This window comes from Oncorhynchus kisutch, linkage group LG8 (assembly GCF_002021735.2).
Source record: "Oncorhynchus kisutch isolate 150728-3 linkage group LG8, Okis_V2, whole genome shotgun sequence".
Taxonomy (NCBI): domain Eukaryota; kingdom Metazoa; phylum Chordata; class Actinopteri; order Salmoniformes; family Salmonidae; genus Oncorhynchus; species Oncorhynchus kisutch.
The window spans coordinates 27,978,305-28,050,393 of NC_034181.2; the positions used below are offsets into that span (position 1 = coordinate 27,978,305).

Genomic DNA, 72,089 nt, shown 5'->3' on the forward strand with positions numbered 1-72,089 from the left:
TGGCCCTGCGGCCTTGTAAATGTTGACCTGTTTAATGGTTTTACTCCCATCGGCTGCGGAGAGCGTGATCACACAGTCGTCCGGAACAGCTGGTCCTCTCATGCATGTTTCAGTGTTACTTGCCTCGAAGCATGCATAGAAGTAATTTATCTCGTCTGGTAGGCACGTGTCACTGGGCAGCTCTCGGCTGTGCTTCCCTTTGTAGACTGTAATAGTTTGCAATCCCTGCCACATCCGACGAGCGTTGGAGCCAGTTTAGTACGTTTCGATCTTAGTCCTGTTTTGAAGCTTTGCCTGTTTGATGGTTCATCGGAGGGCTTAGCAGGATTTCTTATAAGCTTCCGGGTAAGATTCCCGCTCCTTGGAAGCGGCAGCTCTTCCCTTTAGCTCAGTGTGGATGTTGCCTATAATCCATGGCTTCTGGTTGGGGTATATACGTACAGTCACCTTGGGGACGACGTCATCGATGCACTTATTGATGAAGCCAGTGACTGATGTGGTGTACTCCCCATTGCCATTGGAAGAATCCCAGAAAACATTCCAGTCTGTGTTAGCAAAACAGTCCAGTAGCTTAGCATCTGCTTCATTTTACCACTTTTTTATTGACCGAGTCACTGGTGACCAAATCACTACTCATCTCTGTGTGTGGAGTAAAGGTGGTCTAGAATGTTTTCCCTCTGGTTGCACGTTTAACATGCTGATAGAAATGAGGTAAAACGGATTTGAGTTTCCCTGCATTAAAGTCTCCGGCCACTAGGAGCGCCGACTCTGGATGAGTGTTTTCCTGTTCCCGACTTCCTTAGATATCATGCACCAACTGTTGTTTACAAATGTACATAGACCGCCACCCCTTGTCTTACCAGAGGCTGCTGTTTTATCCTTCCGATACAGTGTATAACCCGCCAGCTGTATGTTATTCATGTCGTCGTTCAGCCACGACTCGGTGAAACATAAGATATTACCTTTTTTGATGTCCTGTTGGAAATACGTGCTTTTAGTTTGTCCAATTTATTATCCAGCGATTGTACGTTGGCCAGTTGTACGGATGGCAAAGGCAGATTAGACACTCGTCGGCAGTTCCTCACAAGGCACCCCGATCTCTTTCCGTGAAACCTCTTCTGTCTTTTTCTCCTGCAAATGACGGGAATGAGGGCCTGTTTGGGTGTCTGGAGTAAATCCCTCTTGTCCAACTCATTAAAGAGATATTCTTCGTCCAGTCAAAGGTGAGTAATCAGTGTTCTCATTTTCCAGAGCTTTTTGGGGTCATAAGAGACAAAAGCAGCAACGTTATGTGCAAAATAAGTTACGAAAAATATGAAAAAACAAACAGAAATGCACGATCGGTTAAGAGCCCATGAAATGGAAGCCTTTCTCTCTTGCGTCATCTCAACGGGAAACTTTCAGTCTTTGTAACGGAAAGAGCAGGTGTTCTTAATGTTTTGTTCACTCAGTGTTATACTCTACTGTAGTGTACACGCAGACATGTAGTACACAACCACACACATTGATGCACATATGGACATGCATACACTCAGCACTGCCCAACCCCCTCGCTGCTTTGAGCGCTGTGTTAATGAAACAGTTGCTGTTTCCTGGCATAACATTAATTACCCCATCAAAAAAGAGCTGGTAATTAACTGCCCTCCTTTACCAGTGCTAATTACATTAACAGAGAGAAGCCATTACAGAGGGAGAGAGGGATGAAGAGAGAAAGAAAGAAAGAAGGGATGAAAGGGGATTGAAACAAAGACTGAAAGAAGTAATGGCAGGGTAGCGAGAGGGAGAAAAAGAGGGCACACGCCAGAGAGAGCGAGGGAGGAGAGGCTCATGTGGTTCTTAGTGGGGCCCCCAGAGGCCTGGTCCTTAGAGGAATAAGCATGTTTGCTGCTGCAGAGGAGGAGAGGAGAGTGATGGGGGATGTTGTTTATCTTTACAGGCAGTAGCTACAGTCTGCAACGCTCACTCCACAATTAAGATGCTGCGCCTCATCAGGTTTGTGTCAAACTATACAAACATACAGGTGAGTTAAAAAATAGTCCTGGTGTGGCCTTGAAATATTACCATAATGCTGTACATAACAAAACCTCAACTCATATGCTGTACGATGGATATCTGTACATTTCTATACCATGTCTAATTGCATAATGCAAACACACAGTTCTGAATTATTACCAACAGTGAGTTCTTACTGTGATTTTTTGGTTTTATTTGGGAGGACAAAATATAGTTACAGTTTAAGATATACAAATCACATTTTCAGACAGTCATCATGTTATTCTGTACCATTAAAAAAGAAAGATGGGTTTTGGGAGAAAAAAACTTTGAGTAACTTTTCATTTTACTAACGACTTTCAAATAAATAAAACCAGCAAAACACAACAAACAACTTTGAATAGATGTTAGCTACCTCTTTTCAATTCTTTGTTTTCTAATCCTGAGTATGATGTTTCTATTGTGCTACAACAGTGAGTAAGAAAACTGTTGCATGGGTTTATAACAAAGCCCCAACATGTTCCTTACTTTGTTTTCAGTTTATGTATGCTTGTTACTTTACTGCATCTTGACCAGAGACTATGGGATGAAAAACATCAAATGAATGAACAATTAAAAATCCTAAACTTTGACATACAATTTCAAATTTGCAACATGTAATGAAATAATAGCAGGGAATCAGTGTGGAAATAACATGCATAAAAAGGAAATGAAAAATAATATAGGCTAACTCATTTTCCTTTATGGAGAACAGCAAGGTAATGTGCTTTTTTTTTACACTGGACATAACAGTTGTATTTTGTTATGTGACTAACCAGGGAAAAGTATTGGCCAAGAATTGATTTCAAATAAACGTTTCATGGCGTATTACTTCATTCTCTCTTATGTGTTAATCATCAGTCATGTCTGACAAAACCTCAAAGAGTTCAATTAAAACAACAAGAATGGCAACATAGCGATAACATAATCATATTTATAACAATTGCAAAGAAGGAATTAAAACACGTTTATATTATTCCCTAAAGTAACTATAATAATAAGTTAAATTGCTTGTTTTTTTCTTCTTAAATAAATCAATATATGAAAAAATGTTGTATTACCAACCCTGGAGGACAAAGAGTTTGCCCTTGTAAAATGATGGGGGATCAGAACAAAAAATAAAGGGTCTATCATTCTGGAATGTAAATCACCTTCAAAAACTCTGCTACAAAAAAAGTCTTCTCAGGGACAATGTACATACATGCCTTTGACAGTGTCCTGACAGAGACAAATAGCACCCTGCTTCATAGACTTTCAGCACATAGTATCAGAGTTGTCCATTGTCCATTCAGTTCAGTACTCTAACAACGAATCATCAACAGACATTTTCTTCTAGCACACTGCTAGCCAAGAGGTTGATCAGTTTAGGGTAGGTGTTTTTGTTGGAAGAACCAAATGCTGCATATGGCTGTAGCATTGGGTGGTACGAGTGCTTTTGAAGCTCGTGAAGGCATCTTGACGTTGACTTCTGCTGTCCTTTCAAAATACAGAGACACCCATAGACACCCATAGTGCTCCATTGTGTTGTGGTGTGGCCCAATGAAGTCTCATGTCTTTACAGCTACTGCAGATGAAGAGGTCTTCTTCTCTCTGCATCTGGAGTGACTGGCTGGTCTTTGGACTCTTTCTGTCCCATTCCCTTTCATTCAGTTGGATGAAACATGGACTCAACAAGTGGCAGGGCATCAGTGAGGAGAGTTGTTGGTGGTTGAGAAGTCAGTGTGTATTTCATTTATCCCTGTCAGTGCCTGCAGAGGGGCAGCAGTGTGGGAGCAGTGGTCTGGTCTGGTTTGTTGGTGATGGATGGGAGGTGGTGGAGTGCTGCTACATCGGGGGAACTACCAGGCCAGTCATCGCTATAGAGAAAGAGAATAGTAATAATCTATTATGTTTTAGATAAAATCTTATTCTTGACAATGGCAATCATTATTATAACCCCCCCCCAAAAAATACATATTGTATTGTCATGCCTGCCTAAACTATGTGTATGTGGGCATAGATTCGTTTTTAGAAAGAAAGAGGGGGGTTTTAACACACAAAGAGATGTTTCTAAGATTGTAGTTTGGTTCTACCTCTGAAGCTGTTGCCTCCTGAGGCGGGGCAGGCAGGAGAGGAGGATCCCTGGGGCCGGAGGACAGGAGCGAAGGCGCTCTTCTGTTTGGCTGAGGACGGGAAGGAGGAGAACGGCAGGAGGGAGGAGGAGCTGGAACCCGGGATAGTGGGACTAGATGGCATTACTGTGGATATGAGAGAGAGAGAGACACAGAGAGAGAGACAGAGAGACAGAGAGAGAGAGAGAGAGAGAGAGAGAGAGAGAGAGAGAGAGAGAGAGAGAGAGAGAGAGAATGTTACTTTATAACAGAAGGATTCTAGGCAATGGTCAACCTTTGTCAATGGTGGGCAATTATGTTTTATTGTAACAAGTACAGGAGGAAAACACAGGATAGATTGATTGAGTAAAAGGAGAGACACTCACTGCCATAGGGAGAACCAGTGGGGGAGGCACTGCTGAAACCAGGGGACCCTGGCACCCCCAGACTAGTCATGGGCACTGCCCCGTACCCCCCACTCATGCCTCCACCACCCCCATAGCCCGACTGCTGAGGGGTGGAGGCAGAGGGGTACCCCCGGGGGGACAAACTGCTGGAGTTACGAATATAACCTGGAGCGAGAGAGAGGGAAACAAAGAGAGAGAGAAATACAAATTGTTAGAACAAGAAAGACAGAGGATAGTAAAAGACAGGAAGACACAAGTGATTTTCCCACTGGGGATATCATATCACCAACTAGAAGAACATCAAAGGGCCAGATTCAATTGTAAGTCTTGTCCTGTTCACCTTGGCTGGTTTGTCCTGGCTCGCCAATGCTAACCCCCAGCTGGGAGGGGTATGAGCCCAGGCCCATGACACTGCCGTGGGCTGGGGAGCTGGGCAGGGCCTGCAGCTGGCTGTGGGGACGGGGAACACTGTACAGGGCCTCAGCGATGTCCGCTGCACGCTTCAGCAACATGTCCTAAAGAGAGACAATACAAACTGTTACTAACCCAGACCTCACAGATTTACAGTAGTTATCGATGAGTGGAATTACTAGAGGAACGGAGCGACTAAACAGTGCTGGTTACCTGATTACTGTGTGGGTTTCCATACAAGGCTTCGACCAGATCAGCTGCTCTCTTCAGTAGCATCTCCTACACACAGACAGAGAGACATGAATTAGCCTCTGGTGTTACATAGTGTACTTTATTGTCAAAGGTGAGGTGTGGTGACATATGGCATGTACATCATCTCACTATGTGTGGTATGTTCTCACTCACCTTAGCTAGTTTGTCAGGGTCACCAGGGTGTCTGGGAATGACCTTTTGAAGCCTCTGGAAACCGTAGTCTATGGTGGGCTCATTCAGCGCTATACACAAACACATCCACAGATACATGAGCACTTGGTCCTGACTCATCCCATGGAATGGTGCTGTTTGATATGTTGTTGGTGAATGGTTGCTGGATAGGGTAGATATAGCTGTGTGTTTACCTGTATAGATAAAGCGTCCAGGTGCCCCCTTGCAGAATTGTTTAGATTTGTAGGACAGCGTGACCTCCACGACCCCCGGGATGTGGCGTGGGGGCGTCTGGACACGGATGGCGTGGGGCGTGATCAACTAAGAGAGAGAGAGAAACAGGGACAAGACAGAGAAGGAATGAGCAACGACTGTTTGACAGTCTACAGTATCTGACAGAATAATACGGTCTGCTCTCATAATGCCAACATGGAGAAGGCAGCCACTAAATGACTGGACAAAATGAGACAAGCCATATGCTTTTGTTACCTTGTCCCTTATGTTTTTAGTCAGTAACAGTCTCGTTAATGAGTTGTTTTAAAGAGACAGTTACAGTGAAGCCACATAGCTACCTCGCTCCACACCAGCATGCTGCCGAACACCACCTGCAGCCCGTCAAAGAAGTTCTCCCCGATCACGATGACCATGGCCCCGCCCGTGGTCCAGCCCTCACTGGGGCTGATGGCTTTGATACATGGGGTGGCTGGAGAGGAAGGGCAATAATGTCATTTTAATATAACTTATTGCATCTCTTGGCAATGTATTTAGTGTCTGTTTCAGGGTGTCAGCCGTAGACCTTGAGGTTAGCCGTTAATACAGCAGTAGTTAATCCATCAATCAAATGTATCAGCAGTTGTCGCAAAGTGCAGATGTAGAAGCACAGATACTGTCTACAGTATGAATGTCTACAGTATGAATGTCTACAGTATGAATGTGTTCCTGATATATCAGTACCCCAGGGCAGGTCGTGTTTGGTCTCTTCTTACCATACTCCATACCGTTCTCCACTGACTCTCCAGGCTCTAGCCTGCGAGCTCTCCGGCCATGTTTGGAGTTATTGTGCACAAACATGTTGTCAGACACGGCTAAGACATGGCCGTCTACACTGACAGTGCTGGACAGGACCACCTAAAAGACAGGGGAGGGCGGGGAAGAGGAAAATACATACCATGAGTCTATCTGGGTTTATCTGGGTAACTAAAGTGATATCAGTTCACTTTTTATGAGATTTGGTTTCCTGCTAAATCCCTTGGCCACAATCCATTTCAACATCCAGCTGATAGGAATATTTCTCAATGGGTAATGTGACAACCCTACTACACTATATCATATTTTTACATCACCGCCCCCCTCTCTGTGGCCTCTCCCTTTCTCTCCCCTCCTGAGACTGTGGTTGGAGTTGTGGTCTGGACCAACAGCTCACAGAGGTTCAGGCCTAATCCCTCACTGACACCAGACATATGGACTGAATCTACTATTTGTACTGGCCGTTAAAGTAGAGTGTGATATATGGTGAACCTAATTTGATTCCTGGCCAACAGCATGTGTGTGTCCCTACCCTCTCCACGAGATACATCAGTTCCCCATGGAGGACATGCATACAAAATGTGTGTTCTTGTGTGCTTGCCTTGGGTCTGTGTGTTTAAGAGTGTCCATACTGTATATCTATAGGTGTACATGCAGGAGGGGGTGTTGATGGTGGTGTAGGGTCTATGTCTATGAAGTGCTGAAAGACTAAGCTTGAGACATTTTGAAATAGGCTTTACAATAAGAAAGTGATGTGTAAGGGCAAAGATAAGACAGAAGTGTTTCAGAATCCCAGAGCTGCACATGAAGAGACTCTGGAGCACAGATGCTGAGAAGGAAAGAGAGAGAGAGAAAGCAGATGTGCTTGTAGATGGTTGAGTGGTGAGGAATCTATAGGAAAATAACAGTAAATTATTGATAAAGCACCATAAACAGGCTCCTGTCCAGCTCTAATCGCCTTTTAACCTGGTGAGGGCCTCGGAGCGGCCGCCCGCTCATAACTTCTCAGCATGCGTCAAAGCGCAGGAGTTAAAACAAACATGGTGGAAGACAGGGAGAGAGAGAAAATGGGAGAGGCAGAGAGATCCGGGAGAGAGAGAAGAGAAGAGAAAAGAAAAGAGAAGAGGAACGAGAGAGAGAAACAGACAGTGGCTCCGGTGCTGAAAGACAGCAGAGGAAGTGAAGCGGGAGTGTCCCCTGTGACCACTTCCTGGGTCACGGAGCATGACCTCCCCCATCTGGAGCCAATCACTCAATTCTTGACAACTTCCTGAAACACCTCAGCCTATTTCCTGCCCGCCTCCCCCTTGTCTCTCCCACCCCAATACACCCTTTTCCCTTCTCTCCCTCTTTGTTTCACTGTAGATTTTGTACTTTTACCTTTAACTTTCCCCTCCATTCCTTCCATTGGAAAATGTCTAAGCAGTGCTTCAGGCTACGGAATGGAGAAATGTGGTCCCAACTATACCTGGGCAGACCCTGAACAAAAAAAATCCCTCTTTGTGAAAGTAGAGCGGAAGGAAAGGTGGGATAGTTTTTATTCTATTTTAGATAGAATAAAATAATTGCTATTTTCAACATCATATATGCTGCACACATGCTCTCTCTCTCTTTCCCTCTCGCACACGTACACAAACACACGTACACAAACCTCTCTCTCTCTTTCCCTCTCGCACACGTACACAAACCTCTCTCTCTCTCCTACTCTCCATACCTGAAATCTTCTCATGTCCCTTGGGTTTCCTGCTGTCTTCAGACAATTCTGGTTACACTTCAAGAAAAACTTCAAAAAGAACCTGCAGGGGTAAGAGAAAAAAACAGGACAAGTACATAAAAATCATTAACTCAATAGACAAGAAAACATAACATGAACAATGCATTCATTATTTGTTGGCCTGTCAGTCAAGAAGATGCTGATTACTGTTCCGGTCATAGATGCATTATGAACATCTGAGAGTGAGTGTGTGTCAATGCTGCTACGTGATATCTGCCCTGGCATTAATCACTGCTGTTGAGTTTAGCCAATGTTATTACACTTTAAATCAAATGATGAGAATTTGAAATGCAGTCCAGTGAAAACTACTGCTGTGTAGGAGACAGGGATGTATGCCAGGGGACTCTGGGGAACATGGTACCCCGCAATGCTGTTTTTGAACCCCCACATTAGAACTGTGGTGGAAGAGAGAAAGTAGAAGGACAGAGACAGAGTATTTGTATGTACATGTGCACATGTGCATGTTTGAATGAGGTTTGTGGGTGTGTTTTCATATGTATGTATCTCATTAACTGTGTTTGTGTGTGTGTATATCAGAGAGAGAGAGAGAGAGAGAGAGAGAGAGACAAAGAGAGAGACAGAGAAAGAGAGGTGCTGATAGCCTCCACTACAGCAGAGAAGAGCAGAGAGAGGGAGCGAGAGCTGGAGAGACTGAAATGAAGCTGAGGAGGGGAGGGGAGGGGAGGGGAGGGGAGGGGAGGGGAGGGGAGGGGAGGGGAGGGGAGGGGAGGGACTCCAAATCCCAGGTGTACACAGTTCGGCAACACAGCCCGCTGCCATGGCAACGCCGCTCTGCCGCAATCCCAAAGTCCCCACGCTGATAGGTAAAGACAGAGATTGGAAAGAGAAGGCAACCACAAGGAACACATTCCGAGAGAGAGAGAGAGAGAGAGAGAGAGAGAGAGAGAGGGTTGGGGGAGGAAGAGATAGAAAGGGTATAGGCAGGGGAGATGGAGAGGAGGCAGGGGAGCTGGAGAGATAGTGGAGGGAGTTGAGGGAGTAAAGAAATGGTCTGAAGAGAAAAAGAGAATGAGAGTGAAATGGGACATGGTTAGATCAGGACAACTGATATATGTGTGTTCATGGATCAGATGCTTTGTCATTTTAGCCACAAATATGGGCTCAATTTCACTGACACACCCAACGCTGAAATTAAACAAATAACAACAGTGATGAGGATAAATGATGGGGAGCTTGAGAAGCAGGAGCTGGGCAGCCAGTTATCCAATCCCACCCACATTGTGAACACTGCAAATATAAGTCATGTTAATGGATAGAGTTTGTTTGGCGAGGGACTTTCTATTGGCTCCGCAGCCCAGGACCCTCCAATTCAATTGTAATCTCTCCTTCCCTCTCTCAGCCGCTTTCTCTCTCTTCTTCCATCACTTCCTCCCCTCCTCCCTCGTGAACAGGCCCTTATCCAGAACGAACGCTTGCTTCCAAAACAGTGTCCAATATTTCTTGATTTGAACTATTTCAGTGGAGGACAATCAATATTGTTGTTGGCGGAGGATGATTATGATTTATTAGTGAGAGCTCGGACCTCCAACCTCTCCGCTCCTCTACAGTTGGGCTCCGGGTGGATGTGCACAAAAGGCCACATAGCCTCTCCCTCCCTCTAAATACTTCCTCCTCTTTCTATCCCAATCCCCATCTCTCTCTCTCCATCTTTCACGCCCTCACTCCCCCCTCTCTGTATTTCCCTCCCTTACCTCTCTATCCTCTCTCTGTACAGTATCTATCATGCTGTCATGATTTATATGATATGTTACAGTGTGTTATGCTCAGTGTTTGAATCCAGTTGGCTTCATATCTGCTGATGAGGGATATATTGGATTATGTTCTGCTGTTTTGGTTCACTTATTTTAAACAGTGCACTTGAGATCCTTCAGTATGTGACTTCTAACCTGATATATGACAGGGAACATTATATTAATTTGCTTCAAGTTCATGTGGGAACTCCCATACAGAGACGCTGCGAAGTAATTTATGACAACATTACCGCAGGCTCCTTTGTTGGGCTAAATGACCGTGGCCATGGCCCGGCTCTGTCTCAGACACTCTCCTCTCCCTGCCCGGCCACCTGCTCTTTGGATCTCTGGCCACTTCAAGTGCACCCAGCCAGCACTGACCGCTCACTCCAACCAGTCGCATTGGTGACTTCACAGCAGGGATGTGTGACATCCCATTAAGGACACATTGTACATGCAGCGACGACCCTCTGTGAGATAGGACATGTTCTATGCCGACATTTCCACTGGTCAGTGTGCATTTGTTTCTCCTTTCTTCTGACTTTCACCCATTATTCCCTCACTGTGTTTACTTGTGTAACATCATACACACTTCCATACAACACCCTCCACCACCACCACCTCTGTCGCCCCAAACCCCATTCAGTCAACTTTTCACCCCCCTCAGTTCGGACACACACAGCTGCAAATGCTGAAATTAAAGCGAGACGTTGGTGCATATATTAGCATGCATTAGCCACTTTCCCCTACCCACTTAACATGCAAATCTTCCAGCCCCGTCGCCTCGCACCTTCTGCCACACATTCATTTGCTGAATTATAATTAGACTAATCTTGCATAATTAATAAGAAGTCGAGGACCCTCTTTTTTCCCCCTCTATTGTGGTCGCAAAGTTTAATATCGCCATTGTTTGTTTTTGTTTAGGTAATGTAACACGCCCACACACCTCCCCACCCACAGGCTAGAGAAGAGGAGGACATGGAAAACATTGATCTGGATGTCAGAAGGAAACTGTGTCCAGGACTTTCATAGGAGAACTCTATTAGCTACACTGTAGATTAGACTCATAGGTATGTATTTGCAGCTCTGCCTCTCATACTCAAAGTTGTTATTCCATAACCATACACAGTCACTGGAATTGATTTCCCATTCGATCATATTTCCCATTCAATCACTATTTCATTTGGAGAGAAAATAATTGGGGGGGAAGGGGTAACCTTTTTGTGACTAGTTGAGATGGCAGTTTAATATTTAATGAGTTGTCCAGTTGTCATTAATGTAAATCAAGCTATAACCCCTCCAACTGGTGTTCCCCACGACCCTCCTCAGAGACCCTGATTAGGAAACACAAACAAAAGGTAGGCCCAAGTCTTAAGCCTTGGGATCAATTTCCACACTGGCTCCATGGGGAGTCTGTTTTCCCCTCAGTCTTCCAGTCTGTATCTCTGTCGAGGCCTCCAGATCCCCTTTGTCTGCATCTGCTTCAGTTCCCAAGACTAAACACAGGCCTCACAGCGTGGGTTAAGCAATTCGCAGGGTGACAACTTTCTTAACTAAAACGAGTTCAAAAAAATTACAGAGTAAGTCATGACACTGCAGTAACAGCAAAGTTACAAACTTAACTCTGTAATTGTATTATTCCTACATGTTCACCTATACATTGACTTGCCTTCAGACCACGTTCAGCCTCAGTCAGTCCTATCTAAGGCATCTGTTACATGTAGCTGAGCCGTTACACACTGCTAGAACAAAAGCTGCACAGGACCCCTAACAATAACTTTTATTGGCATTTATCAACCTTAATTACTACTGACATTAACTGCCATTTCACAAAGACACATGTCATTAGACACAAAGCTGTATCAGTGTCAACAGATCTTTATGCTACATACATAGATTTATCAGCTATAATACAGGCTTTATAGAGGTCATATGAAGCTCCCACATAACTAGACCAGTTCCTGCAGCCTTGTCTTCCTGTGGGACATCAGTCCTGCTCATGTGAGACTGGAGACTGGTAGTTTCGGACATCTGCATTAATGATGACATAATCACATTTCAATAAAACACTTGGGAGGGATTTGAACCATGAGAGGTAGCGAGAGAGGACTAACATTGAGATAATTTAGTCTGACAGGGTGGGAGAGTCTCTGTTCTCTATCTAGGAACACCAATAGACACAGCGGAAAGAAGGAAGGAAGGAAGATAGAAAGGAAGGAAGAGAAATAACAGGGATGGAGTGACAGGTCGGGAGCATGATATTCCTTCTATCAGTATTTAGACGACAGGCTGAAAGACTGAAGGAAGTAGAGAGGGAAGGTGTGAATAGGTGGTGGGGAAAGACAAGATTGAAAGTGAGAGAGAAGAAGAGAGGGAGAGACAAAAAAAAGAGAAGGAGAGGGAGAGAGAGGGGGGGTAGGGGAGGAAAATTAGGAAAACAGATGTGAGGCATTAAAACATACTGACATGCTGAGGACCTTCTTCTGCCACACTCAAACACTGGGAACAGTAACGCACACACGCTCACATGCCACATGCAAGCACACAAACATTACATACACACAAACAAACTACAATGAACACAACTTAAACACAAATTAAATGTATGCGCAAAATATGCAAGTATTGGGTCAAGCAAGGTTCATGGCTCCTAGCTATTGGCTGAGTTGTGCATAGGCCAGAGTTGACCTAATCATATTTTACACGGATGCAGAACTCTACAGATGGGTCGTCATGCATCAATGTATGGATATGCATCCAATGAATATATGGAATTGGTTGTGGTGAGGGATGGGGAGAGTTGGGGAGGGGTGAGGAGGGGTGAGGGGGGGTGAGGAGAGTGACTGGGGAGGAGGGGGCTAGGGAGCAGGTAATAAATACCCCTGGATCCCGGGGTCCCCTGGCAGACTGGAAGCTAGACTGGTCACCAGGGTTAACACCCGGGGCACCTGACCTTTGACACTGCTAATGGGGCACAGAGAACCCTCCACGAACTGATACCCCCTCTGTCGCATACCACCACGGGACCTTTCACACAAGCCTGCTAACCCGTCCCCTCATATTTTACAACAGAAATAATACTTAGTCGTGCACTCAACTTTACTTAACATACTTTATATAACTCTCACCTCCTATCACTCACCCTCCCTGTCTAACTGCATCATTTTTTAAAAAGTAATCCACAACAACAAAAATATGTTTTTAACTAACCCTAACTAACTAACTTGTTTTAGCAGGGGTTTCTCTTATTTCTGTTAAGTTTTATTGGGTGCACAGCTATGCACCTCTGTCCTCTCGAATTTCCAGCGACCGCCTCCTTTCCTAATCCCAACCTGTCATAATTTATCATCTGGACCCTGTAAATCTCTCATTGACGCCTTTTTTGATCCCGGGATTAAACCTGTCTTTATGGGTTGACAGTCAGGCATACCAACACCCACCGCTCTACACACTAACAATCATACACTGACATGAGATGGGTACACCAGATCAATAGTGGAGGGTAGGACTCAGATTGGCCTGTTGTATCAAAATAGCAGCTAGATTCATTGGCGATGTGCCACATAGACTGAAACAGAGCATGGGGAATGAGGACTGCTGGATTGCTGGATTGGTTGTGCCCCCATGGCCCCTTCTCCATTTCAGCCCACCCTAGCCTCACCCCTCCGGCCCAGCCCACCCTAGCCTCACCCCTCCGGCCCAACCCACCCTAGCCTCACCCCTCCGGCCCAGCCCAGCCCACCCTAGCCTCACCCCTCCGGCCCAGCCCACCCTAGCCTCACCCTTCCGGTCCAGCCCACCCTAGCCTCACCCCTCCGGCCCAGCCCACCCTAGCCTCACCCCTCCGGCCCAGCCCACCCTAGCCTCACCCCTCCGGCCCAGCCCACCCTAGCCTCACCCCTCCGGCCCAGCCCACCCTAGCCTCACCCCTACGGCCCAGCCCACCCCGTCTCTAAACATGAGAATTGTGTCAAAGCCAAACATTTAAACCACTAGTGCTGATTTATAGAGCTTGGTAGTTCTGTAAAACCACCCGGCTTACCACCGCAAAAGTGCCTCAGCTGAGGCGAGGATGTGAGGTGAGAGGAGAGGGGGGATAGGGGGGGTTATAGAGGGACAGGTATGGGGGCTCATGGACCCTCCTGAGAAGTGTGAATGTGTACTTTTTGAACAAGGCAACTCCTTGATCTTAAAATGACTTTACAACGTCACTGATGGCATGATGCTATTATTCTAATCGTTTAAAAACTTGAAAGTTATGTTCCACTAACAATAACTTGGCATAATAACGAAGACTCGAGATAGTAATAGGTATATGGATCTATGGATGGACAGACTTACAGACAAATACACAGAGATCCAGCAGGAAAGGATAGGGAATACAGTATACCTCCATCAATGGCCCGACCTTTCCCAGCATGCTTTGAGAGTCCTATGGGATGAAGATTGAAAATACCCAAACTGTCACACTGGATTGAGCAACCCATTGTGCATGGACAGGTCTCATACATACCAATACAGACCTTTCCAATCCCCACACTACACCGGTGACACAAAACTGGCAGCTCTAAATGCAGCAGCATGAATAAACCCCAAATATAACATAAAGCTTCCACAGAACAGCAATATGGGCACATACTATATTGTGTCAAATAAATGTCAAAATGTAAAAATGTACCACAGAAAGGTGTCATGTGCTCCCTCTAATACACGTAACTATTATTCCAGGATACTGAGTCTTCCTTACTAACACTGACAAAACGTATAGGCTATTATCATATACCCACATACCACATACCACAGAACCTCCCAAACCTTCCTCAGAGAGGAACAAAGACAGAGGGAAGGACGCTAGAGAGAAGGAGAGAAGGAGAGAGGAGAGAAGCAACAACAGAATGAGAAGAGATGTCTTCTTAATTAGCCAGTAATGATAAGATCTGACAAACAACATCTGTTTCCAGAGAGAGATGGAAGGAGAGGGGGGAGGAAGGAGAGGGTGGAAGAGAGAGAGGTTGGGAGAGAGGGATAGGAGGGAGGAATAGAGAGAGGCAACTAGCTAAAGAAACCTGTGAAGGCAAGACAAGAGGGACCTGCTAGTATAAAGGAGTGGGGGGGACAGGAGGTGGATGTGTAAAAGAGAGAATGCTGTGTAGCGTGACACCATAGAAGAACGAAGGAACGAATGAAGTAAAACTAAAAAGAGAGAGAGACAGACAGACAGGAGAAGATCATTCTGACAGGGTTGAGAGAATCTAGGAACCAGGACGAAAATAACAGAGAGAAAGGGGGGGAAAATTATCAAAATGAAGAGAATGAACAGACAGACAGACAGACAGACTGACAGACAGAGGGTTGGACTGGAAAATGGCACATGAGGGAGGGAAGGAGAGGTGGAACGTGTGAAGAGGTGGGTATGGAATCACTCAGAGGTCCAGGGTCCTGTAATTTACTGTCCGTAGCTAATCCACAGCAAATGTGTGGAGCTGAGGAGAGGAGCGCGAGAGAGAGGGAGGGAAAGAGAAGAGTGACGGAACAAGAAAGAGGAAGGAGGGACTGTTGGGTGCTCGGCATGCACGCTGGGAGGCTGTCAGCACATCACCCCCTGCCCTTAGCCCTGACGGATTCATCAGGACATACACACACCATAAAACACACACCATAAAACATCTGAATTGTTTTGTTTGTTTTCCACTAAACTAATATCAGAGGAATGCATTTGCAGACATGTGTTGCTCAAAGGGCAATTAGATTTGACAGAAATATGCAAGCTGCCTCAAATGCACCATTCTTAATAGCAAGATGTTCTACCTACACTATGACCACATTGCAGCAGGCATGCACATCTAATACTTTTCTCTGTACTGAAATACTTATTTTGTGTTTGCATGTTTGAGGGGTAAGTAGGGGTGTATGTGAATGTTTTGCTGTGAGGCAGTTTGAGGGGTAAGTAGGGATGTATGTGAATGTCTTGCTGTGAGGCAGTTTGAGGGGTAAGTAGGGGTGTATGTGAATGTCTTGCTGTGAGGCAGTTTGAGGGGTAAGTAGGGATGTATGTGAATGTTTCGCTGTGAGTCAGTTTGAGGGGTAAGTAGGGATGTATGTGAATGTCTTGCTGTGAGGCAGTTTGAGGGGTAAGTAGGGGTGTATGTGAATGTTTTGCTGTGAGGCAGTTTGAGGGGTAAGTAGGGATGTATGTGAATGTTTTGCTGTGAGGCAGTTTGAGGGGTAAGTAGGGATGTATGTGAATGTTTCGCTGTGAGTCAGTTTGAGGGGTAAGTAGGGATGTATGTGAATGTCTTGCTGTGAGGCAGTTTGAGGGGTAAGTAGGGGTGTATGTGAATGTCTTGCTGTGAGGCAGTTTGAGGGGTAAGTAGGGGTGTATGTGAATGTCTTGCTGTGAGGCAGTTTGAGGGGTAAGTAGGGGTGTATGTGAATGTCTTGCTGTGAGGCAGTTTGAGGGGTAAGTAGGGGTGTATGTGAATGTTTTGCTTTGAGGCAGTTTGAGGGGTAAGTAGGGATGTATGTGAATGTTTTGCTGTGAGGCAGTTTGAGGGGTAAGTAGGGATGTATGTGAATGTTTTGCTGTGAGGCAGTTTGAGGGGTAAGTAGGGATGTATGTGAATGTTTTGCTGTGAGGCAGTTTGAGAGGTAAGTAGGGATGTATGTGAATGTTTGCTGTGAGGCAGTTTGAGGGGTGAGGGGGGTGTATGTGAATATCTTGCTGTGAGGCAGTTTGAGGGGTGAGTAGGGATGTATGTGAATGTTTTGCTGTGAGGCAGTTTGAGGGGTAAGTAGGGATGTATGTGAATGTCTTGCTGTGAGGCAGTTTGAGGGGTAAGTAGGGGTGTATGTGAATGTTTTGCTGTGAGGCAGTTTGAGGGGTAAGTAGGGATGTATGTGAATGTTTTGCTGTGAGGCAGTTTGAGGGGTAAGTAGGGATGTATGTGAATGTTTTGCTGTGAGGCAGTTTGAGGGGTAAGTAGGGATGTATGTGAATGTCTTGCTGTGAGGCAGTTTGAGGGGTAAGTAGGGATGTATGTGAATGTTTTGCTGTGAGGCAGTTTGAGGGGTAAGTAGGGATGTATGTGAATGTCTTGCTGTGAGGCAGTTTGAGGGGTAAGTAGGGATGTATGTGAATGTTTCGCTGTGAGTCAGTTTGAGGGGTGAGTAGGGGTGTATGTGAATGTCTTGCTGTGAGGCAGTTTGAAGGGTGAGTAGGGATGTATGTGAATGTTTCGCTGTGAGGCAGTTTGAGGGGTGAGTAGGGATGTATGTGAATGTCTTGCTGTGAGGCAGTTTGAGGGGTAAATAGGGATGTATGTGAATGTCTTGCTGTGAGGCAGTTTGAGGGGTAAGTAGGGATGTATGTGAATGTCTTGCTGTGAGGCAGTTTGAGGGGTAAGTAGGGATGTATGTGAATGTCTTGCTGTGAGGCAGTTTGAGGGGTAAGTAGGGATGTATGTGAATGTCTTGCTGTGAGGCAGTTTGAGGGGTAAGTAGGGATGTATGTGAATGTCTTGCTGTGAGGCAGTTTGAGGGGTGAGTAGGGATGTATGTGAATGTCTTGCTGTGAGGCAGTTTGAGGGGTAAGTAGGGATGTATATGAATGTCTTGCTGTGAGGCAGTTTGAGGGGTAAGTAGGGATGTATGTGAATGTCTTGCTGTGAGGCAGTTTGAGGGGTGAGTAGGGATGTATGTGAATGTCTTGCTGTGAGGCAGTTTGAGGGGTGAGGGGGAGTACACTGTAGAGGATGGGAGAAAATCAGGGAAATCCGAGTCCTTCCTGGGAAATAAATTCTGTCCAGATTCCGAACAGACAAACAAACAAACAAACAAACTGGGTCCAGGCCAGCGCCGGGGGCATTGTTAAATCATTAGTGAAATTTAAGACATATATTTATGTTTATTTATTTTCCCTTTTGTACTTGAACTATTTGCACATCATTATAACACTGTATATAGACATAATATGACATTTGAAATGTCTTTATTCTTTTCAAACTTTTGTGAGAGTAAAGTATACTGTATATTTTTTATTGTTTATTTCACTTTTGTTTATTATCTTTTTCACTTGCTTTGGCAATGTAAACATCTGTTTCCCATGCCAATAAATCCCCTTAAATTGAAATTGAATTGAAATGTAAGACCTTTATAGGGGGGAGCTGACTGACCCCCTATCCATCCCCCACACCCACTCTGCTCCACCCATACCCACAAGCATGCAGCCAAAGAAAACAGCCCCTGTTCCTAAACACCAGTGCTAACTGGCCTCTGACTCTGGCCTCTGACACACACGCACGCTCACACTCATCCACGCCTGCTGGGAGGCTGCAGGCACACACACACACACACCCATGTACACACAAACCCACACTCACTATCTCAAATACTCTCTAAAATAAATCAAGTGCCCCCCACTTAATCTCCACACCACTCTACCAAAGGTGAAACCTGTTAGTGGCCAGACAAATGGGACGTGGCTTTCCTCCTGCTCCCTCTCTCCCTGTAACACAATGCCAGGCCCCAGCCACCATTTTGAGCGCTATGAGCCCCCCCCCCCCCCCACCTAGCCCTGTCATTCTCCCACATTAGCCCATTTGCAGTCCATTCCCATTTCCTGTCAAAGCATTTCTCTGCTGCGCTTAGTTTCCGACTGCCCCCTCTGTGTGCTCTCCCTGAGAAAACAACTCAGGCCTGTTCTGAGTGTTAGGGTTTAAGCCCCAACACCCAACCCAACGCAGCCCCATGCAGCCCAACGCAGCCCAACTCAGCCCCATGCAGCCCAACGCAACCCTGTGCAGCCCAATGCAGCCCCATGCAGCCCAACACAGCCCAACTCAGCCCCATGCAGCCCAATGCAACCCTGTGCAGCCCAACGCAGCCCCATGCAGCCCAACGCAACCCTGTGCAGCCCAACGCAGCCCCGTGCAACCCAACGCAACCCTGTGCAGCCCAACGCAGCCCCATGCAGCCCAACGCAACCCTGTGCAGCCCAACGCAGCCCAACTCAGCCCCATGCAGCCCAATGCAACCCTGTGCAGCCCAACGCAGCCCCATGCAGCCCAACGCAACCCTGTGCAGCCCAACGCAGCCCCGTGCAACCCAACGCAACCCTGTGCAGCCCAACGCAGCCCCATGCAGCCCAACGCAACCCTGTGCAGCCCAACGCAGCCCCGTGCAGCCCAACGCAACCCTGTGCAGCCCAACGCAGACCCGTGCAGCCCAACGCAACCCTGTGCAGCCCAACGCAGCCCTGTGCAGCCCAACGCAGCCCCATGCAGCCCAACGCATCCAGAGGTTACAACACATTCCGGTCATCTAATCTGCCACTCATGGTTCACTTCCTGTCTGTATTTGAGTCGTGGGTCTTCCTGGTTCACATGAGACAACCTCCCCAAACATCACAAAAGATCTTCTGACTATTTTTCTACCACGTGACTCTGAATATATTTCTCTCTCTCTGTGTTTCTTACAAGCAGTACCTGTCAGTGAGTATTTGATATTCCAGACAGTGGCACCCTCTCCCTATGTCTGTCTGTCATTCTCCTCCTCTCATTGAGTGTGTGTGTGCCTCGTGGGAGGAGGTGTCCCCCACTCCTGTGCCAGCTGCTCCAACTGGTCCAGCCTGTGCTGTTGTGTGGGCCCCGTCTCTGGGCCCCATCTCTGTCTCCACTCACTGCCTGTCCCCTGCCTGAAGGGGCTCCCTGACAGTGGGTCTGGGGGGACACTACCAGCCACCAGGGAGACGCCTGTGACAGGGAAGTGAAGGGACTGGAGGGTGTGTGTGTGTGTGTGTGTGTGTGTGTGTGTGTGTGTGTGTGTGTGTGTGTGTGTGTGTGTGTGTGTGTGTGTGTGTGTGTGTGTGTGTGCGTGCGTGCGTGCGTGCGTGCGTGCGTGCGTGCGTGCGCGTGCGTGCAGCTTTAAAGACAATACAAATGTGTGGCTGTGATTATGACAATGTACAAAATCAGCATCTAGGTAGATTGTGCCTGTAGCTACAGTTGGCTCAGGGAGTGCCTGTGGGAGATGTTTATGTTTTGGCTCCCAGAAAGGGTACCCTTAGGGCTAGACGTAGTGGAGACGAGCCTGTATGGACGGCGTGTCGTGCTATTGATCTGTGTAATTCAGATGCAGGGATCCTCTGTCCTCTAAAATCAGGGCTCTCTGGGACAATTTTAAATGGGTCTAAGAAAGAACCCCCACTGTGGAAAGGGTGAAAAGACAGGGGGTGGTGGTTATAGTGGTGGTGGGTGGTGGGTGGTGGTTGGTAGTGGTGGTGGTGGTAGTGGTGGTGGTGGTGGTGGTAGTGGTGGGAATGGTGGTGGTGTTGGTGGTGGTAATGGTGGTGGTGGTGGTGGTGGTTCTAGTTGGTGGTTGTTGGTAGTGGTGGATGGTAGTGGTTGTGATGGTGTTGGTTGGTAGTGGTGGTGGTTGATGGTGGTTGGTAGTGGTGGTGGTGGTTGGTAGTGGTGGTGGTTGTGTTGGTTTGTAGTGATGGTGGTGGTGGTTGGTAGTGGTGGTGGTAATGGTGGTGGTGTTGGTGGTGGTGGTAGTGGTGGTGGTGGTGGTTGGTAGTTGGTAGTGGTGGTGGTAATGGTGGTGGTGGTCTTGGTGGTGGTGGTTGGTAGTGGTTGGTAGTGGTGGTGGTGATGGTGGTGGTGGTAGGTAGGTAGTGGTGGTGGATGGTAGTGGTGGTGGTGGTTGGTAGTGGTGGTGGGGAGTGGTGGTGGTGGTTGGTGGTGGTGGTTGGTAGTGGTGGTGGTGGTTGGTAGTGGTAGTGGTGGTGGTGGTTGGTGGTAGGTAGGTAGTGGTGGTGGTTGGTAGTGGTGGTGGTGGTGGTTGTTGGTAGTGGTGGTGGTGGTTGGTGGTGGTAGTTTGTGGTGGTGGTGGTTTGTAGTGGTGGTGGTAGTTGGTAGAGGTGGTGGTGGTTGGTAGTGGTGGTGGTAGTGGTGTGTAGTGGTAGTGGTGGTGGTGGTTGGTAGTGGTGGTGGATGGTAGTGGTTGTGATGGTGTTGGTTGGTAGTGGTGGTGGTTGATGGTGGTTGGTAGTGGTGGTGGTGGTTGGTAGTGGTGGTGGTTGTGTTGGTTTGTAGTGATGGTGGTGGTGGTTGGTAGTGGTGGTGGTAATGGTGGTGGTGTTGGTGGTGGTGGTAGTGGTGGTGGTGGTGGTTGGTAGTTGGTAGTGGTGGTGGTAATGGTGGTGGTGGTCTTGGTGGTGGTGGTTGGTAGTGGTTGGTAGTGGTGGTGGTGATGGTGGTGGTGGTAGGTAGGTAGTGGTGGTGGATGGTAGTGGTGGTGGTGGTTGGTAGTGGTGGTGGGGAGTGGTGGTGGTGGTTGGTGGTGGTGGTTGGTAGTGGTGGTGGTTGGTAGTGGTAGTGGTGGTGGTGGTTGGTGGTAGGTAGGTAGTGGTGGTGGTTGGTAGTGGTGGTGGTGGTGGTTGTTGGTAGTGGTGGTGGTGGTTGGTGGTGGTAGTTTGTGGTGGTGGTGGTTTGTAGTGGTGGTGGTGGTTGGTAGAGGTGGTGGTGGTTGGTAGTGGTGGTGGTAGTGGTGTGTAGTGGTAGTGGTGGTGGTGGTTGGTAGTGGTGGTGGTGGTTGGTAGTGGTAGTGGTGGTGGTGGTTGGTAGTGGTAGTGGTGGTTGGTGGTAGGTAGAGGTGGTGGTGGTTGGTAGTGGTGGTGGTAGTGGTGTGTAGTGGTAGTGGTGGTGGTGGGTTGGTAGAGGTGGTGGTGTTTGGTAGTGGTGGTGGTAGTGGTGTGTAGTGGTAGTGGTGGTGGTGGTTGGTAGTGGTGGTGGTGGTTGGTAGTAGTAGTGGTGGTGGTTGGTAGTGGTGGTGGTGGTTGGTAGTGGTGGTGGTGGTGGTTGTTGGTAGTGGTGGTGGTGGTTGGTGGTGGTAGTTTGTGGTGGTGGTAGTTTGTGGTGGTGGTGGTTTGTAGTGGTGGTGGTGGTTGGTAGAGGTGGTGGTGGTTGGTAGTGGTGGTGGTGCTTGGTGGTGGTTGGTAGTGGTGGTGGTGGTTGGAAGTGGTGGTTGGTAGTGGTGGTGGTGGTTGGTAGTGGTGGTTTGTAGTGGTGGTGGTGGTTGGTAGTGGTTGGTAGTGGTGGTGGTGGTTGGTGGTGGTAGTTTGTGGTGGTGGTGGTTTGTAGTGGTGGTGGTGGTTGGTAGAGGTGGTGGTGTTGGTAGTGGTGGTGGTAGTGGTGTGTAGTGGTAGTGGTGGTGGTGGTGGTTGGTAGTGGTGGTGGTGGTGGTGGTTGGTGGTGGTGGTGGTTTGTAGTGGTGGTGGTGGTTGGTAGTGGTGGTGGTTGTTGGTAGTGGTAGTGGTGGTGGTGGTTGGTAGTGGTGGTGGTTGGTAGTGGTGTTGGTGGTTGGTAGTGGTGGTGGTGGTGGTTGGTAGTGGTGGTGGTGGTTGGTGGTGGTTTGTAGTGGTGGTGGTTGGTAGTGGTGTTGGTGGTGGTTTGTAGTGGTGGTGGTGGTGGTTGTTAGTGGTAGTGGTGGTGGTGGTTGGTAGTGGTGGTGGTGGTTGGTAGTGGTGGTTGGTAGTGGTGGTGGTGGTTGGTAGTGGTGTTGGTGGTTGGTAGTGGTGGTGGTGGTGGTTGGTAGTGGTGTTGGTGGTTGGTGGTTGGTAGTGGTGGTGGTGGTGGTGGTTGGTGGTGGTGGTGGTTTGTAGTGGTGGTGGTGGTTGGTAGTGGTGGTGGTGGTTGGTAGTGGTGGTGGTTGTTGGTAGTGGTAGTGGTGGTGGTGTTTGGTAGTGGTGGTGGTTGGTAGTGGTGTTGGTGGTTGGTAGTGGTGGTGGTGGTGGTTGGTAGTGGTGGTGGTGGTTGGTGGTGGTTTGTAGTGGTGGTGGTTGGTAGTGGTGTTGGTGGTGGTTTGTAGTGGTGGTGGTGGTTGGTAGTGGTGGTGGGGAGTGGTGGTGGTGGTTGGTAGTGGTGGGTGGTGGTTGGTAGTGGTAGTGGTGGTGGTGGTTGGTGGTAGGTAGGTAGTGGTGGTGGTTGGTAGTGGTGGTGGTGGTGGTTGTTGGTAGTGGTGGTGGTGGTTGGTGGTGGTAGTTTGTGGTGGTGGTGGTTTGTAGTGGTGGTGGTGGTTGGTAGAGGTGGTGGTGGTTGGTAGTGGTGGTGGTAGTGGTGTGTAGTGGTAGTGGTGGTGTTGGTTGGTAGTGGTGGTGGTTGATGGTGGTTGGTAGTGGTGGTGGTGGTTGGTAGTGGTGGTGGTTGTGTTGGTTTGTAGTGATGGTGGTGGTGGTTGGTAGTGGTGGTGGTAATGGTGGTGGTGGTAGTGGTGGTGGTGGTGGTTGGTAGTTGGTAGTGGTGGTGGTAATGGTGGTGGTGGTGGTCTTGGTGGTGGTGGTTGGTAGTGGTTGGTAGTGGTGGTGGTGATGGTGGTGGTGGTAGGTAGGTAGTGGTGGTGGATGGTAGTGGTGGTGGTGGTTGGTAGTGGTGGTGGGGAGTGGTGGTGGTGGTTGGTGGTGGTGGTTGGTAGTGGTGGTGGTGGTTGTAGTGGTAGTGGTGGTGGTGGTTGGTGGTAGGTAGGTAGTGGTGGTGGTTGGTAGTGGTGGTGGTGGTGGTTGTTGGTAGTGGTGGTGGTGGTTGGTGGTGGTAGTTTGTGGTGGTGGTGGTTTGTAGTGGTGGTGGTGGTTGGTAGAGGTGGTGGTGGTTGGTAGTGGTGGTGGTAGTGGTGTGTAGTGGTAGTGGTGGTGGTGGTTGGTAGTGGTGGTGGTGGTTGGTAGTGGTAGTGGTGGTGGTGGTTGGTAGTGGTAGTGGTGGTTGGTGGTAGTAGAGGTGGTGGTGGTTGGTAGTGGTGGTGGTAGTGGTGTGTAATGGTAGTGGTGGTGGTGGTTGGTAGAGGTGGTGGTGTTTGGTAGTGGTGGTGGTAGTGGTGTGTAGTGGTAGTGGTGGTGGTGGTTGGTAGTGGTGGTGGTGGTTGGTAGTAGTAGTGGTGGTGGTTGGTAGTGGTGGTGGTGGTTGGTAGTGGTGGTGGTGGTGGTTGTTGGTAGTGGTGGTGGTGGTTGGTGGTGGTAGTTTGTGGTGGTGGTGGTTTGTAGTGGTGGTGGTGGTTGGTAGAGGTGGTGGTGGTTGGTAGTGGTGGTGGTGCTTGGTGGTGGTTGGTAGTGGTGGTGGTGGTTGGAAGTGGTGGTTGGTAGTGGTGGTGGTGGTTGGTAGTGGTGGTTTGTAGTGGTGGTGGTGGTTGGTAGTGGTTGGTAGTGGTGGTGGTGGTTGGTGGTGGTAGTTTGTGGTGGTGGTGGTTTGTAGTGGTGGTGGTGGTTGGTAGAGGTGGTGGTGGTTGGTAGTGGTGGTGGTAGTGGTGTGTAGTGGTAGTGGTAGTGGTGGTGGTGGTGGTTGGTAGTGGTGGTGGTGGTGGTGGTTGGTGGTGGTGGTGGTTGGTAGTGGTGGTGGTGGTGGTGGTTGGTGGTGGTGGTGGTTTGTAGTGGTGGTGGTGGTTGGTAGTGGTGGTGGTTGTTGGTAGTGGTGGTGGTGGTTGGTAGTGGTGGTGGTTGGTAGTGGTGTTGGTGGTTGGTAGTGGTGGTGGTGGTGGTGGTTGGTAGTGGTGGTGGTGGTTGGTGGTGGTTTGTAGTGGTGGTGGTTGGTAGTGGTGTTGGTGGTGGTTTGTAGTGGTGGTGGTTGTTAGTGGTAGTGGTGGTGGTGGTTGGTAGTGGTGGTGGTGGTTGGTAGTGGTGGTTGGTAGTGGTGGTGGTGGTGGTAGTGGTGTTGGTGGTTGGTAGTGGTGGTGGTGGTTGGTAGTGGTGTTGGTGGTTGGTGGTTGGTAGTGGTGGTGGTGGTGGTTGGTGGTGGTGGTGGTTTGTAGTGGTGGTGGTGGTTGGTAGTGGTGGTGGTGGTTGGTAGTGGTGGTGGTTGTTGGTAGTGGTAGTGGTGGTGGTGTTTGGTAGTGGTGGTGGTTGGTAGTGGTGTTGGTGGTTGGTAGTGGTGGTGGTGGTGGTTGGTAGTGGTGGTGGTGGTTGGTGGTGGTTTGTAGTGGTGGTGGTTGGTAGTGGTGTTGGTGGTGGTTTGTAGTGGTGGTGGTGGTTGGTAGTGGTGGTGGTGGTGGTTGTTAGTGGTAGTGGTGGTGGTGGTTGGTAGTGGTGGTGGTGGTTGGTAGTGGTGGTGGTGGTTGGTAGTGGTGTTGGTGGTTGGTAGTGGTGGTGGTGGTTGGTAGTGGTGTTGGTGGTTGGTGGTTGGTAGTGGTGGTGGTGGTGGTGGTTGGTAGTGGTGGTGGTGGTTGGTGGTGGTTTGTAGTGGTGGTGGTGGTTGGTAGTGGTGTTGGTGGTTGGTAGTGGTGGTGGTGGTGGTGTTTGGTAGTGGGCTCTAACTCCTCTAGCTCCACAATGAAATAGGGTGCAGGCCAGGCAGCAGGCTGTTAGCCAGCCTGCCAGCATAGTGGAGTCTGCCACTAGCACAGTCAGTGTAGTCAGCTCAGCTATCACCATTGAGACCGTGTCTGTGCCTCGACCTAGGTTGGGCAAAACTAAACATGGCGGTGTTCGCCTTAGCAATCTCACTAGGATAAAGACCACCGCCATTCCTGTCATTACTGAAAGAGATCATGATACCTCACATCTCAAAATAGGGCTACTTAATGTTAGATCCCTTACTTCAAAGGCAATTATAGTCAATGAACTAATCACTGATCATAATCTTGATGTGATTGGCCTGACTGAAACATGGCTTAAGCCTGATGAATTTACTGTTTTAAATGAGGCCTCACCTCCTGGCTACACTAGTGACCATAACCCCCGTGCATCCCGCAAAGGCGGAGGTGTTGCTAACATTTACGATAGCAAATTTCAATTTACAAAAAAAAAATGACGTTTTCGTCTTTTGAGCTTCTAGTCATGAAATCTATGCAGCCTACTCAATCACTTTTTATAGCTACTGTTTACAGGCCTCCTGGGCCATATACAGCGTTTCTCACTGAGTTCCCTGAATTCCTATCGGACCTTGTAGTCATAGCAGATAATATTCTAATCTTTGGTGACTTTAATATTCACATGGAAAAGTCCACAGACCCACTCCAAAAGGCTTTCGGAGCCATCATCGACTCAGTGGGTTTTGTCCAACATGTCTCTGGACCCACTCACTGTCACAGTCATACGCTGGACCTAGTTTTGTCCCATGGAATAAATGTGGTGGATCTTAATGTTTTTCCTCATAATCCTGGACTTATCGGACCACCATTTTATTACGTTTGCAATTGCAACAAATAATCTGCTCAGACCCCAACCAAGGAACATCAAAAGTCTTGCTATAAATTCACAGACAACACAAAGATTCCTTGATGCCCTTCCAGACTCCCTCTGCCTACCCAAGGACGTCAGAGGACAAAAATCAGTTAACCACCTAACTGAGGATCTCAATTTAACCTTGCGCAATACCCTAGATGCAGTTGCACCCCTAAAAACTAAAAAAAATTATCATAAGAAACTAGCTCCCTGGTACACAGAAAATACCCGAGCTCTGAAGCAAGCTTCCAGAAAATTGGAACGGAAATGGCGCCACACCAAACTGGAAGTCTTCCGACTAGTTTGGAAGGACGGTACCGTGCAGTACCGTAGAGCCCTTACTGCTGCTCGATCATCCTATTTTTCTAACTTAATTGAAGAAAATAAGAACAATCCGAAATTCCTTTTTGATACTGTCGCAAAGCTAACTAAAGAGCAGCATTCCCCAAGAGAGGATGACTTTCACTTTAGCAGTGATAAATTCATGAACTTCTTTGAGGAAAAGATTATGATTATTAGAAAGCAAATTACGGACTCCTCTTTAAACCTGCGTATTCCTCCAAACCTCAGTTGTTCTGAGTCTGCACAACTCTGCCAGGACCTAGGATCAAGAGAGACGCTCAAGTGTTTTAGTACTATATCTCTTGACACAATGATGAAAATAATCATGGCCTCTAAACTTTCAAGCTGCATACTGGACCCTATTCCAACTAAACTACTGAAAGAGCTGCTTCCTGTGCTTGGCCCTCCTATGTTGAACATAATAAACGGCTCTCTATCCACTGGATGTGTACCAAACCCACTAAAAGTGGCAGTAATAAAGCCTCTCTTGAAAAAGCCAAACCTTGACCCAGAAAATATAAAAAACTATCGGCCTATATCGAATCTTCCATTCCTCTCAAAAAATTTAGAGAAGGCTGTTGCGCAGCAACTCACTGCCTTCCTGAAGACAAACAATGTATACGAAATGCTTCAGTCTGGTTTTAGACCCCATCATAGCACTGAGACGGCACTTGTGAAGGTGGTAAATGACATTTTAATGGCATCGGACCGAGGCTCTGCATCTGTCCTCGTGCTCCTAGACCTTAGTGCTGCTTTTGATACCATCGATCACCACATTCTTTTGGAGAGATTGGAAACCCAAATTGGTCTACACAGACATGTTCTGGCCTGGTTTAGATCTTATCTGTCGGAAAGATATCAGTTTGTCTCTGTGAATGGTTTGTCCTCTGACAAATCAATTGTAAATTTCGGTGTTCCTCAAGGTTCCGTTTTAGGAGCACTATTGTTTTCACTATATATTTTACCTCTTGGGGATGTTATTCGAAAACATAATGTAAACTTTCACTGCTATGCGGATGACACACAGCTGTACATTTCAATGAAACATGGTGAAGCCCCAAAATTGCCCTCGCTAGAAGCATGTGTTTCAGATATAAGGAAGTGGATGGCTGCAAACTTTCTACTATTAAACACCTGGCCATGCTGCTGTTCCAGTTTCAACTGACCTGAGCCCTAGGACCATGCCCCAGGACTACCTGACATGATGACTCCTTGCTGTCCCCAGTCCACCTGGCCATGCTGCTGCTCCAGTTTCAACTTCCACCTGACTGTGCTGCTGCTCCAGTTTCAACTGTTCTGCCTTATTATTATTCAACCATGCTGGCCATTTATGAACATTTGAACATCTTGGCCATGTTCTGTTATAATCTCCACCCGGCACAGCCAGAAGAGGACTGGCCACCCCACATAGCCTGGTTCCTCTCTAGGTTTCTTCCTAGGTATTGGCCTTTCTAGGGAGTTTTTCCTAGCCACCGTGCTTCTACACCTGCATTGCTTGCTGTTTGGGGTTTTAGGCTGGGTTTCTGTACAGCACTTTGAGATATCAGCTGATGTACGAAGGGCAATATAAATAAATTTGATTTGATTTGATTTGATTTGGTTTGTAGTGGTGGTGGTGGTTGGTGGTGGTGGTTGGTAGTGGTGGTGGTTGGTAGTGGTGTTGGTGGTTGGTAGTGGTGGTGGTGGTGGTGGTTGGTAGTGGTGGTGGTGGTTGGTGGTGGTTTGTAGTGGTGGTGGTTGGTAGTGGTGTTGGTGGTGGTTTGTAGTGGTGGTGGTGGTTGGTAGTGGTGTTGGTGGTTGGTAGTGGTGGTGGTGGTTGGTAGTGGTGGTGGTGGTGGTTGGTAGTGGTAGTGGTGGTGGTGGTTGGTAGTGGTGGTTGGTAGTGGTGGTGGTGGTTGGTCGTGGTGTTGGTGGTTGGTAGTGGTGTTGGTGGTTGGTAGTGGTGGTGGTGGTGGTGGTTGGTAGTGGTAGTGGTGGTTGGTGGTGGTTTGTAGTGGTGGTGGTGGTTGGTGGTGGTTTGTAGTGGTGGTGGTGGTTAGTAGTGGTGTTGGTGGTTGGTAGTGGGGGTGGTGGTGGTTGGTAGTGGTAGTGGTGGTGGTTGGTAGTGGTGGTGGTGGTGGTGGTTGGTAGTGGTGGTGGTTGGTAGTGGTGTTGGTGGTTGATAGTGGTGGTGGTGGTGGTGGTTGGTAGTGGTGGTGGTGGTTGGTGGTGGTTTGTAGTGGTGGTGGTTGGTAGTGGTGGTGGTGGTGGTTTGTAGTGGTGGTTGGTGGTGGTGGTTGGTAGTGGTGGTGGTTGGTAGTGGTGTTGGTGGTTGGTAGTGGTGGTGGTGGTGGTGGTTGGTAGTGGTGGTGGTGGTTGGTGGTGGTTTGTAGTGGTGGTGGTTGGTAGTGGTGTTGGTGGTGGTTTGTAGTGGTGGTGGTGGTTGGTAGTGGTGTTGGTGGTTGGTAGTGGTGGTGGTGGTTGGTAGTGGTGGTGGTGGTGGTTGGTAGTGGTAGTGGTGGTGGTGGTTGGTAGTGGTGGTGGTGGTTGGTAGTGGTGGTTGGTAGTGGTGGTGGTGGTTGGTCGTGGTGTTGGTGGTTGGTAGTGGTGTTGGTGGTTGGTAGTGGTGGTGGTGGTGGTGGTGGTGGTGGTGGTTGGTAGTGGTGGTGGTGGTTGGTGGTGGTTTGTAGTGGTGGTGGTGGTTGGTGGTGGTTTGTAGTGGTGGTGGTGGTTAGTAGTGGTGTTGGTGGTTGGTAGTGGTGGTGGTGGTGGTTGGTAGTGGTAGTGGTGGTGGTGGTTGGTAGTGGTGGTGGTGGTGGTGGTTGGTAGTGGTGGTGGTTGGTAGTGGTGTTGGTGGTTGGTGGTTGGTAGTGGTGGTGGTGGTTGGTAGTGTTGGTGGTGGTTGGTGGTGGTTTGTAGTGGTGGTGGTTGGTAGTGGTGTTGGTGTTGGTTTGTAGTGGTGGTGGTGGTTGGTAGTGGTGTTGGTGGTTGGTAGTGGTGGTGGTGGTTGGTAGTGGTGGTGGTGGTGGTTGGTAGTGGTGTTGGTGGTTGGTAGTTGGTAGTGGTGGTGGTGTTGGTTTGTAGTGGTGGTGGTGGTTGGTATCGTGGTGGTGGTTGGTAGTGGTGGTGGTGGTGGTTGGTAGTGGTAGGTGGTGGTGGTGGTGTGGTAGTGGTGGTGGTGGTTGGTAGTGGTGGTGGTTGGTAGTGGTGGTGGTTGGTAGTGGTGGTGGTTTGTAGTGGTGGTGGTGATGGTGGTAGTGGTGGTGGTTTGTAGTGATGGTGGTGGTTGGTGGTGGTAGTTGGTGGTGGTGGTGGTGGTGGTGGTTTGTAGTGGTGGTGGTGGTTGGTAGTGGTGGTGGTGGTTGGTAGTGGTGGTGGTTGTGGTGGTTGGTAGTGGTGATGGTGGTTGGTGGTGGTAGTTGGTGGTGGTGGTGGTTTGTAGTGGTGGTGGTGGTTGGTAGTGGTGGTGGTGGTTGGTAGTGGTGGTTGGTGGTGGTTGGTAGTGGTGGTGGTGGTTGGTAGTGGTGGTGGTGGTGGTTGGTAGTGGTGGTGGTTGGTAGTGTTGGTGGTGGTTGGTAGGGGTGGTGGTGATTTGTTGTGGTGGTTGGTGGTTTGTAGTGGTGGTTGGTGGTTGGTGGTGGTGGTTGGTGGTTGGTGGTGGTGGTGCCTGTTAACTAGGATCTCCACCCTGACATGCACTGCTGCTGGTGACCATGACATCCACGTGTAAAGGAGATACAGATTCTGTGCTTATGAGAAACAATCTTTAAACGGACACTATTTACATCTACAATAGCACATCGGATGAAGTAACAGTTTGGCTGCTACTGAGCATGCATCTGGGAGAGGGGAGTAATTCGACCCCCTGACACTGTCCAAATAATGGTTTCCATTTCCACTTTTTGGGCCAATTGTTTAATGTTCCTTTCAAAAAGCCCTGCTCCCTCCATGTTCCCGCAGACTCTGCTGAGAGGGGTGGGTGATGTTCCCCTCTATTAAAATTACAGTGAGAGGCTAACGAGGATAGCTCGCACACGGAGCAGGGACGTGCCAACACAGACATACAGTAACTCAGCACACAGAGACAACACACAGAGGCAGCACACAGAGACAACACACAGAGGCAGCACACAGAGACAACACACAGGGGCAGTACACTGAGGCAGTACACAGAGACAACAACCAGCGACAACAACCAGAGACAACACACCGAGACAACACACCGAGACAACACACAGAGACAACACACAGAGACAACACACAGAGACAACAACCAGAGACAACACACAGAGACAACACACAGAGACAACACACAGAGACAACAACCAGAGACAACAACCAGAGACAACACACAGAGACAACAACCAGAGACAACACACAGAGATAAGAACCAGAGACAACACCCAGAGACAACAACCAGAGACAACACACAGAGACAACACACAGAGACAACAACCAGAGACAACAACCAGAGACAACAACCAGAGACAAAAACCAGAGACAACACACAGAGACAACAACCAGAGACAACAGCCAGAGACAACACACAGAGACAACACACAGAGACAACAACCAGAGACAACACGCAGAGACAATACACAGAGACAACACACAGAGACAACAACCAGAGACAACACACAGAGACAACACACAGAGACAACAACCAGAGACAACACACAGAGACAACAACCAGAGACAACACACAGAGACAACAACCAGAGACAATACACAGAGACAACACACAGAGACAACAACCAGAGACAACACACAGAGACAACACACAGAGACAACAACCAGAGACAACACACAGAGACAACAACCAGAGACAACACACAGAGACAACAACCAGAGACAATACACAGAGACAACACACAGAGACAACAACCAGAGACAACACACAGAGACAACAACCAGAGACAACACACAGAGACAACACACAGATACAACACACAGAGACAACAACCAGAGACAACAACCAGAGACAACACACAGAGACAACACACAGAGACAACAACCAGAGACAACACACAGAGACAACAACCAGAGACAACAACCAGAGACAACACACAGAGACAACACACAGAGACAACAACCAGAGACAACACACAGACAATACACAGAGACAACACACAGAGACAACAACCAGAGACAACACACAGAGACAACAACCAGAGACAACACACAGAGACAACAACCAGAGACAACACACAGAGACAACACACAGAGACAACAACCAGAGACAATACACAGAGACAACACACAGAGACAACACACAGAGACAACAACCAGAGACAACAACCAGAGACATCACACAGAGACAACAACCAGAGACAATACACAGAGACAACACACAGAGACAACAACCAGAGACAACATACAGAGACAACAACCAGAGACAATACACAGAGACAACACACAGAGACAACAACCAGAGACAACACACAGAGACAACAACCAGAGACAATACACAGAGACAACACACAGAGACAACAACCAGAGACAACAACCAGAGACAACACACAGACAATACACAGAGACAACACACAGAGACAACAACCAGAGACAACACACAGAGACAACAACCAGAGACAACACACAGAGACAACAACCAGAGACAACACACAGAGACAACAACAGAGACAACAACCAGAGACAACACACAGAGACAACAACCAGAGACAACACACAGAACAACAACCAGAAACAACACACAGAGACAACAACCAGAGACAACAACCAGAGGACAACAACCAGAGACAACACACAGAGACAACAACCAGAGATAACAACCAGAGACAACAACCAGAGACAACAACCAGAGACAACAACCCACAGACAACAACACACAGAGACAACAACCAGAGACAACACACAGAGACAACAACCAGAGACAACACACAGAGACAACACACAGAGACAACAACCAGAGACAACACACAGAGACAACACACAGAGACAACAACCAGAGACAACACACAGAGACAATACACAGAGACAACACACAGAGACAACAACCAGAGACAACACACAGAGACAACACACAGAGACAACAACCAGAGACAACACACAGAGACAATACACAGAGACAACACACAGAGACAACAACCAGAGACAATACACAGAGACAACAACCAGAGACAATACACAGAGACAACACACAGAGACAACAACCAGAGACAACACACAGAGACAACAACCAGAGACAACACACAGAGACAACACACAGATACAACACACAGAGACAACAACCAGAGACAACAACCAGAGACAACACACAGAGACAACACACAGAGACAACAACCAGAGACAACACACAGAGACAACAACCAGAGACAACAACCAGAGACAACACACAGAGACAACACACACAGACAACAACCAGAGACAACACACAGACAATACACAGAGACAACACACAGAGACAACAACCAGAGACAACACACAGAGACAACAACCAGAGACAACACACAGAGACAACAACCAGAGACAACACACAGAGACAACACACAGAGACAACAACCAGAGACAATACACAGAGACAACACACAGAGACAACACACAGAGACAACAACCAGAGACAACAACCAGAGACATCACACAGAGACAACAACCAGAGACAATACACAGAGACAACACACAGAGACAACAACCAGAGACAACATACAGAGACAACAACCAGAGACAATACACAGAGACAACACACAGAGACAACAACCAGAGACAACACACAGAGACAACAACCAGAGACAATACACAGAGACAACACACAGAGACAACAACCAGAGACAACAACCAGAGACAACACACAGACAATACACAGAGACAACACACAGAGACAACAACCAGAGACAACACACAGAGACAACAACCAGAGACAACACACAGAGACAACAACCAGAGACAACACACAGAGACAACAACCAGAGACAACAACCAGAGACAACACACAGAGACAACAACCAGAGACAACACACAGAGACAACAACCAGAAACAACACACAGAGACAACAACCAGAGACAACAACCAGAGACAACAACCAGAGACAACACACAGAGACAACAACCAGAGATAACAACCAGAGACCAACAACCAGAGACAACAACCAGAGACAACAACCACAGACAACAACAGAGACAACACACAGAGACAACAACCAGAGAACACACAGAGACAACAACCAGAGACAACACACAGAGACAACACACAGAGACAACAACCAGAGACAACACACAGAGACAACACACAGAGGACAACACCAGAGACAACACACAGAGACAATACACAGAGACAACACACAGAGACAACAACCAGAGACAACACACAGAGACAACAACCAGAGACAACACACAGAGACAATACACAGAGACAACACACAGAGACAACAACCAGAGACAATACACAGAGACAACAACCAGAGACAACACACAGAGACAACACACAGAGACAACAACCAGAGACAACACACAGAGACAACAACCAGAGACAACACACAGAGACAACACACAGAGACAACAACCAGAGACAACACACAGAGACAATACACAGAGACAACACACAGAGACAACAACCAGAGACAATACACAGAGACAACAACCAGAGACAATACACAGAGACAACACACAGAGACAACACACAGAGACAACACACAGAGACAACAACCAGAGACAACACACAGAGACAACAACCAGAGACAACACACAGAGACAACAACCAGAGACAACACACACAGAGACAACACCAGAGACAATACACAGAGACAACACACAGAGACAACAACCAGAGACATCACACAGACAACAACCAGAGACAATACACAGAGACAACACACAGAGACAACAACCAGAGACAACACACAGAGACAACAACCAGAGACAACAACCAGAGACAACACACAGACAATACACAGAGACAACACACAGAGACAACAACCAGAGACAACACACAGAGACAACAACCAGAGACAACACACAGAGACAACAACCAGAGACAACACACAGAGACGACAAACCAGAGACAACAACCAGAGACAACACACAGAGACAACACACAGAGACAACACACAGAGACAACAACCAGAGACAACAACCAGAGGACAACACACAGAGACAACACACAGAGACAACAACCAGAGACAACACACAGAGACAACACACAGAGACAACACACAGAGACAACAACCCAGAGACAACACACAGAGACAACAACCAGAGACAACACACAGAGACAACAACCAGAGACAACCACACAGAGACAACAACCAGAGACAACACACAGAGACAACAACCAGAGACAACACACAGAGACAACAACCAGAGACAACACACAGAGACAACAACCAGAGACAATAACCAGAGACAACAACCAGAGACAACACACAGAGACAACAACCAGAGACAACAACCAGAGACAAACACACAGAGACAACAACCAGAGACAACACACAGAGACAACAACCAGAGACAACACACAGAGACAACAACCAGAGACAACACACAGAGACAACACACAGAGACAACACACAGAGACAACACCAGAGACAACACACAGAGACAACAACCAGAGACAACACACAGAGACAACAACCAGAGACAACACACAGAGACAACAACCAGAGACAACACACAGAGACAACACACAGAGACAACACACAGAGACAACAACCAGAGACAACACACAGAGACAACAACCAGAGACAACAACCAGAGACAACATACAGAGACAACAACCAGAGACAACACACAGAGACAACAACCAGAGACAACACACAGAGACACACACAGAGACAAACACACAGAGACAACAACCAGAGACAACACACAGAGACAACACACAGAGACAACAACCAGAGACAACAACCAGAGACAACAACCAGAGACAACACACAGAGACAACACACAGAGACAACAACCAGAGACAACAACCAGAGGACAACAACCAGAGACAACACACAGAGACAACAACCAGAGACAACACACAGAGACAACAACCAGAGACAACAACCAGAGACAACAACCAGAGACAACACACAGAGACAACAACCAGAGACAACACACAGAGACAACAACCAGAGACAACAACCAGAGACAACACACAGAGACAACAACCAGAGACAACACACAGAAAACAACAACCAGAGACAATACACAGAGACAACAATCAGAGACAACAACCAGAGACAATACACAGAGACAACAACCAGAGACAACACACAGAGACAACAACCAGAGACAACAACCAGAGACAATACACAGAGACAACACACAGAGACAACAACCAGAGACAACACACAGAGACAACAACCAGAGACAACAACCAGAGACAACACACAGAGACAACACACAGAGACAACACACAGAGACAACAACCAGAGACAACACACAGAGACAACACACAGAGACAACAACCAGAGACAACAACCAGAGACAACAACCAGAGACAACACACAGAGACAACACACAGAGACAACAACCAGAGACAACAACCAGAGACAACAACCAGAGACAACACACAGAGACAACACCAGAGACAACACACAGAGACAACAACCAGAGACAACAACCAGAGACAACAACCAGAGACAACACACAGAGACAACAACCAGAGACAACACACAGAGACAACAACCAGAGACAACAACCAGAGACAACACACAGAGACAACAACAGAGACAACACACAGAAACAACAACCAGAGACAATACACAGAGACAACAATCAGAGACAACAACCAGAGACAATACACAGAGACAACAACCAGAGACAACACACAGAGACAACAACCAGAGACAACACACAGAGACAACAACCAGAGACAACAACCAGAGACAACAACCAGAGACAACACACAGAGACAACACACAGAGACAACAACCAGAGACAACACACAGAGACAACAACCAGAGACAATACACAGAGACAACAACCAGAGACAACACACAGAGACAACAACCAGAGACAATACACAGAGACAACAACCAGAGACAATACACAGAGACAACACACAGAGACAACACACAGAGACAACACACAGAGACAACACACAGAGACAACACACAGAGACAACAACCAGAGACAATACACAAAGACAACACACAGAGAACAACACACAGAGACAACAACCAGAGACAACACACAGAGACAACAACCAGAGACAACAACCAGAGACAACAACCAGAGACAACACACAGAGACAACACACAGAGACCAACACAAGAGACAAACACACAGAGACAACAACAGAGACAACACACAGAGACAACAACCAGAGACAATACACAGAGACAACAACCAGAGACAACACACAGAGACAACAACCAGAGACAATACACAGAGACAACAACCAGAGACAATACACAGAGACAACACACAGAGACAACACACAGAGGACAACACACGAGACACAACACACAGAGACAATCACACAGAGACAACAACCAGAGACAACACACAGAGACAACAACCAGAGACAAACACAGAGACAACACACAGAGACAACAACAGAGACAACACCAGAGACAACACACAGAGACAACACCCACAGAGACAAACACACAGAGACACACACAGAGACAACACCGAGACAACACCAGAGACAACACACCAGAGACAACACACAGAGACAACACACAGAGACAACACACAAGAGACAACACACAGAGACAACAACCAGAGCACACACAGAGACAACACACAGAGACAACACACAGAGACAACACACAGAGACAACACACAGAGACAACAACCAGAGACAACACACAGAGACAACACACAGAGACAACACACAGAGACAACAACCAGAGACAACACACAGAGACAACAACCAGAGACAACACACAGAGACAACAACCAGAGACAACACACAGAGACAACAACCAGAGACAACACACACAGACAACAACCAGAGACAACAACCAGAGACAACAACCAGAGACAATACACAGAGACAACACACAGAGACAACACACAGAGACAACACACAGAGACAACACACAGAGACAACACACAGAGACAACACACAGAGACAACACACAGAGACAACACACAGAGACAACAACCAGAGACAACACACAGAGACAACACACAGAGACAACACACAGAGACAACACACAGAGACAACACACAGAGACAGGAGATAAAACAATGTGTTCATAATTATCACCCAAACAAATCACACTTACAGGGGAAAGTAAGTGAGAAAAAAGGAGAGAGAGGAGGAAAGAATTGATTGAGAGAGACGGACAGGCAGTCACAGGCAGACACAGACAGAAAATACGATTCAGACAGATGGTTAAACAATCCCTTAGAGACGTGGTGGTTAAAGAAGGGCATTCACATACAAATCGATGAAAAATTATATCTGAATGCTTTATTGTCAAACTGTCCAGACAGACTAAATCCGTAAAGACCCATGAAGATGCCTCTAGTTTTATTGCACCAGAGCACAGACGGATGATAGACTACACGGTGCTGTTCCACAGACACATACTGTACGTTCTCACAGTGGAAACTAGCTATGTCTACAGGGATCGATTCCAACAGATAACATGTGCAAAACATTTACTGAAATAATCCTCATCCAACTGAAGACATTAGAAATTGACACAATTATTTATTACAGAAGAAAATCCGGTGTTTCTATGTCAAACAGTTTTGTTATATTTCGTTCTTCTGTGATGTATATAAAGTGTAATATTGGGATGCAAACTCAACATTGAATACCTTTCAACTCGATATCTGACATTGTACAGGTGTCTTCCTTTTTAAAGCCCGGAACCATGTGTGTGACGTGTATACTTTTGTTTGAAAGTAGATTCACCCCACTGCAGTAAAAGGCTAATCACATCTCTAAAAATGGACTTTACCATAACCATCACTGCCTCCTATAATAAGTACTTAACAGTTAGAAGTATGAACACATAGGAAAGGATTTCTCTTGTCTTAATTAGCTAGGCTTCCATCCAATTGGAGACAGATTTTCTTCAGAATAAAAAAAAATCTGCATAAAACAATATGCGCATTTTGCCACTAGAGGTGTGTTTCCATCAAATTGACTTGTTGCAATTTGTTGCTGATACAGTGCGGGTAGAACCTACACTATGAGATGATTATGGACAAAAGAGCAATATTGTTTTTATTTGACAAACGGCAGCCAAGCATCGATGATCATGTCACCAGAGTAAGACCCTCGATATTTACTGGAAAGGAGCATCAAGCTCATCACCTTGCACTTTCACCACCCTGTGAAGTTCATCATTATTTATTTAATATGTAGCCTAATAAACTGCATGCTTTCCCAACGAGTCGTAGTGGGTGGACCACACACCATGTCATCCCGTGACTCCATGTTTACTTCGATGTGATGGTTCTTATATCAAAATTGGCGCATAAAAGCGTTTCCTCTGACAATTCTCGCACAATTAATTGTACAGACACAAAAAGTTCCCACTGTCTATCGTATTTCGTTTTGTCAACATTTGGAATGTTTACCAACAAATGTTCTGTTTCCATCAGACCTGTAATAAAGTTGGATCCAACATGTACTTTACTCGCATAAAAAGGTTAGATTGAAACCTGATTTGTGATGAGAAAATAACTTACTTGAAAGATTTTGTTCTAGTTGACAGAAAGGAAAACTCTACTGTATCTCTCCCTTGCATTCAGTCCTTGTGAAATCACTTTTCATTTTGAAAGGGGGAAGGGAAAAGTAATATTGACCAAATGTGAAAATTCCCATTGATTATTCCTGTTTCCTCAGAGTACCATCTTGTTAAAAAAAAGAACCCTCCTGAAAACACTATAAATTAGTGAGATGGTGCTTGTCATTGATCCCCTCTCCTCCCCTGCCTCCTCTCTCCTCCCCTGCCTCCCCTCTCCTCCCCTGCCTCCCCACTCTTCTCCCCTGCCTCCCCTCTCCTCCCCTGCCTCCCCTCTCCACCACTCTTCTCCCCTGCCTCCTCCACTCTTCTCCACTGCCTTCCCTCTCCTCCACTCTTCTCCCCTGCCTCCACTCTTCTCCCCTGCCTCCTCCACTCTTCTCCACTGCCTCCACTCTTCTCCCCTGCCTCCACTCTTCTCCCCTGCCTCCACTCTTCTCCCCTGCCTCCACTCTTCTCCCCTGCCTCCTCCACTCTTCTCCCCTGCCTCCACTCTTCTCCCCTGCCTCACTCTTCTCCCCTGCCTCCTCCACTCTTCTCCCCTGCCTCCTCCACTCTTCTCCACTGCCTCCCCTCTCCTCCACTCTCCTCCCCTGCCTCCCCTCTCCTCTCCTCTTCTCCCCTGCCTCCCCTCTCCCCCACTCTTCTCCCCTACCTCCCCTCCCCTCTCCTCCACTCTTCTCCCCTGCCTCCCCCACTCTTCTCCCCTGCCTCCCCTCTCCTCCACTCTTCTCCCCTGCCTCCCCCACTCTTATCCCCTGCCTCCGCTCTCCTCCACTCTTCTCCCCTGCCTCCCCCTCCTCCACTCTTCTCCCCTGCCTCCTCCACTCTTCTCCACTGCCTCCCCTCTCCTCTCCTCCACTCTCCTCCCCTGCCTCCCCTCTCCTCTCCTCTTCTCCCCTGCCTCCCCTCTCCCCCACTCTTCTCCCCTACCTCCCCTCCCCTCTCCTCCACTCTTCTCCCCTGCCTCCCCCACTCTTCTCCCCTGCCTCCCCTCTCCTCCACTCTTCTCCCCTGCCTCCCCCACTCTTATCCCCTGCCTCCGCTCTCCTCCACTCTTCTCCCCTGCCTCCCCTCTCCTTCACTCTTCTCCCCTGCCTCCCCTCTCCTCCTCTCCTCTTCTCCCCTGCCTCCCCTCTCCTCCTCTCCTCTTCTCCCCTGCCTCCCCTCTCCTCCACTCTTCTCCCTTGCCTCCCCTCTCCTCCACTCTTCTCCCCTGCCTCCCCTCTCCTCCTCTCCTCTTCTCCCCTTCCTCCCCTCTCCTCCACTCCTCTTCTCCCCTGCCTCCCCTCTCCTCCACTCTTATACCCTGCCTCTGCTATCCTCTGCTCTCCTCCACTCTTCTCCCCTGCCTCCCCCACTCTTCTCCCCTGCCTCCCCTCTCCTCCACTCTTCTCCCCTGCCTCCCCCACTCTTCTCCCCTGCCTCCCCCACTCTTCTCCCCTGCCTCCCCTCTCCTCCACTCTTCTCCCCTGCCTCCCCCACTCTTATCCCCTGCCTCCGCTCTCCTCCACTCTTCTCCCCTGCCTCCCCCACTCTTCTCCCCTGCCTCCCCTCTCCTCCACTTTTCTCTCCTGCCTCTCCTCTCTTCTCCTCCTCTCCTCTCCTCTCCTGCCTCCCCTCTCCCCCACTCTCCTCTACTCTCCTCCACTCTTCTCTCCTGCCTTACGATGGATCCTCCATGATTTCCTTATGACCAGCTATTGATTCCAACCTCCTAGCCAAATATAAAACCACACTTGTACACTCCAATCCTGACTGCTCCCACTAACCAACCCACACTTCCCATTCCTACAAACACTTGCACCAATACTGACTCTCTGCCTGTCTCTGTTGTAAAGCATGCTCCTCTAGAAATACAGAGGCTAGCGCTTTCTAAAGGTCAGGGGTCATCTGACCGTAATGCCACCGATAAATGACCTGTCTGTCTCTGAGCAGATGGTAGAGGGAGAACTCCTTAACTAAATGGAGAGACAGATACAGACAGGGATACTGTATGTTCTAGTATTCTCAAGTTAGACAAGCTCTGAAAATATCAAAGCCAGACAATGCAAAAGCAAGGCTTGTGAAAACAGAATATCGGAGTATGGAGGGATGTAGCCATACTGTAAAAGAAAATATCTTTGAAACAGATCCTTCAGTCACCTGAGATTCAGTCAACAACAGGGCACATGCGTGGATGTAATCCATTAAGATTTGAAATGGGCAAGACAGAGGAATCAATCAGTCAATCAATCAGTCAAAGACCATTGACATCTTTGAAACAGAGGTTCCCTTAAATTTGCAAAAGTATGAATGTCAGTGAGTGAGTGACAGATTGAACAAGAACATGACTAGTAGACGCTGCAAGCAATATGACATGATCAGTGTTTTACTCTGAATAAGAGCCCGACACAAGGGCGTCTTTAAGAGTCATCTCCCCCTCCTGACTAAACCGCTACAAGCCCCCTGGCCCCACCACCCCTCCCTATGGATCAGCTGTGATCTACTCTCTCCCCTTTCACTCAAATCAGGATTAGGGAGAAGGACAGAGTGGAGCAGCAGGAGGGGGGGGGTGAGGACCGAAACAATATGGAAAGGAGATTAGAAAAAGAGGGGGTTTGGGCTGTTTGGGGAATTGCAAACTCCCTTGTGCTTGGGTAGGTGTCTTAATGACACTGCCTAATTATCACAAAATAAGATGGGCTAAGAGGAGGGAAAAGAGATGGATGAGAGAACACAAGGGAGAGGAAGTAAGAAAGACAAGGGCAGAGAGGAAGTGAAAGAAAGAGAGATAAAGAATGAATGAGTAGGGTAGAAACACTGGTATGAGCCTGAGAAACCAAGAGAGAGGGGGACCATAGAGAGAAAGAGTATGAGAGTGAGAGAGAGCGAGAGAGAGAGAGAGAGAGAGAGAGAGAGAGAGAGAGAGAGAGAGAGCGATAGAGAGAGAGAGCGATAGAGAGATAGAGAGAGAAAGGGAGAGCGATGGAGAGCGATAGAGAGAGAAAGGGAGAGCGATGGAGAGAGAGAGAGAGAGCGATAGAGAGAGAAAGGGAGAGAGAGCGATAGAGAGAGAGAGAGAGCGATAGAGAGAGAGCGATAGAGAGAGAGACTGATGGAGAGAGCGATAGAGAGAGAAAGGGAGAGCGATGGAGAGAGCGATAGAGAGAGAAAGGGGGAGAGAGAGAGAGAGATGGAGATGCAGTAGTAGCGGCAGTAGGAGCGGGTGGGCCCCAGCACGCTGCATATTAATTGGAGAACAGGTGTTGGGGCTGGTAGCAGGAGGCTGATTACTGCAGCCTCAGAAACAGCCACCCTCACCCACCTCCCCCCTCCACATACACACATGAATCATTTAGGCCCCAAGCAGTGACTCAGGGAAAGGGTCAGGCAAAGGGTCACCGACACATACACAATTGCACACACATCAATATACATACATACATACATAAATAAATAAACATCTGTGCACATCCATGTACACATACACAAACAATATACATATGAGCTTATTCAGACATAGACACATTCTCTCACTCTCTCTTGCAATTTATCACATGCACACATGCACACATGCACACACACACAAATCCACAATAAATAAAGTTGAGATCTCTGCAAGGACACAGTGGAACGCTGCAACAAATTCCACCAGCTTATCCCAAATGACATAACTGCTAATATGCTGGTCCCCAAGGAGAGGGATCCATGGGCCTGTCAAGAGGGAATAACCCCCTATCAGACCTGGATGGGCCCAGTGTGATTAGAGGGTACAGTAGGTCAACGATCCCATTTAAATCCATCCTCACAGTACCACCATCAGCCTGCACAGGCCCACACACTGACATAGATCCTCCAATTCACAAGCCCCCTGCGCTACTTATAAACAATCTTTGGAGTGGTTTTGCCATGGAAGATGGAGGAAGAGGACGGGGGTCGTTGGGAAAGTAATGCGCCAAATGAGAAAAACAGCTGCTACTAGGGATTCTGGGAAAATTCAAAAAACAACAGACCAATTTTCCGTTATATGAAAACTATCTTCAGCAGAGATCCTCTGAGACACACTGTCAACTGCCGGCCAGCTCGGACAGAGGAGGGAGGAGAGGGGGGGGGGGGAGAGAGACAAAGACAGAAGAGGGAGGGAAAGTGGGAGAGAAAAATTTTGACATTTTGGGATGTATTTTTGGAGGAATGGAGAGAGGGAGGGAGGAAGAGTGAGGGGAAGGAAGGGGCGATGAAGGTTGAAGAGATGACGTCACAGAAAAACCATTGTACAGAAGGTCTGCTTATGAGCATTTATCACAGCAGCTGATATCAGGCAGATACGGTGTGACTTCCAAAATCCCTGGGACCTGGAAACCCTCACACATGTCCATTAAGGTAATGCTCCGTCTCCCTAAAGCCTGATAACTGACTGTCAGGTAGGGAATCTACAGACAATACATAACCCTCACATTGCACGATAGACCCTAACTCTTCATGATTCTGATAGGAATATTTTTGTATTCATATATTTGGCAGGAGTTAGGACTGTGTACAGAGGAGGTATTTTTAGTAGGACAGTGTGGACTAAGTGTAAGGGGACGCCACAGTGTTCTGTGTGCTGACCAACCAGAGCAAAGGAGACAAGCGAATAGACAGACAGACAGACAGACAGACAGACAGACAGACAGACAGACATATACAGTATGTGAGCACAGTCACTAACAAACACAGATGCTTACATTAGTACCGACAGGTATACTGCAGAGACACTAATTATCACAGACGCATGCCTCAGTGCCATACAGGGATCTGGCACAGCAACAGACCGAGAGGAAAGCTCTTAAATATATACACACACACACACGGACTGTACCTACTCACCCACACATTTAATATGCAGACATGTATGCACCTTGCCACCACCCCTACACATCTACACCCTGCGGGCAACGGGAGAGGAGGAGGGGCTCTCCCGTTGCCCTCACTAACCCTCCCTCTCCTCTGTTTTTACTGGCCATAAAAGAAACGGCTGATTTGTGAGGTCTCATCACAGGAACCACATGGGTCTCTGCCCCTCTCTCTCTCTCTGCCCCCCTCTCTCTCTCTCCTCTCTCTCTCTGCCCCTCTCTCTCTCTCTCTCTCCTCTCTGCCCCTCTCTCTCTCTCTCTCTCTCTCTGTCTCTCTCTCTCTCTCTCTCTCTCTCTCTCTCTCTGCCCCCCTCTCTCTCTCTCTCTGCCCCTCTCTCTCTCTCTCTCTCTCTGTCTCTCTCTCTCTCTGTCTCTCTCTCTCTCTGTCTCTCTCTACTCTCTCTCTCTGTCTCTCTCTCTCTCTCTGTCTCTCTCTCTCTCTCTGTCTCTCTCTCTCTCTCTCTGTCTCTCTCTCTCCTCTCTCTCTCTCTCTGTCTCTCTCTCTCTCTCTCTGTCTCTCTCTCTCACCTCTCTCTCTCTCTCTCTCTGTCTCTCTCTCTGTCTCTCTCGCTCTCTCTCTGTCTCTCTCGCTCTCTCTCGCCTCTCTCCGCTCTCTCTCGCTCTCTCTAATCTCTCTCTCTGCCCCCCTCTCTCTCTCTGCCCCCCTCTCTCTCTCTCTCTCTCTCTCTGCCCCCTCTCTCTCTCTCTCTCTGCCCCTCTCTCTCTCTCTCTCTCTCTCTGTCTCTCTCTCTCTCTGTCTCTCTCTCTCTCTCTCTCTGTCTCTCTCTCTCTCTCTCTCTCTGTCTCTCTCTCTCTCTCTCTCTCTCTGTCTCTCTGTCTCTCTCTCTCTCTGTCTCTCTCTCTCTCTCTCTCTGTCTCTCTCTCTCTCTCTCTCTCTCTCTGTCTCTCTCTCTCTCTCTCTCTGTCTCTCTCTCTCTCTCTCTGTCTCTCTCTCTCACTCTCTCTCTCTCTCTCTCTGTCTCTCTCTCTGTCTCTCTCGCTCTCTCTCGCTCTCTCTCTCTCTCTCTCTCTCTGTCTCTCTCGCTCTCTCTCGCTCTCTCTCAATTCAATTCAATTCAAGGGCTTTATTGGCATGGGAAACATGTGTTAACATTGCCAAAGCAAGTGAGGTAGACAACATACAAAGTGAATATATAAAGTGAAAAACAACAAAAATTAACAGTAAACATTAAACATACAGAAGTTTCAAAACAGTAAAGACATTACAAATGTCATATTATATATATATATACAGTGTTTTAACAATGTACAAATGGTTAAAGGACACAACATAAAATAAATAAGCATAAATATGGGTTGTATTTACAATGGTGTTTGTTCTTCACTGGTTGCCCTTTTCTCGTGGCAACAGGTCACAAATCTTGCTGCTGTGATGGCACACTGTGGAATTTCACCCAGTAGATATGGGAGTTTTTCAAAATTGGATTTGTTTTCGAATTCTTTGTGGATCTGTGTAATCTGAGGGAAATATGTCTCTCTAATATGGTCATACATTGGGCAGGAGGTTAGGAAGTGCAGCTCAGTTTCCACCTCATTTTGTGGGCAGTGAGCACATAGCCTGTCTTCTCTTGAGAGCCATGTCTGCCTACGGCGGCCTTTCTCAATAGCAAGGCTATGCTCACTGAGTCTGTACATAGTCATGGCTTTCCTTAATTTTGGGTCAGTCACAGTGGTCAGGTATTCTGCCGCTGTGTACTCTCTGTGTAGGGCCAAATAGCATTCTAGTTTGCTCTGTTTTTTTGTTAATTCTTTCCAATGTGTTAAGTAGTTATCTTTTTGTTTTCTCATGATTTGGTTGGGTCTAATTGTGCTGCTGTCCTGGGGCTCTGTAGTGTGTGTTTGTGTTTGTGAACAGAGCCCCAGGACCAGCTTGCTTAGGGGACTCTTCTCCAGGTTCATCTCTCTGTAGGTGATGGCTTTGTTATGGAAGGTTTGTGAATCGCTTCCTTTTAGGTGGTTGTAGAATTTAACAGCTCTTTTCTGGATTTTGATAATTAGTGGGTATCGGCCTAATTCTGCTCTGCATGCATTATTTGGTGTTCTACGTTGTACACGGAGGATATTTTTGCAGAATTCTGCGTGCAGAGTCTCAATTTGGTGTTTGTCCCATTTTGTGAAGTCTTGGTTGGTGAGCGGACCCCAGACCTCACAACCATAAAGGGCAATAGGCTCTATGACTGATTCAAGTATTTTTAGCCAAATCCTAATTGGTATGATGAAATTTATGTATTTTTTTATGGCATAGAATGCCCTTCTTGCCTTGTCTCTCAGATCATTCACAGCTTTGTGGAAGTTACCTGTGGTGCTGATGTTTAGGCCAAGGTATGTATAGTTTTTTGTGTGCTCTAGGGCAACAGTGTCTAGATGGAATTTGTATTTGTGGTCCTGGTGACTGGACCTTTTTTGGAACACCATTATTTTGGTCTTACTGAGATTTACTGTCAGGGCCCAGGTCTGACAGAATCTGTGCATAAGATCTAGGTGCTGCTGTAGGCCCTCCTTGGTTGGTGACAGAAGCACCAGATCATCAGCAAACAGCAGACATTTGACTTCGGATTCTAGCAGGGGGAGGCCGGGTGCTGCAGACTTTTCTAGTGCCCGCGCCAATTCTTTGATATATATGTTGAAGAGGGTGGGGCTTAAGCTGCATCCCTGTCTAACCCCACGACCCTGTGTGAAGAAATGTGTGTGTTTTTTGCCAATTTTAACCGCACACTTGTTGTTTGTGTACATGGATTTTATAATGTCGTATGTTTTACCCCCAACACCACTTTCCATCAGTTTGTATAGCAGACCCTCATGCCAGATTGAGTCAAAGGCTTTTTTGAAATCAACAAAGCATGAGAAGACTTTGCCTTTGTTTTGGTTTGTTTGGTTGTCAATTAGGGTGTGCAGGGTGAATACATGGTCTGTTGTACGGTAATTTGGTAAAAAGCCAATTTGACATTTGCTCAGTACATTGTTTTCATTGAGGAAATGTACGAGTCTGCTGTTAATAATAATGCAGAGGATTTTCCCAAGGTTACTGTTGACACATATTCCACGGTAGTTATTGGGGTCAAATTGGTCTCCACTTTTGTGGATTGGGGTGATCAGTCCTTGGTTCCAAATATTGGGGAAGATGCCAGATCTCTCTCTCTCTCTGTCTCTCTTGCTCTCTCTCTCTCTCTCTCTGTCTCTCTTGCTCTATCAAAATTATTAATTGTGTGAGTATTTCTGCATCTGAGCATGTCTGGACAATGGACATCTTAAAGGCATGACAGGGACAGTTGAGGAGGAGACAGTAGAACATAGGCTCAGTTGGGCTGTTTGACGTTGTCTGGTTAGTGTGAGTGAGTGACAGGTGTCGTTACCTGTCAATGATGACCGGGTCAGAGGGCGTCTCGTTGCGGTTTCCACAGCTTTTCTTCTCACAACAGCGACTGTGTTCCAAAATAACAAACAGAAAACACAACAACACAGTGAGTGAAACAAACCAGCATGACAAGACTAATCTTTCCTCTGGCCCGACCACTGTCCCAGACTGCACTGCAGACTGCACAGATCCAGGGAAACAAAAAGTGCCAAAGGAGGGGAGGTGAAAATAAAAGAAAGGGGAAGAAAAGGTATCATACAAACAGGGAGAGACCCTTCAAAAGTGAAAAACCAGCCTGGCAATCTGTCACATGGATTTCAAAATCAAAGAGAACCCCCACCCCATCACACAGACAAACACATCAACACACCCACACAGCATCCTACAATTCGTCAGCAGTCCTGTCCGTGGAGCCCCCCCCCCCCTACAAGTCCCCTCCGCTGCATAACAAAAGTGCCCCCTCCCCTAACCATCTGCCACCCCTATAACTCACCTCACCCCTCTCGTGTCCCAGCTTGGCCCTGCCCTGCCCCCTTCCACCCTCCCTCCGCCCCCCTGTCAGACGGCCTCACTCCCCAGCTGTGACGCTTGCCCTCTGCCTCCCTGGCTCTGTTATTAGCCAGCTGTGAGTTACATTCGGGCATCTGCTGGCTACACAATGGCAAAGCCCACTCAGTCTTAGACCCTCTCCCCCTGCCCAACCACCCTCTCATTCCCCCTCCTGCCCTCAAACCCTGGGCCACTGCCCCACTACACCAACACTACCTCTCTCTCACTGTGTCCTTCTCTTCCTACCTGCTTACCACAGTAGGTTGGTGGAACCTTAATTGGGGAAGATGGGCTCATGGTAATGGCTGGAGTGGAATAACTGGAATGGTATCAAATACATCAAACACATGTCATTCCATTTACTCCATTCCAGCCATTATTATGAGCCATCCTCCCCTCAACAGCCTCCACTGCTCCATACCTCCAAAAGCACTGCATGCATGGTGAAGAAGCCCCGTCTTCCAAAAGCACCATAACGGCAGCTCTCTTCTTCCACCCTGACCCATTCCTGACACACTGTCTTATTCTTTTTACATATGCATTAGTTTCCATGCACATTGTTAGAAACTAAATCATTCAGAACTGTGAGAAACTACTCTAATTCTTATGTCTCAACATCGTTCCTATGTAGATCATTGTCCATGCATAACATAAGGTTCTGAGGTGGTGATGAGGGTGGGGGGTTAGGGGGCTGATTATTCCCTTAACATGTTTCAGTGGAGGTTGAAGGTAGAGTGGCCCCATACCTCCCCCTGTTTATCTGTGAGGGAGGCTCCAGAGAGAAACAGGAGCTGGCGTGGGACATGGAGAGCAGCAGGGGGCTCACACTGTAACAAGCCTGATGACGGACTGGCTACACTTTCATTTCAGACCCAGTCTTATTTCCAAATGGCATACCACATTTCAGACACATCAAAACAAAACCCAAATACATTTTTAAGGATGTGTGTGTGTGTGTGTGTGTGTGTGTGTGTGTGTGTGTGTGTGTGTGTGTGTGTGTGTGTGTGTGTGTGTGTGTGTGTGTGTGTGTGTGTGTGTGTGTGTGTGTGTGTGTGTGTGCGTGCGTGCGTGCGTGCGTGTGTGTGTGTGTGTGTGTGTGTGTGTGCGTGCGTGTGTGTGTGTGTGTGTGTGTGTGTGTGTGTGTGTGTGTGTGTGTGTGTGTGTGTGTGTGTGTGTGTGTGTGTGCATGCGTATATGACTTGACTCACCTGCACATAACCTCGTGAGTGAGCAAAACCCGGCACATTTCAGGATTCTTGTTCTGTCCCTCATATGATATGGGCTGAGAGAGAGGGAGCATGGGTGATGGGGGCATTTGATTTCATGTGCAATCAATCAAGCTGTAAGCATGAGCTGCACAGCAGGCTAAATCCAGTCAGGGAAAACAGGGTTCCTTACCTGTTTAGTGACGGAGTCAATAAGTCGTGCATAAAGATCCTGTTCTGTACGAACCCCTGCACACAGACATAAACACGGCCATTAGAGGAATATAAACTAACCTCACAAAGACAACCTAATCCTGAAGGCATGGGATATGAGTGTTTTAGACTGGACATTGATTTGATTCCCATAATGGCCATTTCCTGGGTCATCCATACAGTTCAGATCAGGATCAATTGAGGGCTTTAGGAGCTCTGGGATCTGACACAGAGTACCTCCCAGCATGCTTTTAGAAAACACCTGAACCTTTGGTTTCTGGGCGCTTCAAACACACTGGTTTTACTTCCTTGTAGGCTGCTGAGAATCACACAGAACAGAGAAACCACGTTGATGTAATGAATTGCCTCTGAAGAGCAGCATGTTATCCAAGGTTTTGTTTTATGGAGCCTACTATGCAGAGTATTGCTTTTAAAACGGGTTCCCCTCATCAAAGTCTCAATCGGGGGGGCTTTGATATCACTAGAGGGAAGTGGGGGGGAAAGGGAGGGTGCAGAGCCAGGCGTGTGTGTGTGCATGTATATGAGTGTGTATGGTCGGGGTCTTTCTGCTACATGTCTTTCATCTCCTCTCCCATGGGTGCCACAGGGATGGCAGAGTAGGGGCAGTGGAGGCTCATGGGAACCCAAATCTCTGTGCACATCCCTTATCTGATGTTGTAACACCATGGGGGGCACCGTGTACCTCGTTTCCCTGTTTATGGGGCCTGGAGCAGCTTCACACACAACTAAATCTGGGGCTTAAATAACTCAGTGATTGGATGAATGGATAGATATTTAGAAGAGGGGTGAGGTCGGATGAGAGGCAGAGGAAGAGGTAGGTAGAAGAGTACTGGGAGTGGGGGGTTGGGGGAAAGTGGGATTTTCCTCTTATATTTGGAACAAATGTCCATATCATGTCCATTCCATGGCCAGACCATTGAGATGAATAATGGTGTTTGGTCAGTGGTCTGGCTCAGGACAACCTGTTTCTCCTCCCACTCTAAAGTGGTCAAACACTAAAATGTCTCCGGGACAAAGAATCAAGAGACATGAAACCACACAGACCATATCAACTCCTGAATGCCCAAGTTCTCACACTGACATGAATGGGACATGCTGCTCCTCATGTGATTCCAGGGTGGTTTGGAGGTCTGGTGTACTCACCATTGCTGTAGAGGAGCTGCAGCTTGTAGTGCGTGCCGTTGTTGGTTTTCTCTCCCGTCTGCTCCTTGGAATGAGACGACAAACAGACAAACACACAATGCAGTCATGCAGTTATAGCGCGGTGGGGTTACAGTTAAGCACAGTTAAGCTCACTACATCCCTGGAACTGGTGTGGGATCAGAGGGATCCCTACCCTGTAGACAGGACCCGACACTGGGCTCCAGAACAAGGTCCTTAACCTTGAGTTAGCTCCTCTTTTTAGAAGTTGAACTGCCACATGTCTGATGTGAAATCCTAAAGCCATGGGATCCTTATGATCACATGCAACAGTGTACAAAGGATCATGTATGCAACAGTTAATGTCCACACAAGCTCATGTGTGCATATGTATAGGTCTGCATGTCTTTGAGTGTCTGTGTCTGTGTGCCTTTGTGCGTGTGTGTGTGTGCTTCAATGAGTGGAAACTCTTTCAGTGCAGTCGACCTTGAAGGAGAAACTTCCCTTCCTCCATCCCTTCTTCCCCCTGGCTCTACACCACTCTCTTTCTCTCCCTTTCCTAGTCTATCCCTAACTGGTCTCAAAGGAATGCTCTTTGGTCCAATAACCCAGGGAGCCGGCATCTCTGAGCAGAAAGAGGAATAAAGAGATGGGGAGAAAGTAAGAGAGATAAGAGAAGAAGGAAAACAATGGACAGATTAAAAGAGATGAGTAAAAGTGAGAAAGAGAGAAATCGACAGTGGAGATACAGTAGAGACTGGAATATAATGTTGTGTTCATATACACAGAGGAACATTTATTTCCCCTTATCACCCTTCCACCTCTGAATAACAACAAAACAAAACCAGATGCCAGGTTAACCATGCAGAAAATGAACTCCTCTGCAGCCGTCATATCACTCTGCCTCGCCCTGGCTGTGTGTGTGGCGTTAGGAGAAACACTGACAGCCCTCAGCCCTGGCATTAGCACCGATGCCCAGAGTGGAGCCCTCCCTCCCTCTCTCCCTCTCTCCCTGTCGCCCTCCCTCCATGTCTCCCTCCCTCTCACACTCTCAGTAAAACAAAACAGTGTTTTAACTTCTGTTGACAGGACAGTGCCCTCTTCTCTCTCTGAGGGAAGAGCTGTTACCAGTTTGGACCACAAGCCCCACACTCCCAGCTCAAGTTTAACCACAAGGCAAAACCATCCATCAACACTGGGCACAAGGCTCCCACCATGGGCAGTGTACCCCTCCCCTGCCCTGTCTCTCTGGTTCTCTCTAAACTCTCTCTCTCTTGATCTGAGTGCCACTCTGCACCTCTTCCTCTCCTTCTTTTGGCCCTATGTCTGACCTGAGGAATTTACTTCTTCCCCTCAGCAGTATTTCGTACATGGGGGTGGGAGGAAAAGAGACTTTGATGATGTGTACATGGTATAACTTAACAGAGGCAAGCGTAATTTGCATTTTTAAAAGTAGTGATGTCCCACTAATGAGGAAGGCTGCTAATTAGTCATTAGGTATTCTTTTTCAATCGCTCATCATCAGCTCAGCTTATTGGGAGTGAGGCTTGTGTTACATTGAGCTGTCAGCTGTTCATTATACTCAGATTTATAGGGGATGTGGAAGGTCAAGTTAAACGCCTGGATGTAGACTACTGGCTGCACAGAAATGTCCTGCTACGGGTTGTACAAATGTGATCAGCTTAAAGCTTTGCTGGATAGTACTGCTGTAATAGCTACCAACTTTTAAAAAAGTATTTCTGGTAAACAATAGCCAAAGCGGACATGCATAATAAAGAGAAATACATATTATTCTCAAATATACTCACACACTCAACAAACTAAAACAAACAAACACACACACCTTGTCGTGCTCCACAAAGTCCACGAAGGAAGTCCTCTCCACCTCTACAGGCTGTCCGTGTCTGTCATAGAGTGCCAGGACGAAGTGGAAGAAGTTGGACTTGCGCAGGTTAGAGGGGGGCTGCTTCTCAAAGTGGGCCCTGGAGAGAGCTACACCACTGTGGAAAGGAGAGGAGAGGGAAATTAGGAGAGTGAACTCACATTACATCACAATCCTCAGGCACACATAACAAAAACTCTTACAACTGCAATCACTGTTTAATAAGGTCAACTCTATATGCTACAAGATAATAATTATAGGGTTATTGAGTTTAGACTTTGAGCTAATATAGGTCTAATGAACAATACATTTATTTGCAGAGAAAAGTACATTATGAAAGGAAAAGAAGTCTGGAGTGTTTATAAATACTATTGAAAGGAACATCTTTCCTATGCTTCCTGATCGTTATGTTTTTTCATTTCTAGATTCAACAACTATTGCAACAGGAATTGGTCAGAAATGGCAATATGGAAGAAATTCGTTTTGAAAAATACTCACTGAACAAACACTGTGGAAAAACGGGATGAATTTGAGCCTACATGATTAATATGCTTAATTCATATTAAAATAAATAAATTGCCTATTACTGTAGTCTAACTGTATTATTGGTTGATGCTTAATTTTCACGAGCTTAAATTTAGATTATTTGTTAGCAACAATTCAACGCCTTTCAAAACGTTTTAAAACATTGGGTTCAATGACTGTAACTTTCTATTTATGACCTATCTAGGAAATCACAGATGATCGATGGTGGAATGAAAGGAAGTCAAAAAATATCCTAACACTCCTCTCAGTGTGTTTTTATCATTAATGGGTGGGTCAAAGTTTGACTTGCCCCAAACGTGGATGCCTGCAGCTTAATTAACACTGGTTGTTTATTGATGCTTCGCCTCTTACACTAGATGACACCAAGGCTGGTTTTTGTTGACGCTGCACAATATAAAGTTCCAAACCTTAAAGGTTTTCTTTCTTTCAGATAAAACGTTTTTTTTTTATACTGTGAAAGTTATTTTGGAATTCATGCTGACCTTCATCCTCTTGACCTTTGAAAAGTTCAAGGACTAAAAGTTTCAAAGTCTGACAAATTAACATTTGCTTTGATTGGATAATTGTGCGCTGCCTACATTTTTTCGCATGCATAATGTAGATCTAGCAGAATACGCTAATTATAATTTTCCTACAGGATGAGAATAATAGGTTATGTTGATAGGTGGATCCTAGCCTATAGGCCAACTCAATACTCAAGCGCGGGCCTGTACCACCGTCCATTTAACCGATTTCAAACGGACTCCCACCAAATAAACACTGATAGAACACGTCTGAACTGTGTTACGTGGTTCTAGCTGTACAACATAGGTTTGATTTAGAAATGCACATGCCAAATAACTATCAGATACATTTTAGGTAAAGTTACCATATCTAGTGAGTAGCCTATTATGAAAGTAGATACTCATGATGTGATAAAGGCCTTCAATCAACAAATGACTCGAGACGTGTTTCGTTTGCAAAAAAATACATCTAAAATATGAAAAGACTGTTAACGCACATTTGCAACGTCAGTCATAACCTTAACCGAACACACCAAATAACAGAGATGTGTTACAAGTTTGTCCTAGCACCAAACATCTGTTTATTTTGGCAAATACACCTTTGACATTAATGTTAGGCTGCCTTGTCTGCATGCTTACTTTTTTGCATGTTCTCCTTTGAATAATATAAACATAGGCTAATTTATACCAAGGCTATCATAATAGCCTGTAAATGTACTGGAGTATTTTAAGGCTAATTTATACCAAGGCTATCATAACAGACTGTATATGTACTGGAGTATTTTAACATTAAGAATTCACAAAGTTACTTTTAAACCAGTATGAAAAGCACTGAGCAAAAATGTCCAATGCATAATATAATGATAGCCTAATTGATCAAAATACATTTAGATTTTTCTCCAAGCTCTTTCTTTTGGGGAAAGGGATGACAATATAAATATGAATTTGTCTACTGAATAATATTTCAGTAGACACACCAATATAATTGTATTGTTATTATTATTGGGTTATTATTATTATCAACTTACATCGTAATTAGCCTATTGGATATAGGCCTAAACTATGGTGATCAGAGAACTGGATGGAGATATAAAATAATTAGTGAATAATTCAACATGGATACATTTACAGACTCGAACTGTTAAAAGCGTTTCATGCGCTTCATACAAATTGAATAGCCAAGAGGTGTGATCCTCACTAAAATAACATTATTCCGGGCGCTCGCTTTCGTGACAGAATGCGTTTTTGTTTAATTGTTTTGTTTTATCTCTATCCCTTTCATGCTCGTGACACCCCTAGCTATTGACAGCGCGTACCCCGGACAAGCCGCACTCTCACACAAAGCCAGGGATGCTCGATATCTATTTTTCTACATTTGTCCTTCTTTACCGCCGGCCATTAACTCCCAAAGACGACCTGTTGCTTTTTCGTTTCATCCCAAGTCTGGAGAAGTTTGAGGTCAATGAGTATCAAACAAGAGGCATGAGCATAATCAACAAAAATACGTTATATTTGACCGCTTGGCACCACCGGTCACTTATGGGCTATGTTATGGTGATCTGTGCACATAGGTTATTTTGTCGTTTACTTGTATTAATTATTTCCCTAGCATAATATGCTTTTGGATATTGAAGTGAGACAAACTACCTACATAATAGCCTACATCGACTCCTCGTGCATGCTTAAAGATGTCTAATTCACTTCTTATAGGTCCGCAATAGTGTTTTATGTTGTGTTGCCAATAAGACAGATTGACTCGTTCATTTCGTCAAAATACCACAAAGGACTTGAGAACATGAAGGTATACTGTACCTTTGCGCCGCTACGTTAGCATCGACAACACCGACATTACGCACCCAGGACCGGACCGGATCCATCTCCTCTCCCAGAGTTCTTTCTTTTAATCCGCTGACGTCTCTTATGAGATGCTCCTGGATCCCGTACATTTAAAACACAAACCAAATGCTGTTCTTTTATTTCTTTGGAGAAATTCAGAGTAAACGAGAGAGCGATATGACTTTGGGAAACTAGAACTGGAAGGTCAGTTCCAGGATACTGTGCTATCGAACACTTGGAAGATGACTGAGGCTTAGCTGCCCAAAGTAAATAATACTGCTTGTCTTCAAACGTGCTCATGAAGGAAAACAGGCAATAGATGATGTATCTTCTGTTGGACTGCAATCATTGTCCAAGAGCAGGGGATCGGTAACGTCCAACGTCGGTTCGAACATAAACAAGGATCACCTGTTTGGTGGACACGCAAGCACTCCTCGACAAGCTCATGCACACCGTAGATATGCACACCACAGATATGCATGCACACACTTCCACACGAAAGTCCTAAAATCACAGGTGAAAGAATCTTTCTCAAACAGAGTAGACAGAGACCTTTTGCTCTTTGAATCTATAGGCCGAAGGGTTGGCAATAACGTTTCACTGTCCTGGAGCATGAATGACTTCCTCTGCCGGGATAGGGTCTGGAGGAGGGGCTACACTGCCTTATGGGGGACCGATTGTTGAAATTGATGCTCTCATTGGTGTAAAATGCCTCCGTTAGTTGGACTTATACCAATTTTAGCATCCAGCTAGCCTATAGCTCTCATGTTTCATCAAACTTTTCTCTAGTGAAGTCCTACCAAAGACTGCTTCGGATTGCAGGTGAAAGTGGGATAATATAAACAACAATTCAGCTGTTTAGGCTAATTGATTATACAAATAAGAATATAAAATGTCACTAAATATAGTTTTGTTTATGTATTACTTTTATCAATTTGGTTAAATTATGAATTCATACAATGGAGCTTTATTATTTGTTGACTATCGAACTATCAGGCTACATTATATTCATTGCTTGATTTTGTGTTTCAACAAATTATTCTTCAATGTTGAAATCAAAAATTGATAATTTCAGTGAACACAATAGGCGTTCATATTGGGACTAGGTTATTTACTGCAGTGACTAACTAATTCAGCCATTGATAAGAATCACCTAATATATTTATTACTTATTTTTCGTTTTTTGACGATTTGTCAGTGTTGCATGCACGCAATTACCATGTGAGAAAATAAATAAGTTAAGTCAGCAAATTCATGCAAAACGAAAGAAATAACAGAAATAACAAAATGAAAAAGGTAATTTTGAAATATGAAAGTTCTGAAAAAAGACAACTAACACCGTGTAGCACATTTTTCTAAAGTTTCTTTAGTATTTAAGTCTAGGCTACTTAAAACATTTAAAATGTAATATTATTGTTTACACATATTGCTATATCCAGCAAAACCATTGGCCTATTTAGTTTGCTATTCAAAATTTGGCTCAAGTTTCAGTTATATTTCTTGCGTTAGGCATTATATTGCTAATTGTATTTTAATCAGATAACTGGATTAAAAGTGTAAAGTAACCATCCTGAATATCTTATTTTGCGTTTTCAGTCGAGTCATCACTAAACACAAGAGCGCACCCGGCAGGCGCGTTGCCTATTCAACCAGCCACGCTCTCGCGCTCTGTCTCCTCTGCCTGAACAATGCGCAGTGATTGAAAGCTGTGATTCTACTAAGGATATCAGTGTGGTGCACAAACAATTGTAGTCTGGTTGGTCTATTCATCTTCGCTGCTATATTGTACATTCCCTTTGAAAAAGGTCAATTTGAAATATGAAAGCAACTAAGCCTACACTTTGAGCATTTAAGTCTAGGCTACTTAAAAAAGGTCAAATGTAATATTATTCTTTACACATATTGCATTTCCAACAAAACTATTGGTCTATTTAGTTTGCTATTCAAAATTTGGCAAAAGTTTCAGTTATATTTCTTGCGTTAGGCATTCTATTGCTAATTGTATTTTAATCAGATAACTGGATTAAAAGTCTAAAGTAACCATCCTGAACATCTTATTTGGCGTTTTCAGTCGAGTCATCACTAAACACAAGAGCGCACCCGGCAGGCGCGTTGCCTATTCAACCAGCCACGCTCTCGCGCTCTGTCTGACACGAACAATGCGCAGTGATTGAAAGCTGTGGTTCGACTAAGGATATCAGTGGCATCGTGCTAAACAATTGTAGTCTGGTTGGTCTATTACTCTTCACTGCATACGTTTGTGCTGCTCATCCAAGGCAGTGCTGTGAGTCTGAGGCAACATGGTTGGAAGTTCTGTCTAAAATGGTACAGATATATGTTTGATACGTTTCAAATGAACACATGATAAATAATGATATACATTATAACAACAGCCAATGCAATGACAAAACATCCATGAAAAATAATGTGGTTTTATGTGTACATTGGAAAGGCTATCATTCGAAATAGATCATGAATATTTATTTTCTGCACATTCCAAAATGTTCCATAATAGAGGAATCAGATATCATGCTGATATAAATATGATGTGAACCCGTGTTTAATTCATTTAACAACATTTGAGTTGTAAATACGTTCAACCTTATTATCAAACATATTCTGCAGTTGGAAAGTTAGACCTCATCCGTTCCCATGAGGATGTCATGTCACTGAAGAACCTGTGCAGAAAAACCGTTACATTTGTAGTTTGTCTGTCTGCAATAAACACTGGCCAGGTGTGTATGGTGCGTTTTACTGAGGTTATTTGCATGATTTACATTACAATTGCTGACCAACTGCATGTTTCTATAGGCCTGACAGATGTGCTCGATGAGCTGGCAAACGTTTTTATGCGTTTTAATTTCCAGATTAAAAAAATTAATTTCCGTTGCTTTCTTTATCCATCTTTCTGAATCTGAAAAGAAAAGTTTTTACATCCCTTGCTCCTTGCGGAGGCTATTGTCTCTGGACTGAGCTCCAGCGCCTGAACAATGAACGTAAATCTCCCTCCTTCGACCCCGCCTCAACCGACCATCTGCCAGCGCGCAACAGAGTCAGATGTTCCCCCAATTATAAGAACAGTCTTGCGGAATCCTTGCCACTGAATCTCCGCCCCCTCCCGTGTTCGTTCCACACTCTTCTTCCCCGCATCCCGACTTGTTTGATTGACAGCTCTGCTTAACCAGAAACCATTAAATAACTACAGATGCTGAAGGAAGTAATGCACATCTTGGGAATTCCTCCACAATACTTTACAAAAAAACAGCCGTATGTCTACACCGAGATGACATAGCACCATCACTAAAATAACCGCACAAGTATTTTGGCATTCTGTCTAGGTCTACTTATTGTGAACTGTAGCCCACCTGCTTTATGTAGGCTACCCATTTCCTCTTGGGTGAAAGGAGTCATCAACTGGCATGAGAGAGACCTTCTTGACTTGAGGACTAATGGAGGAGGACTATTGGCCTAAAACAGTAGACTCCTCAGAAGCCTTGAATGAATCAGAACTTCCTCAATGTAGGCGTTGGTGTGTTTGCTCTTCCATTCACAAGTCAAGGAGCATTGTGCACGGAGAGGGTGGCTAGACAAACGGGACTCATGCCAACACAATTTTTGTCAGTTCTAAATGACAGCGAACTAGCCTAGCAGTAATTGTAACGTTAGTGCACTCTAAAAAATGCTTCACAGATGGGTAGATCTAGCCATGTAGCCACATCGAAAGAAAAATTAATTGGTTGGCTGTGATATTTTAGCAAAAATATTCAAACCACCTTGAGCGAGACAAACGGCTTTCTAATCAATGTAAGCCACGGAGACTGTCATCCGCGCGTGTTTATGCGGGGTGGAACGAGGAATCAGTGACTGCTAGAGAGAACAATCGAGTACGGTGTGCCACTCTCCCTCTACAAGCATTCCCTCGCTCCCACGGGAGTAGCCTACCAGCGCCACTCTCTGTGGATGGCACTCAAGTCCTAGGAGGTCACAGGGGCGTGTGGGGGATGGCCCGGGACGCAGCAGCTGGTTCCCGTCCGCTCATTCCACTCCGGTGAGAACAATGGGATAATGCGGTCCACCACGTCTGTATCGATGCTAGCCTATATATTGCGCTCATTTATTTGTTTACTTATTTAAGTAAGGTCAGTCCCCGGGGAAAATATACATCAACAATTAAAATGGTGCGCAGTCAAACCACATCTTCTGTTATCCTCTGCCTGTATTATTGTAGGCCTATTGTTTTTCTAAATCATTATCTTCAGTAATAAAACGTTTTTGTTAGTGAAAATGTTTACGAAAAATGTTAGTTTGCTTTAATAATGATTGGTTATAACATTAATAGGCCTGTTAAAGTTGACAAAATGTTAAAGTTGTCTGTTTTCCATATAGCTTATAGCCTGTCCATAGTAGTTTTATGTATATAGACAATTTTTTTGTTCCAATTTTTCCCTATGCACAAAAAGTTTTTTTTTTGCACATTCTTGACTCTTACGTAGACTGAGCGTACAAAACATTATGAGCACCTACTCTATCCATGACAGACTGACCAGATGAATCCAGTTGAAAGCTATGATCCCTTATTGATGTCATTTGTTAAATCCACTTCAATCAGTGTAGATGAAGGGGAGGAGACAGGTTAAAGAAGGGTTTTTAAGACTTGAGACAATTGAGACATGGATTATGAACGGGCAAGACAAAAGTGCCTTTGAACGGGGTATGGTAATAGGTGCAAGGCTCGCCGGTTTGAGTGTGTCAAGAACTGCAAGTATGCTGGGGTTTTCACTCTCAACAGTTTCCCTTGTGTATCAAGAATGGTCCACCACCCAAAGGACATGCAGCCAACTTAACATGACTGTGGAAAGCATTGGAGTCAACATGGGCAAGCATCCCTGTCAAACGATTTTGACACGTTGTAGAGTCCATGCCCCGATGAATTGAGGCTGTTGTGAGGGCAAGTGGGGGTGCAATTAAAATTTAGGAAGGTGTTCCTAATGTTTTGTACAGTCAGTGTATATAGATTATTAATTACATGTGCGATAACCAACACACTATTGCCTATAGGCAAATATCTGGGCATCCAAGGGTGAGAAGTTGGTTTATTTTTTGCACATTTTTAGGCCTATTGCACTCAACCGTGCCCCATAAGTGAAATCTGTAGCTCAATGAGCAAAAACATTTTTTTTTTAAATAAAAGTATAACGATGTATAATGTGTTTGAATCATAGGGATTGGTATGATGATATGATCGTTTATGAATTTTTGTCATGAAAATGTTCGTATTTTGTGAAAAGCCCTATACTCATCTTCCACATGAGGAAAAGTGCGCGAGCAGAGGTGGAACCTTCACGCCCCCCTTTGGTTGAGCGTGAAGTGCATGCTGTGCTGTGTCTCGCTACTCCAAAAATGTGAGGGCAAGTCTTGACTTGAGGTGACAGAAAGCACAGAGTATGTGCATGTGTTATTTTATTGTTGTATTTATTTGTATTCATTTTTTCGAAAGATGAAACAGTCAGAATATAATAGTTTTTTCAAAAACAGATTTGAAGGGCCAAGCCGACAAGTTGAAAAAATGTTTTGCTGTGCCCCTGAGCAAGGCACTTTAATTTGCTTCAGGGGCACCGTATTACTATAGCTGACCTTGTAAAACAATACATTTCACTGCACCTATCCGGTATATGTGAAAATACAACATCTATTTTTTAAGTATTTTCTTTAAAATAATTTACATCTGAAGTTTACTACATAAATATTCAGTCTTTAGCTTTAGAATTGAATGGTTTTCCCGACCCAATGCAGCAGGTAGGCTCCCTGAGCATAGTTTTGAGTTTGTTCTTATTTGTCATAATTTCACTATCACCCAAAAACTCATAATTAGCATATATTAAGTTAGATTTTGTTCCTATGTGTTTTATGTGCAAGACCTAAACTATATCATTTAATTAGCCCTAAAATTCATAAGAGGGAAAGCACATACCAATAATTAGAATAAATAATGCAATTAACAATCAAAAAGTGATCACATTGCATTTCCCTGATGTGGTAACATTCATTTAATCTAACAACAATAATTGGGTTTGGGGGGGTAGAGGGATTGGGTCAACACACAGATAAACTGTTCAGGCATTGGTGTTGGTTTGGTGAAAAAACGTGAAAAATAGAGGAAAGAGGAAGAGAGACCAATGTGGCATGCAATGACTCTCCCACTCATGTGCAAGTATAACAAACTTCAGTGCAAATATAACAAAACAGTCAATTGACCTCTCTTTTCATTGTAGATGTGATAAAGATTATCATTAGTTAAAAGAGTCTTTTGAAAGAAAAATAAAATATCTCCCTTTTAAAATCCAGAACCTTAGCTTAGTTCTAACCTGTGTGTCAGAGTGGTTGTGTTTTGGGATCAGTGTCCAGGTCAGGATGGGCTCCAGACAGTGAAGATCAGGTGCCCTGAGAGAAGCTGTCAGAGCTCATGCCGTTGCCACCATAGTTAGCTGACAGGCAGATCTCACCCCCCTTTTTGAGCTGCAGCAGTGTGCCTCCTGTGGCCGTGATGTAGCCATTCTGCTGGGTGGTGAAGGAGTGCAGCACCATCTGGCCGTTTTTTCAGCAGTTCCATGTTGCCAACATTCTGGTATATGGTGCAATGAAACTCAAACTTTGTTCTGTCCATGACCTCACGGAATTAGATGGGGTGGCATGGTTCGGGGGTAGTTGTAGCCCAGCCGCATGGCAAAGGCAGATTTTGTGGCGATGCCACAGAAACCACTTGGCCCTTGCGGCCATGAGTGAGAGAGAGCAAGGTTAGAAATGATGTCAACACTGCAACATACACCATTAGTCATACTAGTGGTTATGTAACTTCTTGTTATACACTATTAGTCATACTAGTGGTTATGTACCTTCTTGTTATACACTATTAGTCATACTAGTGGTTATGTACCTCCTTGTTATACACTATTAGTCCTACTAGTGGTTATGTACCTCCTTGTTATACAATATTAGTCATACGAGTGGTTATGTACCTCCCTGTTATACACTATTAGTCATACTAGTGGTAATGTACCTCCCTGTTATACACTATTAGTCATACTAGTGGTTATGCACCTCCTTGTTATACACTATTAGTCATACTAGTGGTTATGCACCTCCTTGTTATACACTATTAGTCATACTTCCATTTGAAAGACCCATTTGCGACCAAGCTTTAACTTCCTGACTGATGTCTTGAGATGTTGCTTCAATATGTCCACATAATTTTCCGCCTCATGATGCCATCTATTTTGTGAAGTGCACCAGTCCCTACTGCAGCAAAGCACCCACACAACATGATGCTGCCACCTCTGTGCTTCACGGGTGGGATGGTGTTCTTCGGATTTCAAGCCTCCCCCTTTTTCCTCCAAACAAAAGGATGGTCATTATGGCCAAACAGTTATATTTTTATTTCATCAAACCAGAGGACATTTCTCCAAAAAGTACAATATTTGTCCCCGTGTGCAGTTGTAAACCGTGGTGTTTTTTCAAATGTCGGTTTTGGAGCAGTGGCTTCTTCCTTGCTGAGCGGCCTTTCAGGTTATGTCGATATTGGACTCGTTTTACTGTGGATATAGATACTTTTGTACTTGTTTCCTCCAGCATCTTCACAAGGTCCTTTGCTGTTGTTTTGGGATTGATTTGCACTTTTTGAACCAAAGTAAGTTCATCTCTAGGAGACAGAACGTGTCTCCTTCCTGAGCGGTATGACGGCTGCGTGATCCCCATGGTGTTTATACTTGCGTACTATTGTTTGTACAGATGAACGTGGTACCTTCAGGCATTTGGAAATTGGTCCCAAGGATGAAACAGATTTGTGGAGGTCTACAACTTTTTTTCTGAAGTCTTTGCTGATTTCTTTTGATTTTCCCATGATGTCAAACAAAGACGCACTGAGTTTGAAGGTAGGCCTTGAAATACATCCACAGGTACACCTCCAATTGACTCAAATGATGTCAGTCAGCCTATCAAAAGCTTCTAAAACCATGACATCATTTTTTGGAATTTTCCAAGCTGTTTAAAGGCACAGTCAACTTAGTGTATGTAAACTTCTGACCCACTGGAATAGTGATACAGTGAATTATAAGTGAAATATTCTGTCTGAAAACAATTGTTGGAAAAATGACTTGTGTCATGCACAAAGTAGATGTCCTAACCGACTTGCCAAAACTATAGTTTGTTAACAAGAAATTTGTGGAGTGGTTGAAAAATGAGTTGTAATGACTCCAACCTAAGTGTATGTAAACTTCTGTGATGAAAGAAATAAAAGCTGAAATATACCATTCTCTCTACTATTATTCTGACATTTCACATTCTTAAAATAAATTGGTCAGGATTAAATGTCAGGAATTGTGAAAAACTGAGTTTAAATGTATTTGTTTAAGGTGTATGTGAACTTCCGACTTCAACTGTACCTCCTTGTTGTACACTATTAGTCACAGCAGTGGTTATGCACCTCCTTGTTTTACACTATTAGTCACAGCAGTGGTTATGCACCCCCTTGTTGTACACTATTAGTCACAGCAGTGGTTATGCACCTCCTTGTTTTACACTATTAGTCACAGCAGTGGTTATGCACCTCCTTGTTGTACACTATTAGTCACAGCAGTGGTTATGCACCTCCTTGTTGTACACTATTAGTCACAGCAGTGGTTATGCACCTCCTTGTTTTACACTATTAGTCACAGCAGTGGTTATGCACCTCCTTGTTGTACACTATTAGTCACAGCAGTGGTTATGCACCTCCTTGTTTTACACTATTAGTCACAGCAGTGGTTATGCACCCCCTTGTTTTACACTATTAGTCACAGCAGTGGTTATGCACCTCCTTGTTTTACACTATTAGTCACAGCAGTGGTTATGCACCCCCTTGTTTTACACTATTAGTCACAGCAGTGGTTATGCACCCCCTTGTTTTACACTATTAGTCACAGCAGTGGTTATGCACCTCCTTGTTTTACACTATTAGTCACAGCAGTGGTTATGCACCCCCTTGTTTTACACTATTAGTCACAGCAGTGGTTATGCACCTCCTTGTTTTACACTATTAGTCACAGCAGTGGTTATGCACCCCCTTGTTTTACACTATTAGTCACAGCAGTGGTTATGCACCCCCTTGTTTTACACTATTAGTCACAGCAGTGGTTATGCACCTCCTTGTTTTACACTATTAGTCACAGCAGTGGTTATGCACCCCCTTGTTTTACACTATTAGTCACAGCAGTGGTTATGCACCCCCTTGTTTTACACTATTAGTCACAGCAGTGGTTATGCACCTCCTTGTTTTACACTATTAGTCACAGCAGTGGTTATGCACCCCCTTGTTTTACACTATTAGTCACAGCAGTGGTTATGCACCTCCTTGTTTTACACTATTAGTCACAGCAGTGGTTATGCACCCCCTTGTTTTACACTATTAGTCACAGCAGTGGTTATGCACCCCCTTGTTTTACACTATTAGTCACATCAGTGGTTATGCACCTCCTTGTTTTACACTATTAGTCACAGCAGTGGTTATGCACCCCCTTGTTTTACACTATTAGTCACAGCAGTGGTTATGCACCCCCTTGTTTTACACTATTAGTCACAGCAGTGGTTATGCACCTCCTTGTTTTACACTATTAGTCACAGCAGTGGTTATGCCCCCCCTTGTTTTACACTATTAGTCACAGCAGTGGTTATGCACCTCCTTGTTTTACACTATTAGTCACAGCAGTGGTTATGCACCCCCTTGTTTTACACTATTAGTCACAGCAGTGGTTATGCACCCCCTTGTTTTACACTATTAGTCACAGCAGTGGTTATGCACCTCCTTGTTTTACACTATTAGTCACAGCAGTGGTTATGCACCCCCTTGTTTTACACTATTAGTCACAGCAGTGGTTATGCACCCCCTTGTTTTACACTATTAGTCACAGCAGTGGTTATGCACCTCCTTGTTTTACACTATTAGTCACAGCAGTGGTTATGCACCCCCTTGTTTTACACTATTAGTCACAGCAGTGGTTATGCACCTCCTTGTTTTACACTATTAGTCACAGCAGTGGTTATGCACCCCCTTGTTTTACACTATTAGTCACAGCAGTGGTTATGCACCCCCTTGTTTTACACTATTAGTCACAGCAGTGGTTATGCACCTCCTTGTTTTACACTATTAGTCACAGCAGTGGTTATGTTCTGGGGGCCCTCATCACTTACACCTCACATCAGGCCTAATGAGTGACTACTGTACATTCAAACTTTACTAGTGGAATATTTATGACATGATACAGACAGTAACTAAATATATGGGGGAGAAAAATAATGGTGGAGGAGGGGGTGATTTCACCTTCTGGTCCTGGTGGTCTTCTCGGTCCTACTGTTCCAGTCCTACCAGATTTGGGATCTGTATTTGGACCGTGATCAATGAAAAATTACATTAGAAATCATGTATTCCTGTAAATATTGACCAAATAATATCTTTCTAACACATGAGAACAAAAAAAATCACACCTCCGTAAGGCTCAGTTAAAGAGAGCTGTATGTCACACAAGGCCTCAGATCAACACTTGCCATCACCATTGTGATGAATTATGGTTAACAGGGGTTTTGCTAACCATGGCTGAAGACTCAGAAGTATGACCGTGCAAATTAGACATGGCTGAGTCCTTTTCAGGGCCGGCTCCAGAAATTAGCGACATAAGCGGTTGCTTAGGGGGCCCCTGATCTAAGAACTCAGTCGGGCTCTCAACTTGCTGTTGAGAGTAAGAATAGTGCAATTTCGAAATTTGGTTGTGCATCAACAGTCGTTCTCTTGTTATGTCAGTCACTCAATTGGCTGACAATTTACCCTTTGCTAAGCCCCGCCCCCTTATTGCAACTATTGCGACCCTGGACAACATTTTCACAGGAAGCCCCTCACAATGATCTCAAGCTGTGTTTTTAATACACAATTAAATTAAAACACAGACTACCCGTTGCTAATCAGCAGACTTTCTGTTATGTTGTGATGGACTGTCATTACAACTGCTTTACGGGAACCTCGTAAAAGGAAGGTTGCAGTGTGGCTAGCCACTGGATGGCTCTGAATGCACTGTCAGCATGCAGCCAAATGGCTCTGAATGCACTGTCAGCATGCAGCCAAATGGCTCTGAATGCACTGTCAGCATGCAGCCAAAGTTACTAACCACTTTTGGAGCTAACTAGTGCTTTCAAATAATATCTTGATGTTGACAGCAGATGAGTTGTATTCATAACATGGCTAACTTAGCTAGCAAACATACAAACAAGTAATATTAACTGGCTACTAGCTAGCTAGAGAGAGCATTAGTAACGTTGGGTCGTCAATAAAAATGAGAGCTAGCTAACCACCTGAGCTAGCAAACAATGTAACAAAAGTATCATTTTCAATTTGAAAAATACTTCATCAATAGGCTCTGCATTTCAGGAATCACAGTAGCAAGTACCCCTGGTGCACTGGTCAGTTATTTAGCCATTCAAACAATTAGCTTGTGGATGAAAACTCTACGTTTTTGTAATGTCCTCAGTGGCTTTCATGTGTTTCAAACGTGAGCTTGTCCAAGGTGCTGGACTCAACAACAGTTGCTATCCATTGGAGCACTGCGATTGGTTGGCCAAAATTCTGGGGTGGGGTTTAACAAAGGGTCAATAAGCCATGTGAAATTTTTGATTGGTAGTTAGTATATCTAGCCAGCTATCTAAACTGGTAGCAATCATGGCCGACTACCAACCGGGCACGCAGGGCATGTGCCCAGGGGTCCTGACCTCCAGGGGCCCCCCATTGATTCTTACTCAGATATCATACCATAAGGCATAAGTAATGTGTAGAATTGTAGGAATTTAGCTATAAAGGCCCCCAACCTATTTTGATGTAGTTCCTTTCCTATAGCAAAAATGATTGTTTAGGTTCCACATCTGAAGAATGACTCAGGCTGGTAATACACATTCACAAATTGTGGGTAGGAACTATATGGTGATTTCCACATGGAGTGGAGAAATAACAAGAAGTAGGGCACTGAAAGCTGTCAGTTTAGCTAGCTGGCATGCAAAACTTATCGAGATAGCTAATGTTATCTCTTGTTGCTACACCATATTCAAAATTGTAGACAGCTGGCTAAGGCTATGGCTGGTTCTGGAGCTGGATTTGTCATAAACATTTAGGGAAAAACTTGCCACAGATGGATTGGGGAAACAAGTATCTTTGACTTGACATCTATTGTTTCATAAATGTTTCATAATTTGTGACCGGGAATCTGCCATGGAAAGAGAAAGAATAAGAAGAATCTTCGGTAGTATGGATAGCCTAGCTATTGAACGGGTTCAACCCTTTTGAACAGGTAAGATTAAAACAATCTAGCTGGTTGGTTTTTATCAAAATCTTGCTTTAGTCAATTATACAACGGAATGCATTCAACTGAAATGTGTCTTCCGCATTTAACCCAATCCCTCTCAATCAGAGAGGTGTGGGGGCCTGCCTTAATCGACATCCACGTCATCGGTGCCCGGGGAACAGTGGGCTAACTGCCTTGGTCAAGGGCAGAACGACAGATTTTTACCTTGTCAGCTTGGGGATTCGATCCAGCAACCTTTCGGTTACTGGCCCAACTCTCCTACCCGCCAGGCTACCTGCACTGTCCATGGTGCTGATAGAGCGCAGTGAGATTTCATGCCATTGAACATGTCACTTCTTGGTCAAAGCATCATTTTTTAACTTTTATATTTGTCTTATAGCGTGACATAAGCAGAATTGTATATAATTCCAATGCAAGAGCACAAATGATGCTACATATCTGTATGTTTCATCATAGAAATAGATATAGGCTGCATTCTATTAGGGTTTTCTTGGTAGCCTAGTGGTTTTCATTGCTGTAAATGGAACTGTACGTATTTGAAATGTGTTTATGGTAGGCTGGCATTGCTTAAATGATAAAGTGGGTCGAATTTGATTTACAGAAGTGTAATGTGCCATATCATAACGTGTTGCTGAACTCATGAGTGGCATGACTTTCCCATGTTAACTGTATAGGCCTATTTATTTGGCAAGACAGTTGTCCATGGCTGCATCTCAATGTAGTAGGCTTTGAAAATTACTTCTTGTTCAGTATGTGTGTTTCAACTATTTACCTGTACTACACATGTGTGTTTCAACTATTTACCTGTACTAGAATGCTTAAAAGGCCCGCTAAATTGGTATCTGTTTTTTTTGTCAAGGAAAATATCAGATATCGGTATCGGCCCAAAATGTCATATCGGTGCCTCCTTAGAATAAACTATAAAGGGAAATAAATGGCTACGGTTGAAACTTTTTTAGTTATTTCATGAAATTTTGTTTTTAGTAAAGGGCCGTTTTTTAAAAAGTGCCATGGTAACTGGCCCCTCCCCATGGGGTAACTGGCGCCCGGGGGTGCCAGTTACCCAGGTAGAAGATTATGGCATAGGGTTTCACACAAGTGTATAGAATCCATTTAATTGACGCTTGGCTGCCATTTGACAAATACAAATAATCTTGCCACTGTTGTCCATAATAATCTCATTATGTAGTAGACTATACCTGCACTGTATCTGCAAACTGTTGGCTAGAGCGCAAATGCAAATACCAGAGTCAGCACATTCGCTACACTTTTTGTGACAAAACCAGTAGGCCTAGAGTTTAAAATGCGATGGACACTCATTTAACTTTAAAAAAATAATACATCTGCTCAAAAGTTCTTTTTATGTGCACTACGTATTGACACACTGACTTTTATCGGCAACAAGTACATTTGACTTTATACACTACACTCTTTGAGAGAGGTAGTTAGCAAACCAGACCAAAGACCCCTCAGAGACACCAATACTCCTTAGCCGGCCCACAAGAATGGAATGGTCTACTGTATCAAAAGCTTTGGACAAGTCATTAAAAATAGCAGCACATTGCTTAGAATCAATGGCAATGGTGACATCATTGAGGACCTTTAAGGTTGCAGTGACACATAGGTATCTCTAGGGTATCTATACAAACAGAGTGAAGGACAAGGACCTCTGAACACCATATGGTACACCTCTGGAAGAGCAGTTCTAACAGACACCCCGAAACCAACCTATTACAAATACAAAGGACATGGTGACCTCTGGTGGAAAACCAGAGACCTACACAACAGAGACTTCTGCCGAATGACTCTCCACAGAGAGACACAAAGACATACAACCATAAATATGTACTTTGCATTTCTAAATCCGAATGATCGGTTGTTAGGGTGCTAAGCATCCACAGTTACGATGAGCGTATTATTCAACTGTATGAACAATAGTTGAATTCCTGTCTCTCCTCCTCCCGCTGTTTCGTTCCACACCCTCTTTACATTGTGTAACCAGCCGTCATATCGGGTTAGTCCACTAGGGACATTTCATTGCATTATGTTAATCAACACTATACTATGTGTGTTTATACTATGTGCGATTATTTCATTAGTTAGTAAATAAATAATTAAGCCAATTTTTGTAAGCTGATTCATCATGGAGACTAGGGTTTGTGCAGATTTTTAGGATATTACGACGTTCAGAATGAGACTGAAATAGGAGCAAATGATTGATGGATGATGGCTAGTATATCGAGATATTCCGATTTTTTTTTGTTGATTAGGGAAACAATTACTACTAAAGGAATTGTTATATTATTAATTTAACTGCCTAATCTTTGAAAGTGGTATGTAATTATTCAATGAATAGCCGTTATCGCATTAACGATAGCAACGTCACGACAAAGCCTACACCCCAAATTTGACCCTTGAAAAATGATTTAGTAAGAAATACTTAAAAGCTATGTCTAGTTGTCTTATTTTAATTATTTAAATACAATATGGGGGGGGGGGGGGGGGGGGAATTGGTGTTGCACATGTTACTATTAATATCTGTACTATGAGGAGATTTGATGTAAAGTCCCTCTTTTTATCTCACCTGCACATTCATTTCCCTTGTTCTCTCTTTGTTGTTCTTTTCCATACAATCCATTATGTACAATTGTTCCAAATATTATTTGAATAATGTAAGATTTTAAATCCCAGCAGTCTTTAAAATGACTTTCAGGAGAAAAAGGCTTTCAATAGTTTAAGGCTTTCCTACTTGTATATTTAAAAACAATTATAGATCTAACTTCAAATCAAATCAAATTGTATTGGTCACATACACATGGTTAGCAGATGTTAATGCGAGTGTAGCGAAATGCTTGCGCTTCTAGTCCGACAGTGCAGTAATATCTAACAAGTAATCTAACAACGACTACCTTATACACACAATGTAAGGGGATGGAATACAAATATGTACATATAAATATATGGATGCACGATAGCCATGTGGCATAGGCAAGATGCAGTAGATGACATAAAATAGAGTATATACATATGACATGAGTAATGTAGGATATGTAAACATTATTCAATTGGCATTAGTTAAAGTGACTAGTGATACCATTATTAAATCCATTTATTAAAGTGGTCAGTGATTTGAGTCTGTATGTTGGCAGCAGCCTCTCTATGTTAGTGAATGTTGCTTAACAGTCTGATGACCTTGAGATATAAGCTATTTTTCAGTGTTTCGGTCCCAGCTGACTGTACTGACCTCGCCTTCTGGATGATAATTGGGTGAAAAGGCAGTGGATCAGTTGGTTGCTGTACTTGATGATCTTTTTGGACTTCCTGTGACATCAGGTGCTGTAGGTGTCCTGGAGGGCAAGTGGTTTTCCCCCGGTGATGCGTTGTGCAGAACGCACTACTCTCTGGAGAGCCTTGTGGTTGAGGACGGTGCCGTGGCTGTACCAGGCGCTGATACAGCACGACAGGATGCTCTCGATTGTGCATCTATAGAAGTTTGGGAGGCTTTTCGGTGACAAAACACATTTCTTCAGCCTCCTGAGGTTGAAGATGCGCTGTTGCGCCTTCTTCACCACACTGTCTGTGTGGGTGGACCATTTCAGTTTGTCCGTGATGTGTACGCCGAGGAACTTAAAACCTTCCAGCTTCTCCACTAGTTTCCCGTCGATATGGATAGGGGGGGGGGGGGGGGGGGTGCTCCTTCTGCTGTTTCCTGAAGTCCACGATCATCTCCTTTGTTTTGTTGACGTTGAGTGAGAGGTTATTTTCCTGACACCACACTCCGAGGGCACTCACCTCCTCCCTGTAGCCTGTAGGCTGTCTCGTCGTTGTTGGTAATCAAGCCTACCACTGTTGTGTCGTATGCAAACTTGATGATTGAGTTGGAGGTGTGCATGGCCATGCAGTCATGGGTGAACAGGGAGTACAGAAGAGGGCTGAGAACGCACCCTTGTGGGGCCCCGGTGTTGATGATGTGTTGTTTCCTATCTTCACCACCTGAGGGCAGCCCGTCAGAAAGTCCAGGACCCAGTTGCACAGGGTAGGGTCGAGACACAGGGTCTCAAGCTTAATGATGAGTTTGGAGGGTACTATGGTGTTGAATGCTGAACTGTAGTCAATGAACAATATTCTTACATAGGTGTTCCTCTTGGCCAGATGGGATAGGGCAGTGTGCAGTGTGATGGTGATTGCATCGTCTGTGGACCTATTGGGGCGGTAAGCAAATTGGGTCTAGGGTATCAGGTAGGGTGGAGGTGATATGATCCTTGACTAGTCTGTCAAAGCACTTCATGATGACAGATGTGAGTGCTACGGGGCAATAGTAATTTAGTTCAGTTACCTTAGCTTTCTTGGGGTACAGGAACAATGGTGGCCATCTTCAAGCATGTGAAGACAGCAGAATGGGATAGGGATTTATTGAATATGTCCGTAAACACACCAGCCAGCTGGTCTGCGCATGCTCTGAAGACGCGGCTAGGAATG

The 72,089-nt window shown here is 45.6% G+C and overlaps 1 protein-coding gene across 3 annotated transcripts; it reads right to left on the reverse strand.

Annotated features, from left to right (window-relative positions):
• Positions 1-2,189: 2,189 nt before the first annotated feature.
• Positions 2,190-55,826, reverse strand: LOC109895122 (transcription factor COE2). 3 transcript variants are annotated; one of them, XM_031830022.1, is made up of 16 exons: positions 55,213-55,826; positions 52,313-52,469; positions 50,473-50,530; positions 49,289-49,344; positions 49,099-49,172; positions 47,340-47,408; positions 8,103-8,184; positions 6,349-6,490; positions 5,935-6,065; positions 5,557-5,683; positions 5,345-5,433; positions 5,153-5,218; positions 4,869-5,043; positions 4,508-4,693; positions 4,104-4,268; positions 2,190-3,887 (listed from the first exon to the last, which is right to left on the reverse strand). In XM_031830022.1, the coding sequence occupies exons 1-16, from the start codon at positions 55,344-55,346 to the stop codon at positions 3,856-3,858; spliced, it is 1,743 nt and encodes a 580-aa protein (XP_031685882.1). In that variant the 5' UTR covers positions 55,347-55,826; the 3' UTR covers positions 2,190-3,855. The 3 variants fall into 3 exon arrangements, with proteins under 3 accessions (XP_031685882.1, XP_020344364.1, XP_031685881.1); XM_020488775.2 differs by having other exon boundaries at positions 50,473-50,536; XM_031830021.1 differs by having other exon boundaries at positions 2,190-3,913; positions 50,473-50,536.
• Positions 55,827-72,089: the final 16,263 nt, after the last annotated feature.

Bases quoted from the DNA above. Each gene is read 5' to 3' on its own strand.
- LOC109895122 (XM_020488775.2), bottom strand. From the start codon at position 55,346: ATGTACGGGATCCAGGAGCATCTCATAAGAGACGTCAGCGGATTAAAA. The intron at 52,470-55,212 runs GTACAGTATACC...TCCTTTCCACAG, and splicing joins GCTAACGTAGCGGCGCAAAG to TGGTGTAGCTCTCTCCAGGG. The intron at 5,684-5,934 runs GTAGCTATGTGG...TCTCTCTCTTAG, and splicing joins GCATGCTGGTGTGGAGCGAG to TTGATCACGCCCCACGCCAT.